Source organism: Lampris incognitus, chromosome 2 (genome assembly GCF_029633865.1).
Source record: "Lampris incognitus isolate fLamInc1 chromosome 2, fLamInc1.hap2, whole genome shotgun sequence".
NCBI classification, from domain to species: domain Eukaryota; kingdom Metazoa; phylum Chordata; class Actinopteri; order Lampriformes; family Lampridae; genus Lampris; species Lampris incognitus.
Genome location: NC_079212.1, coordinates 112135301 through 112207389, shown reverse-complemented (window position 1 = coordinate 112207389; position 72089 = coordinate 112135301). Strand labels below are relative to the sequence as shown.

Below are 72089 nucleotides of genomic sequence, written 5' to 3'. Positions count from 1 at the left end.
AGGGGGGGGTGGAGCAGAGATGAGGGGAGACACTAGGGCAATAAGGAGATAAATACAAGAGAAAGACAGGGAGCAAGATGAGGACATGTTGGTAAAAGTGAGATAGAGAGGAGAGACAGGAAGATAGGCAGACTGGTGGGAAGTCATAGATGAGGAGGGGTGTGAACAACTTAACACAGAGGCTCAATCTGTGGCTAGTCACCCCCATGTGCCACTGAGTCGGGCAGAACTGGCCAGCTCCTGAGTGTTCCGGCTTCCGCATTAGTCATCACACATTGATGATGATTAGTAATGTGTCGTCATCCTGTATGTGATAGCCTGACTCATTTTATTCCCTGATAGCCGCATGAGTCCATATTTACCCAGACCTTTTCTCGTCACCTCACTGTAAAATACAATCGCATAACATCATGCACAGGGGGTGTGGTGTTGGGTAAGCCCATGTGCAGCATATACAAAATGTCAAAGTCAATAGTATCAGACTGATGAAAGTTGTAGAGAACGGTGCTTCAACGGGAAGATACATAAATTCATGCTTATCTGAAAATATTACACATTATCACTGACTGGAAATCATATTTTACCAACCTGCAATCACCTGGTAGATCAGGGGTCAGGAACCTTTTTGACTGGGAGAGCCATAAAAGCCAAATTTTTCTAAATATATTTCATTGAGAGCCATATAGTATTTTTAACGTATAATAAATTAAATATGTCTTACTTTTAATGCGACTTCTGGTGCTGCATGGTTTTGCTGATGGCCTTGTAGTCTGGTTCATACGTGGTGAGGTTGAGCTTCATGCAGGTGTTGAGGCTTCCATCAGTTAAACGTGAGCGTAGGTTGGTCTTAATGTTCCTCATATGCGAGAATGACTGCTCACATGCATATGTAGAGCCAAACATGGTCAGTACGGCAATACTCACACGCTGCATTGTGTGGTATGTCACAGGAAGCTCGTTCCAAGTTTTAAGAATAAGCTGGTCTTCAGGTTGAAGATTTTTCATTTCTGTCCACTTGTGTTCCCTTGCCAGCTCTGCTCGCTGTTGTGCAAGACTTTCCAACTCTCCATTAAGTGACTTGAACTTACTCATCCACATGTCTGATGCCTTCAGGTCAGCAACTTCCAGCTCAAAGTCTCCGATAGAGACCCCGGGGATGCATGTCAGGTCGATTTTGTCCACTGCACACTCATGTGGATGAGTGATGAACTTGAAAAGACCAGTGCGCGCACGAAATTCTCCAAAACGTGCTTTGAATGACTGCAGGAGATTGGATGTAAAGCCAGCTAGCTGCTGGAGATCCAGATGTTGAGTGGAGTCACTTGCTAAGCATGCATCTCTAAATTGTTGCAGTCTTTCAAAGTGCAGAAGACGACCTGTTTCAATGTCCCTGAGAAAGACTTCCAGCTTGCTTTCAAATGCAAACACTGCTTGTTGAAGGGATGTGATTGTATTTCCAATACCTTGCATTTTCAAATTGAGCTGGTTCAGAAGGCCAGTTATGTCCACGAGATAGTTAAACTGCAGGAGCCAGTCAGTGTTGTCTAGCTCAGGATGCTTGACGCCTTTAATTTCAAGAAAAGTCCGGATTTCACTCAGGCAAGCTGCAAAACGGCTGAGCACCTTCCCCCTTGACAACCAACGCACGTTGCTGTGTAAAAGCAGACCGGGATAATGATTCCCAACTTCTTCTAACAGAGCTTTAAACTGGCGATCATTTAAAGCTCGGGCAACAATAAAGTTGACCACTCGAATGACCAGCGACATCACCTCGCCAAGCTCCTGGCCACACGTCTGAGCGCAAAGCGCCTCCTGGTGCAGGATGCAATGAAAACTTAGGATGGCTCTCTTTTCATGTTCACGGAGAAGCGCTACAAATCCTTTGTTCTTCCCCAACATACAGGGTGCACCGTCAGTACAGACAGAAATAAGTTTATCCATCGGTAGTTTTTTTTTCTTTAGCAAACTCCATGAAAGATGTGAATAAATCCTCTCCTCTTGTTGTCCCTTTCATTGGCAAAACAGCCAAGCTTTCCTCACGCAGTGTGTCACCTGCAGCATACCAGGCAATTATACTGCACTGAGATAGATGGCTAACGTCTGTTGACTCATCTAACGCGAGAGAAAAGTATGTCCCGGCATTTATGTCTTAATTTGTGTTTCCTCGACTTGATTTGCCATCATGATGCTACGATCGTGCACAGTTCTTGCTGACAGGGGCATGTCTTTTATTCGTTTGATTATCTCGTCTTTATTTGGGAAGTCATCAAACAGTTAATTGGCCACATCAAGCATGAATGTTTTGGCATACTCGCCATCTGTGAATGGCTTTCCATTCCTTGCTATTGCCAAAGCACCCGCAAAGCTAGCGGAATTCCCGTCACCTTGCTTGGTCCACACACGTAGTTGCTGCTGACTCATCTGCACTCTCCGCTGTAGCTCCTTGCATGCCCTTTTCCTGCTGTCCCCCACTGGAGATTTCCATGCAAATGAAGCATGGTGCGTATCGAAGTGCCGCTTTATAATTGACCGTTTCATCGAAGCAATTTTATCATTGCATATTAGACATACCGCAGATCCTGCTCTCTCCACAAATGCAAATTCCTCTGTCCACGCAGCCTGGAATGCACGGTAATCATCGTCTTTTTTTCTTTTCGCCATCTTTTCCATTACAAGGGTTGAAGCGGATAAACTAGTTGGCTATCTGATCAAATTGATTTCTTCACTTTACAATGACCCGGACATGCTTGCGAGCCATTGGTTCCCAACCCGACCCACGGGTGACCCGTGACCCGTGAAATTTATCTTCAAAACTAATTTCTGTTTACTTTAAAATGACACAGTATTATTAAGAAATATCACAAGTATTTTAAAATCAGTTCCAAACTGATTTTTTTTTTAAAAAATTTTCAACTCAAAATTGTCTGGGAGCCATATGCCGTCACCGGAAGAGCCATATATGGCTCGCGAGCCATAGGTTCCCGACCGCTGTGGTAGATTAACAGTACTCCATAGTTGTAGAGGACAAGGTGTCTGTCCTCTATTAAATCGTTGGCCTTAAACAACTGGGGAGAGAGGTATACACCCAAAATTACATTACGACTTGACACAACCATTCAGTAATTGTTGTTTCCTCCCACATCCCTCCCTCCCTTCTGGTTTCCACCCACATCCAAATACATGTAGTATTACATTAGCCATCGGATACTCCTGCCATTGCCCTGGACCAAAGCATGGCCTCAGAACTTGCTGGCTCCCCATTTCCCCCAAGCAGTTAGGAAGGGTCAAAACGCAGAGGACAAATTGAAAATTAAGTATAACTTGAAAATAAAGCATAGCTTTTTTGTTATTCTTAGTCTGTGCTCTTTTGCTCTTGTGGCTCCCAAGACCTGGAATCGCCTTTTCTCTATCACCAGAGCTGAAAACACCATTCGAAATTACAGTGTCCTAGAAAACCCATCCTTGGTTTCTCATTGATTCTCAGTGATTTTATCATTTTCATTCCCTGCAGGTTACTATCTTGTCTTTGGTGTTCTTTGTGAATGTTTCTGTGTTAATGCTATTCTCTGTGAAGCACCCTGGAAACTCTGGCTTTGAAAGGCGCTATAGAAAAATACTTATTTATTTTGTTGAAGGTGATTGTGTTTGGTGGTATACTCATTGGTGTTGGTTAAAACATGATAGGATTCCAGCCTCACCTTTGAAATTACTGAAAGAACAGTACATGGTCCCTTCAACAACCAGGAAATGAAAGAGCCTCTGTTTTTAATAATTCTCCCTTATAATCAGAAAGCAAATAAATCCTTTATTTAGAGTCATTTTGTGAATCGCTGTAAATAAATACTTGTACAGGTATGCATAGGATAGTTTGGGGGTGTATAGTTTTGCATAGTGTTGAGAACAGGTGTTGAACGGGTGGATTTTGGGACACCAAAAAAAGATAAACACTCTTGAACCTTATTCTATCATGGACCTAATTCAGTCGTAATATTTTTGGTTGCACGTGCCTTATTGATAACCTCAATGCTGTACTCAGCCATCTTTTTTTCTCTTGCTATCAAAGCTAGGTTTCTACACAGGTGAAATCCTAATATCCATCCATCTATTATCCAAGCCACTTATCCGAAATCAGGTCACGGGAAGCTGGAGCCCATCCCAGCAGTCATTGGGCGGTAGGTGGGAAGACACCCAGGATAGGTCGCCAGTCTATTGCAGGGCCGACACACACACACACACCTAGGGACAATGGCCGAATCACCTGACCTACATGTCTTTGGACTGTGGGAGGAAACCGGAGCACCCGCAGGAAACCCACGCAGATACGGGGAGAATATACAAACTCCACACAGAAGACGACCTGGGATGACCTCCAAGGCTGAACAACCCCATGTTTCAAACCCAGAACCTTCTTGCTGTGAGGCAACCATGCTAACCACTGCGCCACCATGCCGCCCGAAATCCTAACATGTGTGCCTCAAATACCACAAGGGATAGTTAACTCTTCTGCTCTTCTGGTGAATGCTTTCAGTGGTTATCGTGACTCTGCTAACTCTGATCAGAGACCATCATTCCTACATTTGCATGCACACTAAAGACCAGCACGATGGGTATCAAGGTTTAGAGTAAGCATCAGAACCACCAGCAGCCTGAGAAACTGCGTAGTAAAGTGTCTGATTTAAAAAATAAAAAAAGAGAGAGAGGGCCTCAAAAGAGGAGAGAAGGCATGAATGCCCACTCTTTGGCTTAATTTCCCTGCTTCCCTCATTTGGCTACACCCCAGTACCACAGAGATGCTCCAGTGGCTCTTGGAAAGCATACCGGTGCTGCTCTAATAGTGTTTGACATTCTGTTTTTTTATTTTGCACGGTTTCAGAGGGACCAGCAGGAGCAACGTCTTTCTAATTGGACATAACGAACAGTACGGAGGAATGATTTTCAAAGACTAGTCTCCGAGCAGTTGAGTCCCGCGTTTGAGCATATAATGTGCATGACCTCTTCCTTTGGATGAAGGACATCAACCACGTGTTAACTTCCTGATAACACGTTACCACTGCTGCCATCTGTGTACTTTTTGTCATGTTACATGGCTATTTTGGTATGCTGATGAGTGTGTCATCATTATAAATGTCCTTTACTGTATCCTGTTTTTTTATACCCCCCTGTTCCCCACTTTAGGTCAAGTCAAGTCAATTTTATATATTTAGCCCATTATCGCAAATTACAAATTTGCCTCAGGCTTTACAGCAATACAACATCCTGTCCTTAGACCCTCACATCAGATGAGGAACAACTCCCTAAAAAAAAAAAACCTTTAACTGAGAAAAAAATAGGAAGAAACCTCAGGGAGAACAACAGAGGAGGGATCTCTCTCCCAAGATGGACAGATGTGCAATGGATGTTGTGTGTACAGAATAAAACATAATTTACAGAATACAATGCTGAAAGAGGATAATAGGGTTATAATGGAATTATAAGATATATGAAGAATATGAGGAGAAGGAGGCCAAGCAGTGTCCGGATGCCACCAGAACAGCTTAGGACCTGAGCCATGCGACCACTGTCCCCATGGAGACCTGACAGAAGGACAGACTACACATGCACACAGAGGAGACTCACGTCACACCATTCACATACATGGGAGAAGAGACAAGAAAAAAAAAAGAGTTACACATCTGAGTGAATGAAGGATATAACATTGAAACAGGATAACAAAATTATATGGATTCATAAGATATATAAAAAGAAAATGTGATGAGGGGGATGCCAAGCAGCATCCAGGTGTTGACCACCATCACCATGGAGACCTGGGAGGAGGACAGACTGCACGTGCATACAAGGGAGACTCACATCACACCATTCACATACACGGGAAGAGAAAGGAGAAGGAGAAGACCTTACCTTACCTTACCAACCTCAAAAGCAAGTGCACTCCTCCACTTGCTTTTGAGCTTGTTTCAAGTACAGTACAAAAAAACAACCCGGCATGTCATTACTCAACTGGTGCTTGTTACTGCATTGTGCATTGTATTCACGTGACACAGGAGTTCATATTGACTGCCATGTTTATTTGCTGGGTGCTCCATCTTTGCCCCTTGCAGTCAACACCAGTGGCTGCTTGTGATGCCGATTTTCTTGGAAAATTTCTGAAAAGCTTTATGTTTATTCTTGTCCTGTTCTCCCTTACACCCTATAAAACGATAGAGGAATTTCTGTCCCATCTCACTGCTAAAGTTCACGTTTGTGTATTTTGTGGGGGCACTATTATTTGCGCTATACCAAGGCGATGGCTCCAGTATCTCAGCTATTCCATTTTATCTGGGCTGTACCAAGTGGGTGTCTTCATACTCCATGGAAACTTCCACATGGTTGCGTAACGTTGTTAACCGCATTCACAAAGTTGACACTAGTGGGCATCCTTTGGAATACCTTTCATTTACATTACCCTACAAATCAATGCCATCGTGATTTCTGACTCCCCGATCTCCTGTCACAGTAGTGGGTCCACCTATTGAAGTGAAATGCCTTTAACAGCTAAGTATTGAGGCACAATGGCTAGGGGGCCATGGGAAAGTTAACGGGTAAACATTTACATTAAACTCTAATATTTCATACTGCCTGCCTTTGTTTCTGTCTGTGTAATTACTGTGGGATTAAACACATTTAGCTCCCCCTAAATACCCCCTCCCCCCTTCTCACATCTCATGGTCATCTTAATCAGGGAGGACTTAGGGGCCTCTTGGCACCGGGGGCGCAGCATTCAGAGAGCTTGCAGAGAAAGGAAAGGAGTGTGTCAGCGATTTGGTGGAGCCACAGTCTCCTTTGGCCTCTTGCCTGCCAGCCCAGACAACTGTATCTCTGTATCTCAGCGCTTTTAGGCAGAGCCACAGGGCCAACTGAGGCTGGAGCACCTGAAAAAAGCACTTTAGAGTGGGTCTGGGAAGACGTGAATGAGGGTGGGGGCAGGTGGAGGGGGTGGTTGAATAATTTGTATGTGGTTCTGGGATTTGGAGCTGGGACTGTGGCTGTTGCCATACCAGCTGGATAGTTCTGGTTAACTTTTTGGTTGAACTCAGTGACCTCTACTTGGAAAAAAGGAACATCGTGCCAGAGGACGCCGCTGGTGGATGTCTTTTGCTTTGTGGGCTCATTCAAAAGATCTGATTGGCACTTAGCTGGCGAAGGCTAGTTTTTATTCTGTAATAGGAAAAAAAAGATGAAAAGACCATTTGCTTATGAGATGAAGAATGTATAAAATCCTTACATGTGTCATGTTGACCAAATTTCTTGGGTCTAGTGAAATGAGGGTTGATTCTTACATTAAGTCAATATACAACCGCACTCCTTTCTATGGCCAACAGAAGACTAGAAAAAATGGAAGGAGGCAAGACCCTTTGCACATTTTCAGACCAAGTCCTGAGGTTGCTAAGTTGCCCTCTATGAATCCTTGGGGACAATGAGGATTTGTAAGGGTCACTTAAAGCTACAGTCTGCATGTTCTCTCTTCTGATTACTGTGGTGACAGGGTTGGCATAAGAATTACTATTGCACAAGCTACACAGATACAGATGAAGCTGTTTCCAGTTTGCAGTGCACACAAGGGTATTAATATCAACACATAGAGAGACTGAACTCACCTTTGCCACTGAGAAATCTGTGTAATGTCCCTCTCACATTGAATAGAAAGTTAATGTAATTATGCTCGGTGTGTATTATTTGCATTGGTTGATTCATTGCTTTCCTTGCAGTGAAGGGCTTGAGCTTTAATAATCTTAAATCATCCAATTAAATATGTTATGCCCAATTAATATCCAACTTTTCTATTTTACACATCAGCTTTGGATGAAACTCACCAGAAAAAAAGGGGGTAAACACATTACAAAACCAAATTCCAATCTAAATCTGGTTCCCTATTGAAGCAGGTTTTTCTTGCTGATTGAACCCACACGAGAGGTTTTCTGAGGGACTGCTATATGGGACAAAAAAGGACAGAAAGTGAAAATGGTACAATTTATCAACTTGTGGCCCAGAGAAGAATTTGAATCTTTACCATTTTCTTTGGTAAGTCATTGTGCTTTATTTGTTAATTTCCCAACCTATATGGGACCACAAAAAAAGAAAGAAGACGTGAATGTGATACAATTGATCAACTCACGACCCAGTTGAAAATTGAAGTTTTTATCATTTGCTAGTGTGCTTTATCTGTTAATTGCAAAACCTTTTCAGCCATTGTGGGATTGTATTGTGAAACATTTAGAGACTAGAGTTGGACTAACATTGAGAGAGGCAAGATTGAGATGGCTTGGGCATGTGTGGAGGAGAGATGCTGGGTATATTGGGAGAAGGATGCTGAATATGGAGCTGCCAGGGAAGAGGAAAAGAGGAAGGCCAAAGAGGAGGTTTATGGATGTGGTGAGGAAAGACATGCAGGTGGCTGGTGTGACAGAGGAAGATGCAGAAGACAGGAAGAAATGGATGGCGACCCCTAATGGGAGTAGCTGAAAGTAGTAGTAGTAGAAGTAGTAGTAGTAGTAGTAGTTGGACTAATATTGGTGTTATATGCCATGTCAGCCATCCTAAAGGCAACCAAACACACAGTTGGGCTATACTACACTGTTGTATGTTCGTTTGCTCCATGAATGTTGGAATTTTGTCCATTTGTCCTGTGGTGATGCATGCCTATTAATTTCCTTGCTCCTCATGTGTCAATCGTGTTGCATTGGATCACAAAAAAAAACAAAACTTGTTCAGCGTAACTTATTTTCCTTTCATCAAAGTTCAATCTGACATTACCATGAAGGTATTTATGGGACTGGTCATTGAATTTGATATTTCATTTGTAAATTTGGAAGTAGTGGTGTTGGCATAAAATTTCAACTCATTTTAGTGTTCTTTTACTCTGATATATTAATTATTTATGAATATATTATAATTATTAGTACTTAATAAGTGTTATGCATTTAGTATTCAAAACTTTTTATATTTTCTATCTATCTATCTATCTATCTATCTATCTATCTATCTATCTATCTATCTATCTATCTATCTATCTATCTATCTATCTATCTATCTATCTATCTATCTATCTATCTATCTATCTATCTATCTATCTGTCTGTTTGTCTGTCTGTCTATATCTATCTATCGATCTATCGATCTGTCTGTTTGTCTGTCTAAAAATTTGACAATATAAGATATGAGAATCAGTATATGAATACAGTCAATATCACTGAGTACAATCTTATAATAAATCCATGAAAATTACAACAAAAACTTCACAATGCTACTCAATTATTTTCCTTAATTTTATCACATAACTGACAAAAATCATTTGAAACCTGTAAATGAAAAATGGCTCGATACTATAAATACCAAAAATGCAAACCTCTGTAATAGTAAATCATGATATACCTGACACTCCCAACAGCTGTGGTGCATCAATTATTGACACAATTCCCCAAAAGCATCAAAAGAAAAAAACTTGACACTTGTTTGGGAATCTATTAAAGACACCCGAATTTAAAATGTTCCTGGAGGTCAGTTGTTGTGGAAAAAGCACGGTGGGAAATCGACAAACATAAACATGGCAAACACTTGAGCATTGTTTGGATATTTGTTTACTCTAAAGTCTGCAAAGCTCATATTTCACAAAGACAAAGAAGGCCTTTGTCCCCATGCAGGGTTGCAGAAGTTGTTTGAGTAGCGTTGTGTAGGCTCTGTCTATGTACACTACCTGATAGTAGTCAGTGGATCACATCAGGTAGAACGGAAGAAGGAAGTAACACTGAAAATACAGTTGAGGTGTGATGAAATATTTCAGTCATTTATTTTCAATGCGAGAAAACCAACAATTCTGCATAGAAAATTACAACACCACGTCGGTCAAGTTAAGTTGATCCACATAACTTTATGTAAAGCAGTAATGCATAACAGGAACTAGGGGCTCCCAAACAGGGTGTATAGTTTAGGCATAAACATTGGTGACTGTACGTATCCCATCTGTCAAGCATGGCAAACAATTGAAAAGTCACATGACCATTTATTGGGTAATTGACAGAAAAGGCTTGGCATTTGTTTTTGAATAAAGGAGAGGGCAGCAACCTTTCCAGGGAACAGGATCAGAGCTCTTACATCATAAGCCATTGCTTTGGCACAAATAGTCTAAATCAAATGGTTTCCCAGAGGTGATCTGTGACCGCTCTACCTGGTCCCTGTTAAATAGCAAGACCATTATCTCAATTACAGATGCAAAATTATTTCTCTATGAGTAACAGCAGACATTGTGGTTGTGTTGGGGAACTACATTGACCTTCAATGTGTGAGGTAAGACTATGACTCCTCTCGGGTGCCAGCTAATCATTAAGTCTTGAAAAAGAGGAGTATTAGCAAACCAAGACACTCGACTATGAAGAGTTTTATTTCAATCTCGCTGATGATATGACTCTTTTTTGTTTCTGTCCACATGTTTAACTTACTTGAATGGGAGCTTGGAACTTTTTCTTCAAAACAATCCAAATTCTACTTACAGTTATGTAACATACTTTTTTTTTCTGTTGAGCTATTGTATTTAGTACAAATATCCAAATAAAACGTCAAAGCAGACTTCACAAAAGCTTAAAGGCTGATCATCTATGCACTCATGTCCAACTGTAACAACGTAATCACTTCCGAACGTCTGTCCATTGTCGAAGGACTAATCAATTTAAAACAATGGCATCACATTTTACTCTGCATTAGCATCAAGATGGCTGAGAAAGGATTCTTGGAAAAGTGCCACAGTTATAAGCAGTTGAGAGGGGATTCAGATTAGCACACCATGGCATTAGAGGTCACAACAGAACCACGATGGTAAGGCCCCACAAGGGCCTTGGTGATGAATAGCTAGGTATAAACATCAGCTAATTAAAGCAAAGAGGGGTTTTTGGAAGATGTTTACTTACTATTTGCATGCTAAATGCTATGAAAGCATGTAAACATTGTCACCTGAGGAAAGGTGAGGAGTCACGAGACAAAGGGCAAGCAACATTTGCAAGCACTGATTAAATCAACCTGTCAGATTAAGTTTGAAAACCCTCAACTCATACAACAAGTCATTCTTGTGTCCTGGCACATCTCACTATATACATCTCTGTAAGGGGAAAAGGGGAAACAAACAGAAGTGAAAGTAAATTAATGATAAATCAAGTATGGATAAAAATTCTGCCTTTCGCCAACCTAAGCAGACAAGAAGGGATGGATCATTTTTGTTATTTGTAGAAAGAGTTTTAAATGTTATCCCCAATTGAGAAGTAACTTCATCTTGTTCAAACACCTGCTACAGTTTCCTTGCTTCATGCACCCATACACCCATGTATTGATGGGTCACCAAAGACTTAACAAAACATTTATTTAAGCATTTATCTCTCCTTTCATAACCAAATGGGCGGCACAGTAGTGCAGTGGTTAGTGCTATCGCCTCACAGCAAGAAGGTCCTGGGTTTGAACCCCAGGGTTGTCCAACCTTGGGGGTCATCCCAGATCGTCCTCTGTGTGGTGTTTGCATGTTCTCCCTGTGTCTGCGTGAGTTTCCTCTGGGTGCTCCGGTTTCCCTGACCATCAAAAAGACATGCATGTTAAGGTTAATACTCCTGTTTGTGCCCCTGACCGAGGCATGCCAAGACAAACTGGAGTTGGTCTCTGCACAGCAGCTGCCCACTGCTCCTAGCTACACAGCTAGTATGGGTTAAATGCTGAGCGTAATTTCCCCACAGGGATCAATAAAGTATCTCATCTCATCTCATCACATCATCAGCCACTTCTCCGGGGTCGGCTCGTGGTGGCAGCAAGCTAAGTAGGGCACTCCAGACATCCCTCCCCCCAGCAACGCCCTCCAGCTCCTCCAGGGGGATCCCAAGATGTTCTCAGGCCAGATTGAACATGTAGTCCCTCCAACGAGTTCATGGTCTACCCCAGGGTCTCATCCCAGTTGGACTTTGCCAGACACCCTACGGAGGAAATTAATTTCAGCCACTTGTATCCGCGATCTCACCCCTTCGGTCACTATCCAAAGCTCATGACAATAAGGGAGGGTTGGAACAAAGATTGACTGGTAAATTGAGAGCTTTGCCTTCCGGCCCAGCTCCCTTTTCACCACAATGGTCCGATACAATGTCCGCATTACTGCTGATGCTGCACCAATCCGCCGGTCAATCTCCCACTCCATCCTACCCTCACTCGTGAATAGGGTTGCCAACCGTTCCTTAAAATAAGGAATTGTTCCTTATTATATATTATATATATATATATATGTGTGTGTGTGTGTGTGTGTGTGTGTGTGTGTATAGTGTAAGGAACATTTTATTTGTCATGCCTGCGCCGCCCCGTCCATCCAACCCCCATCCCTTTCCCCTGTTCCTTATTTCCTTTTCAAGGAGTTGGCAACCCTACGAGTCGTGAACAAGACTCCAAAATACTTGGACTCCTTCACTTGAGGCAACAACTCATCCCCAACCTGGAGGGAGCAATCCACCATATTCTGGTAGAGAACCATGGCCTCAGACTTGGAGGTGCTGACTCTCATCCCATTGCATCCTACCCCAATTCTCATCCCCGCAGGTGGTGGGTCCATGGGGTGAATAAAGTATATCAAAATAAAAAAATAAAAAATCAAATGCTAGAATTCCTGTCCAATGTAATTTTATCATCCTGGTTATTGTTCAACTTGGTTATTGTTCAACGATTGTTCAACAAAAAAATTAAAAAAAATAAAAAAATAAAATGCTAGAATTCCTGTCCAATGTAATTTTATCACCTTGGTTACTGTTCAACTTAGATGGCTGCTAATGATACGTGTCTTTTTAGTGACCTGCACACTAACTAAAAACCATTTGCCCTCGATTGTTCTTAAATCTACGCCCAGTTAGTTGGTGGGAGCTTTGTATGGCGGCTGCCTTACTGCTAGTTCCTAACTGGCAAACATGGACAAACTGGTCTGTGGACTGTTCTGAGCTGTGTTGCTCCAAATAAGGTTAAAATATTCAACACAAGAGATCGTGCGGGAGCGATAAACTAAAACAGAAAGAAAATACACTCAAGGTATTCTATCATCTTTTGAAAGACCTAATGACAAAATATCAGATGATAGAAAAGCTCTCTATATTCAAGAACTGAAATAATCCTCAATCCAGGGGTTCTGTTTGAAAATAATAGCTAATATCACCAATAGCTCCCCCAGATTTGTTACTAGCGGTCCTGCAGTGCACTGTAAGGAAAACACAGCCTTTTATAGTAGAGATGTCAGACCTCCCATCATTCCCTCTGACCTACTTGTAAACAGAGGAAATCGGAGTTTGCAGATGTTTTGAACCTGTTTTTCTCTCATTTTCAGCAGTAACTGAAAAGTGTCTTGTCTCACATATGGAGTCTAACAATTGCCCTCTTGATGTAATCCCACAAAATTATAGAGTAAGGACTGACAAAATTAACCATGGTATTCTATCTTTTACCAATAGCTCTTTGGCAACTGCCTTCTTTCTTTATGCTTTAAAGCGTCACCTGGTAACTTTTTTTTTTGATTCAACTCATTAAATTCATTTTGCCCACATCATGCAACAACCATGGGAGAACGACACTATTGCCTAGAAGTCTGGTTTTCACTATGCTTTTTTTCCCCTCCCCCTTTTCACTCCAATTGTATCCGGCCAATTACCCCACTCTTACAAGCCGTCCTGATCTGTGCTCCACCCCCTCTGCTGATCCGGGGAGGGCTACAGACTACCACAGGTCTCCTCTGATACATGTGGAGTCGCTAGTCGCTTCTTTTCACCTGACAGTGAGGAGTTTCGCCAGGGGGATGTAGCGTGTGGGAGGATCATGCTATTCCCCCCAGTTCCCCCTCCCCCCCGAACAGGCGTCCCGACCGACCAGAGGAGGTGCTAGTGCAGTGACCAGGACAGATACCCACATCCAGCTTCCCACCCGCAGACACGGCGAATTATGTCTGTAGGGACGCCTGACCAAGCTGGAGGTAACACTGGGATTTGAACCGCCCATCCCTGTGTTGGTAGGCAACGGAATAGACCGCCACACCACCTGGACGCTATGGATTTTATCAGCCACCTGGTACAACACTTACAGAGGTGGGCAATCTTATCCAGGAAGGGCTGGTGTGGGTGAAGGTTTTTGTTTCAACCAAGCAATTACACACCTGTGTTTCCTTATTAAGTTCCTCAGCAAAGACTGTACTGGTTGATTAATAGGATCAGATGTGTAACAGCTTGGTTGGAACAAAAACCTGCACCCACACCAACCCTTTCTGGGTAAGATTGCCCACCCCTGGATAGAGATTGCTTTATGGCACACATAGGTGTAGTAATGTTTTTAGGCAGAGTACTTTGTATATGAACAGTGTGTCTTGCTGCCATTCTATGAGGAAGTAAGAAAAAAAACCTTGGTTGTCTTTGAGGCAATTGACGTAAAAGGCATTACCAACATTCAAAAAGTGACCTGGTACCACTTTAAGCGTGTAGTGGTTCAACCCTTCTGTAAGGAAAGTTTCTAGGTCACATACCTCCCACCAACACCAGCAAGTCTCCCTCTAAGCTTCTGTTTATATACAAGATTTTTTTTTGCCTGAACACAACTAACTTCCTTTTCTTTTATTAATAAAAAAATAATAAAATACTTTCACCAATAAATATATAAATGCTGTTGCTTATTACAAACACTGCACTCATATGCCTCATTTGGGGAGGGTGCAGGCCAGCTGGGGTGGGGGCAGTTACCCCCTCCTGCGTCTTGATGGAAAAATATTTTGCTGCAGAAATGGCTCAAGTAGGCCTAACTTGCAGTATTTCCCAACAGTAATCATCCATGGATTTAAACAGATGTTAGGTTGGGGTTTGGGAAATGACTTTTAAGAACACTTTTTTTTTATTATTATTAAATGTCTGGTTAAAATTACATTCCTAGACACAAACACAAATACAGTGGGCCATTATTTGTTCATGGGATCCTCTGCGAGCTTACTTACCAGTAATAGCAGTGGGAAAAAGGTCAGTGTTGCAAGTAAACAAATGATAAAAATTAAGCGCACACATTAGCTCCTTTCACAGTGTCTACAAAACAGAGATTACAATCGGAGAGTTGTCTTTAATTGCTCTGTACTCTTCTGTCTCATATATATATATATATACACTACCGTTCAAAAGTTTGGGATCACCCAAACAATTTCGTGTTTTCCATGAAAAGTCACACTTATTCACCACCATATGTTGTGAAATGAATAGAAAATAGAGTCAAGACATTGACAAGGTTAGAAATAATGATTTGTATTTGAAATAAGATTTTTTTTACATCAAACTTTGCTTTCGTCAAAGAATCCTCCATTTGCAGCAATTACAGCATTGCAGACCTTTGGCATTCTAGCTGTTAATTTGTTGAGGTGATCTGGAGAAATTGCACCCCACGCTTCCAGAAGCAGCTCCCACAAGTTGGATTGGTTGGATGGGCACTTCTTTGAGCAGATTGAGTTTCTGGAGCATCACATTTGTGGGGTCAATTAAACGCTCAAAATGGCCAGAAAAAGAGAACTTTCATCTGAAACTCGACAGTCTATTCTTGTTCTTAGAAATGAAGGCTATTCCATGCGAGAAATTGCTAAGAAATTGAAGATTTCCTACACCGGTGTGTACTACTCCCTTCAGAGGACAGCACAAACAGGCTCTAACAGGTACTATTTAATGAAGATGCCAGTTGGGGACCTGTGAGGCGTCTGTTTCTCAAACTAGAGACTCTAATGTACTTATCTTCTTGCTCAGTTGTGCAACGCGGCCTCCCACTTCTTTTTCTACTCTGGTTAGAGCCTGTTTGTGCTGTCCTCTGAAGGGAGTAGTACACACCGGTGTAGGAAATCTTCAATTTCTTAGCAATTTCTCGCATGGAATAGCCTTCATTTCTAAGAACAAGAATAGACTGTCGAGTTTCAGATGAAAGTTCTCTTTTTCTGGCCATTTTGAGCGTTTAATTGACCCCACAAATGTGATGCTCCAGAAACTCAATCTGCTCAAAGAAGTGCCCATCCAACCAATCCAACTTGTGGGAGCTGCTTCTGGAAGCGTGGGGTGCAATTTCTCCAGATTACCTCAACAAATTAACAGCTAGAATGCCAAAGGTCTGCAATGCTGTAATTGCTGCAAATGGAGGATTCTTTGACAAAAGCAAAGTTTGATGTAAAAAAAATCTTATTTCAAATACAAATCATTATTTCTAACCTTGTCAATGTCTTGACTCTATTTTCTATTCATTTCACAACATATGGTGGTGAATAAGTGTGACTTTTCATGGAAAACACAAAATTGTTTGGGTGATCCCAAACTTTTGAACGGTAGTGTATATACGTATATGTGTGTGTGTGTGTGTGTGTGTGTGTGTGTGTGTGTGTGTGTGTGTGTGTGTGTGTGTGTGTGTGTGTGTGTGTGTGTGTGTGTGTGTGTGTGTATGTGTGTGTGTGTATTTCTCAGAGGTTGCCACAGCGGGTTTTGTCAACTATATATATATATATATATAGTTGACGAATAGGCTGTTTGCTGACTGACTTTACAATACTAAATGACCTACTGATAATAAGGAGTTAGCATCAAGGATATTGTTTTGAACTGAAACAGCTCATTTACTAGAAAACCTCTCACATAAAAATTGACACAATAAGAAACCTCTTTTTTTCAGCACCCGATACATGAGGAGGTGTCCAAGGCTCAAATTTAGGACCCATGCTGTTTTTTATTTACATGCTTTCCACTTGACTTCCACTTATCTTGAACTGCAGTTCAAACCCAACACACCTCTGATTTGTTCAGTGATGAAGTATGCGTCCTGTGAAGAATGCTTGATGCCGACTTAAGGTTTGACGTACAGATCAAGAAAATGACAGTTCTTATTTCAACTACAATTCTTATTTTGGTAAAGTGGGAAAAGTCTTTCATGCTTTTCTGCTCTCTTATTTAGGCTTACTATAACTATCTGCATGCTGGTATCAGTCAAAAGTCTGCAACAAGTCTTTCAGTTGGTACGGTGGCCTTGTGGTTATCACTGTTGCCTCACAGCAAGAAGGCCCTGGGTTCAGGCCGTCCCACGTCCTTTCTGTGTGGAGTTTGCATGTTCCCCCATGTCTGTGGGTTTCCCACGGGTGCTCCGGTTTCCTCCCACCATCAAAAAGACATGCATGTTAGGGTTAATAGTCCTCCTGTCTGTGCCCCTGAGCAAGGCAACGGAAAGAAGAACTGCAGTATGTTCCTGGGCACTGCAGCTGCCCACTGCTCCTATACAATTGGATGGGCTGAATGCAGAGAACAAAGTTCATTTTATCCAAACAACTGTGCAATGACAAAAATAAAGGGGCTATAAATAAAGTGGCTTTGCAAACAGATTTAACCACATCACTCCAATAGTGGCATATATTCACTGGTACCCTGTTGGGTATAGATTTGATTGTAAGATTTTACTTTTTTGTTCTCAGTACAAATATCTGTTTATCGCACCATTAACCAGTGTGCAGCCTCAGATCCCCAGGGCAGGGCCTTTGTGAGTTCTCCCCGATATGAGGATCCAGAATAAAGGTGACTGGGATTCTGCCAGCAGGGCCTCTAGGATATTGAATGACATTTCTGAAGAGGTAGGAAGGTAGAATAGAATAGAATCTTCTTTCAAATTACTTGTTTTATATACCTAAGTTTATGTCAATTCATTCAGTTAATTCTTCTTCTTTTTTCCAAATGTTCTGTGTATTTTATTGCTCAGTACTTTGTGCTTAATGCATTTATATTTTGCACTTACCTAACATAGTCATTGCTTAGTTTGGTTGCATTTTGAAGTCATGAAAATGATAGCGTTGAGTTGAGACAAATATGCCTAGACTATTCTGTAAAAGCGTGAAAAGTATTATCTCAAACTGGAGGATGTCTCCATGTGGATTTTCAAATACCTGTGAAAAATTTCTTGCAACAATTTTTGTTTTGTAGCTTGCAAAATGAGAGGTCAAGATTCATTTTTTTGTTAACCAGACAATATCCTTATGATAGCCTTTCCTCCCTATGAGCAGCACAGCACATCACCCACAACCATTTTCATTCAGTAAAGGTGGCAATGGAATGAATTGTCTGGAGGTTTCTCCAACAGATAGTCATAAACACCTATCTATAATCTTGTTGACTATAGATATAGCCTACAGTATTCTGAAAGAAGTACGTGATACTAGTCAGTATAGCCGATAGCTTAATCTCTTCAGCAATGACAGATTTGGATCCTTGTACTGGAATGAATGAGCCCGGTCTCATGGTCAACACAGTTTAAGAGAGGTTATCTGTCCTCTCTGGTAAGCACGGCTCAAAAGCGATTAGCCGAACAGTTGTTGGAGTTTTAGACACGTTGCCATTGCCATAGTTGCAACAGCCCTCGTTTCAAAGCTCAGGAAGAGTCTGGATGCGGTCCCATGTATTATATGTATATATGTATGTATGTTGTTTAAAAGGGGACACCTTCATAACAGTCTCCGACCACCTGTTGCTCCTTGCTGAATGGATGAGATAATGGAGTCATATTGTGCCACATAAAATGACACTGCATTTCTGGGTTATATGGGTGGCCCATATTTGACATTGGATTAAGTGACAAGGTCTGACACAGCTACAGCCTGTGACCAGCCAATGACCTACCCAAAATATGTAGTGAGGGACTGTCAGCAAAGCAATGACATGAGACAAACTCACATAAGTAGAAATACGCTCCAACTGATAATCATTGGAAGTTTTGCATGCTCGTTTTTCCCAGAGGGTAAGATTCTCTCATTTTCCATGTTTAAAGAACCTCCTCATCAGCAACAAATTGTTACCCGGTAGGATCCCTCTAAGAGCACAGACATCTCTTGCTGTTTTGTAGTGTGCAAGCCTTGGCATCGAACCAATGGGCCAATTACCATCCAAGTATCTGAAAAGACAAATGACAGGTCAGCCTATGGCCTTGGCCTACCGGACAATTTAGCAGCGAGCTGAGGGAAACCATTTGACAAGGTCAGCCAGGTCCGTAACTCTCCCCCCGGTGACAAACAGCAAGGTCTAAAAGAAGGTCAGTGGTTCTTGACAAGGCCCCTGTGTCTACTACAAGCTAAAGCTAAGGTTATTTGTCTCTTCACAGGGTGACTGGAAGCCACACATCTCTGTGTGGCAAAAAGGTTAAAGTGAATCATGGTTCAATCAAGTCTTGTGACATACATTAGGCTCAAACAGCCAAACCCATGTACAGACGAACAAAAAGAGTACCAGATATGTATTTTTTTTCCATTGGAAGATGGTTTTGAATCTGATTAAGGCTAAGTATTTGGTGATCTTCATTATTTGAAACGCTCTTGCTTGGAAGACCACTTTTTTGTTGTGGTAAAAAATGCCCAGCCCATTTTGCATAGATCAAGAGGCCGGCGTATGAGGTCAGACATCATATGCAGACACCTAGGACAGTGAAAGGAACAACAGGCACCGGTGACGTACGTATGGTTGATGAAAGAGGGGCTTTGATGCATTTGTGTTTTACTTCGAGGCCCAAGCCCAGGCTCTTGGGAGTGGCCAAAATTGCATCTGTGTACTGCATTTGCGGAAAGGCTCCAGCAAAGATGCAAAGTGTGCTCAACAGGTGGATTCCGTAAGAAGTTTCCTGTTGTCGCATTTCCGTTCATACATTGACTCCCTTATCCTTGTTTGATGTCAGCGCGGGCTCCTCACACGAACTCAGTTATGGAAATGAGCACTACTGAAGGAGAAGTGGATGATAAAACATTAAAAAGTAATGAACTGCAAAAAAAAAAAATTCTTATAGTAATCGTTTTTATCTGCTTTTGTGAGGCAATCTCTGATTTGAAATCAAAGGCAACGAGAGACTCTGCACATCAGGAGTGGCGTTGACTTGCTTATTGAGCAATGAGCCCAATACAATACTTCGAAAGTTGGTCGCAGGTCAAAAACAACATTTATCACAAACTCGTAGCATGCCGACTGTTTCTATGGGGCTTCACATAGACCGTCTGTCTATATTGTTCCATTTTCCAGTTTATATTTCCTCAGTGATGCAACCTGGGTACATGAGCCAGTAGAAAGTGTATTGAAAAGGCAACGCTCCAGGGTTGTCGACACAAATGTCTGGCCTTTGTGTGTGACAGCTTTTAAAGAGTGAAACCTGTTGTAGCCCTGACATAGGATTATGTCCTTTCCTTCAGTAACAAAGCATAATTTAATTTAAAGTGTACAATTTGTTTGTATGAAAAGTCAGTGATCTAGGATTTAAGATTAATCTACTACTGTTCTCTCTGTAAATCACTCTAGATAACGGTAAACTAAATACCTAAAATGTAAAAGAAAGAAAAAAAGTGCCACGTTGTGTGTCACTGTTGAAGTGAAAGGAGACTGAATACTGGTTGTAATCTGGTTGGTATCACTGGAGTTCATGAGCAAGAGAACAGCGTCTTCTCTCTCTCTCTCTCTCGCTCTCTCTCTCCCTCTCCTCTCCCTCTCCTCTCCCTCTCTCTCTCTCCATCTCTTCCTCTATCCCTCTCCCCCTCTCCCCCTCTCCCTCTCTTCCTTTCTATCTCCCCCTCTCCCCCCCCCTCTCTCTCTCTCTCACACACACACACACACACACACACACACACACACACACACACACACACACACACACACACACACACACACACACATTTTCTCCCTTCATCTCCAATGGCTTTCTTAGCTATTACCTCACATCATGCTTTTCTCATATCAAATAGTGCATTCAACAAATACATTCTTGTAGTATTTATCTGCTGTGGGCAGTTCAGCTCGTCTACATGTGGGCTAAAAGACGGTCCACAACTTCCTGCATCACTAACGACACTGATACCCTGGTACCGGTCTCCAGAACCTACTAGAGCAATTGCTTTGTCAATTATTTATGCACCTTGTTGTCTTGTTGAGCATTTTCACAGTTTATTCTGTATCGTGCTACCTACAAAGGGCGATATGAAAAACAATAATATTAATTTGAATCACACAAAGAAACCCAACATAATGCCATGATGATAAAACAGAAACTACATACTCAAAAATGAAATATATATGAAAAGAAAAGGAAAACAGATGAACACGAGGTAAAAATAACACAATATAAAAAAATGAATAAGCAAAATGACATAAAAGCAGGTCTATAGAAAAAAAAATTCAACAATTGTGCCAATTCTGCTAACCTAAACTCCTTGGGCAGGTTGTCCCAGAGCAGTGGCAAAAAAAAAAAGTCCTGCATTTTTTCCTTTTGGATCAACAAGATGGACCTTTCCTGAAGTGCTGAGGCTGTTCACAGGGCTAAGAGTGGACAAGAAAGTCTGAAATGTAGCATGCAAATGATCTAATCTTTTAAATCCAATCAGTAAAACCTCAAGACTCATTTCTATTCATCACAGTTAGAGATGCTAGAATGGGAGTGATGTGATTATGTCTATGTGAACCAGTTACAGGCCTTGCTGTAGCATTTTGTCTTTAAGGCCTGCTGTTGTGCTCATTGTATTTATTGTATTGGCCCTTCAAAGGAAAACATTCTCTTCTCCTTTATCCCTCCCCCACAGAAAGGAGAAAGCCCATCGTCAATATTGGAACAGTGCCCATTGTGCTAACTAGATAATCAATGGCTTGCTCAAGGATATTTCTGCTACAGGGGTGCTTGTTGTTGCACACCATCCTGCTATTTCTTCATTCGTTGTTTACTTCTAATCTCTGGTGATGAGGGGTTGATAAAGAGTTCTCATTTGGATTAGGAGAGAAGTGGCATTCATTGGTCTCAATGAGTTCAGTGCCTTCTCAGGGAATAACAGTACCCAAACAAAGGCTGGTGACGGACACTCTTAGGGGCTGGATAATAGGGGTGCTACGTTCACTGGTGCACGTACTTAGCACATGACTCACAGGGCCCTGTTTCCAACACGGGCAGTGGAGCTGGATTTCGGTACAACTGCAAATTAGCCCAGCCTATGAATGCAGGTTTTGTTAGGTGTCTCGGGGGTAAAGACATCTAACATCATAGTGCAGTTACTTCACAAAATTACCATTTTGGTGCAAAACACCAACTTTGGTTTACAGGTCAGACCCATACCTTTCATATTTTCAAACTTATAACAAGAAAATATGCAATGATTAAAGACACTAATGGTGCCATGCTTAAACATTTTACCGAGGTGCCTGTACAGTAACAACATGTTCCCTGGCTGTACAGTACAGCAACAGGACTCTATCTCCTGTTTCTCCCCTGTTTTATTCCATCCCCCAACCCGGTCTCTTGCACTGCAAAAACAGGAAATACGAATACTAATAGTGAAAAAAAAAGGTGTTGTGATTGATCCGCCCTTTAAAATGCTTTTGTCTGTGTACCTCAAAACATTTCGACTACCTAAGATTCTTTCAAGACAAACATTTCTTCAAACAACTCAGGACTATTTTCTGCAGAAACTCAATGATGTCATAACATCAGTGGTGCTCAGTCTACAGGGAGGGGACCACACAGGGCTCAGACCATTTACAATGGAATGTAAAAAAAATAAAAAATACAATTAATAAATTTCCCATTTTAAGGATTGAATGCATTTCTCTTTGGGGATAACGAATATTGCTGCCAGCTAGCATCCTTTAAGTAAAAATAAGCCGAAGAGAGGAACTAAAAACTATGATTTGATGTTAGAAGTTTACTACTCTGAATGGATCTGTTTGCAGCAGGGGGCCATGAGAAGGCTTCTCTCAGTGTTCCTTTTAAAAGGGTCTCAAGTCTAAATCTAAATCTCTAGAAGTGCTGATTTTACCCGTAAAGACATAGTAGAGTAAACATCAGATGACTGAACAAAAACTTGGACATCTTGTGACTGGCATCCTTAGTCTTCTTCTTCTTCTTCTTCTTCTTCTTCTTCTTCTTCTTCTTCTTCTTCTTCTTCTTTCAGCTTGTTTCCTGTTTCTCAGAGGTTGCCACAGTGGGTTTTATAGTTTCTATCGGTACACTGTGAGGGCACAGCACCAATGGCGGTCATTGTTAACCCAGACCTCGACTGATCCAGTATGGTCTTGTCAATCAGCATAATGATTCGTCAAAATCTTATGTCGGATGCCCTTCCTGACACAACCACTAACCCTGTGGATGGGGGCACAGGTAAAGCGCTGGATGCCATCCCAGTATTCATGGACGTGCAGCCATGCCTGTCGCCAAGACTGGCATCCTTAGTGTTTGATTAAAAAAAAAAAAACTTTTAGAACATTCACCCAAGTCCTTTGTTTGAGCCAAATGTTATTGTTTTCATTAGGTAGAAAAACACAGTTCAATAATCTGCAGGGCTTTCCCAGAGGCTCCTGCACTGCGCTATTGTATAGAGGCATGCTTTCTTCCTATCTGTAGTATTTATTATTTTCTTTCCATTGGTATATGCTCCTTCCGGATGTCTCCCCGCCACCTGTTACAAAAGGCAGGTGCATCATGTATATTGTAATGAAGTCTCCCTCTCCCTCCCCTCATCCTGTGTCTAGGATATGGATTTCCTGGCGAGGAAGAGGATAAAAGATGAGACGCACTTGTTTCATTACCCCTTTTTTCTGGATTTGACTGATTTTGATGTATGCCCTTGCACTTTTAGGCATAAGCATAGATGGCAACAAAAAAGTAACAAAGACTCTTTTTTTGCTTGGATGACAAAGTTGGTGTTAGATGAGAGCATGTCGAGCAGTGCCTTGAAATATTGCTTGCACGTTGTGGTATAGGCCTCTTGCAGTTTTATAACTGAAACTTTTAACTCAACACTGCTTCCTACCCCCTCTCGATTTCAACAATTTTGCCGAAGGCAAAGAGAGTTTGTATGGCACGCATTGCACTTTTTTCTCAGAATTCGCAAGTTGTTGTTTTAAGGTTTCAAAGGGAATAGATGAAATAAGGAGGGAGCACATTTTTACAATTTGTGCCCCTTTCATGCGCTGTGCAAACACATGCATTTCCTTTTTAGTGCTTTTGATTATTTTACCTTTTTTTTCTTTTTTACATGGACCCACACCGGACATCTCCCCACTATCCCAAACAAAAGGTGGTGCACCATTTCATTATTTTAATATTTGTTTTTACATGCCTGTAATAACAAACCTCCTGGATCACAGTTAAGGGGTTGGATGGAGGGCAGTCATGTCACATCACCAACTTTGTGGGACACTATTTGAGCACAGATAGTTTAAATAACTGCTTTACCAACTGCAGGGCCTATAATTGAAGGTCTAATCGACAATCAAATATAAATGAGTCAAGAGTATGTGTAGGTCTCACATCAAAATATAAAGATGGAATTAAACATGCCACATTACAGACAAAACGTTAAAAACAAGAATTAAAACAGTCCAAACTGACATGAGACACAGCTTCATGTATATATATAATCCAGTGAGTCAAGTAAATTCTTAATGAGACAGTACAAGTCTGTTTCATGCCATAACCATACAGCTGTCAGCTGATGATTGCTTATGGCATGAAACAGGCTTATATATGTATGTGTGTGTGTGTGTGTGTGTGTGTGTGTGTGTAGAGCCGAAGGAACGGAGAAGACCGTAGGTTCACACTTTAGCCGTGTAGGCAACTTTCTTTAATAAACGGTAAATCAGAGAGACAGCAAAACCACAGCTCGACTGAGCGGAGGCGGCAAGAATCACCAGAAAACTGGCTGAACAACCATAACTTAACCCTGCGTTAACCTGCCAGGGCAACCCTGACTTAACCCTTAGTTCCTGGGGTGAATTCTATCCCCAATACGTGTCCACCACATATGTATATATATTTTCATCCGCAGTGCACTACGGATGGAAATTTACTGAATCAATTATCAGTAAATTAACCAAATGTGGTACAAAGCATTTATTTTATCTGAAGGTAGTTGCACGTTGTTGTCGGTAGGACCTGATAAAATAAACGTTTGAAAAACAAAACAGACAGCGTGTTTCAAAAACATCCACAAGAACCTGTTCACGTCGAAAATCTTTTGCCCTCTGGACTGTGTCACTGACGAGTCAACGGGTTTCCAGGCACGACTGACTGAAAGTTAAGATCTTCTAGATAAATAGAGACTTATCTAATTTAATTACAAGTAATAACGCCCCTCGTGAGCTGCGTGTACGCCCGCTCGTAGCAGCTGGAGGAAACAAGGCAGAGCCGCTGTGACTGGTCCAGAGCACAGACGGGCCTCCGACGCAAATCGCCGCGCAGGTGACGTCAGCAGGGAGGCGTTTATTATCCTACCAGAGGGACTGGTAATATCGGACTGGGGGACACCATAAATGAGAAACTGATTGTCTTCCGTCATCTATCCACTTCCAGAGAAGTTGAAAAAGAAAGACAAGACGAACAAACGGCGTTTGAGCCTCGTGAAAAGTGTACGAGAAGGAATTACGCTGCCGACCCCAGCTAGGACCAGGGGAAGAAAGAGAAGACCGCTCGAACCTAGTCACTTCCAGCGTGGAGCTACAAGATGAGATACTTCTGAGCCACCAAACAAAAACAAAAAAGAAAAAGGAAAAAGTAAGTTAAGGAGCCGAGGAAGTTCTTCAGAAGGAACGAAAACCGAGACTACATTGTCATATCTCAGCACGCTGCCATGGAATCAGGAAAGGTAGGTTTATATGTGTAAAAACTTTTTTTATACATGTTTGAGCATGGAGACTAGTTTATCATAAAGCCGCCTTTTATGCCACCAAACCAGTTCGACGACGCGTAGTGCATCTTAGTACCGTCGCTGGTTGTCAAATCGTGCCGGTGTTCTTTCTGTACGTGCTGCCTATAGAGATGTGCTACTTAGCAGTCCTGTGCATTGTTAGGGGAGTTTTGGGTTAGACTGCTATCGACTCGCAATACGGTGGCATTTTGTTCGACAAGGCGGCATAAATCGTCAAATAACCGGCACGGAGAGTTCATCGGGTTCGTCGGAGTGTTTCAGTGAAAGTTTACACGTGTAGGTTCGTCGGCTCAACCAGCAGTCATGCTTCGGCTCCTTGGGGGGCGGTGGCAAATTTTGCGCTGCCAAAAAGAAGTTTTATATATATATGTATATGTATATTTATATATATATATAAAACCATATCCACGCTATCCGGATGCTACACGTGCGTACTGTTTTATTTTGTTGACATTTTTTTTATAATTTCCTTACATCAACGAGAATACATGCCGACGCCACGGATTACATGTCCTATCGAGGGTGCAAAACGTTGCTTGACAGAGCTGCGCTCACACGAGGCCCAAAGCCAACATTTGAGCTGCCCTGTTCGCATGACTTTGCCTAACTCCAGTCTCTTATGTGACAGATTTTTTTAAATGAGCATAATTTTATATGACATCACTTATCTGCAGTTAGTTGTGTGTGTGTGTGTGTGTGTGTGTGTGTGTGTGTGTGTGTGTGTGTGTGTGTGTGTGTGTGTGCCAACATAGCTCTGACATATTTCTGTTAAATATGAGCAAGTCACTTCCTACCTCAGTGACATGTCATATCTTAAACCAAACCATGGCTCTCCCTTTCTAGCCATTTATGTTGCTAGATATTAATGAAGTATATCTAAAGAGATCTAAAGCCTGCCCATGAGGCCACACGTTGTATTTCATCATATTAACTTGTTATAGCTATGGTATTTGTTGTTCAGAAAGTCAACATCATTTATCTGGTGTTTTGACATATGAGATATGGAGAGTATGAACCAAAAGCTGTACACTTCACTGTACGATGTCACTGAGGCAACACTCGTTCAACCCATGGAAAGTGATCGCACAGCCCAGTTTGGCATAATGGTCAGAAGCATGTTTCCTTTGTTCTCTCAATCCATCCTCTTTAGGTGAGATTTATTTTCCCCCCCTGGAAGTATTGCAGTGCTGTCGTGTTTTGTTTGCCAAGAGGATCCATTGTGGACGTGACTCGCATGGTTTTGTCAGTTCTTGGTCATCATTGTGAGTTCGGCACAGCAGATGTACAAACAGTGAGACTTCAACGAGGGAATACCCAGTGGCTTGAAACCTGGGGTGGGGTCACAGCCTTGACCCTTTCTTTCCCTAGCTGTTCCCTCCCTGGCTCATGTCATGCTTGTTTTGTTGTTACCAGCAGATTTGGGCTGCAAGCATTTCTAGAGCCAATGTAATACATATCTCACAGTTGGAATTTGCATACCTGGGTTATATTGAGTGTGCCTGACTAGTCAGGAAAGATGTCCGTAATGGGTTCTTACCTGTTTACGTTTTAAAGGAGGACAAAAAGCTCACACAAAGGAGCTCACAGACTGGCTAGTGTGAGAGTGTTATGAGGCTTAAAATACAAGAGATAAATATGTGGTTATTACAGCCATCTTGTAGCATCTATTGCAAAGGACCTTAGATTTACAGGTTTTCTTAAATGAAGGGCTACTTCATGCCCATATTGTTTTGTCAACAATGTTGTTACAAATATTTGCAAGGTAAATCATTATATCGGATAGGCGTTGTCCTCTCGATCTCATAATAGACTCAGTCTCATCTATACACTATGCGCCTGATCAGGACCCAGACTTGTCCTTTCTTTTCTTTCTTTCCTTCTCGGCAACAACATAAAGTTTCTTTCCTTTTCGCATGCTATGGGTGCTTATTCCTCTATTTTAGTCATATTCTAATTTATGAGTGGCCATTTTTCTCTCAATTCATTAAACCACATCTTGATCAAAATACTGATGCAAAACACATCTTAGTGCTCATTATTAGACCTAAAGAGCTTTATTCTGAACAATAGGCTTTGTCTGGGAGCAAGAACTGAACTCGGTCCTCTTATTTCCTGGATAAGGACTAAAAATGGTAATTGGGGGTCAAGGATACTGCTGACCTGAGCTGCGGTGAATGAAATGGCCACCAACAGTTTGATTCTTGACAGATCTGACATGTCAGGCAATTTGATTGTGGCATTGAGCCAGCAGCAGGCTCCTGGCTGCCTTGTACAGGCTTAAATCCTCCCCATCCTCTGCCTTCTTCAAGACAGTCCACTGGCTATTTTATTTCTCTGCATGACTACCCACCTTCAGTGTGTCTTCCACTGTAATTGTCAGCCATGTTCTAATGAAGCCTAATGAGACTTTCCTGTAAAAATTGGGATTACAAGATCTTGGGGTGCATTAATCTAAATAGGCACTTACCAAGAGTCAACCCCTAATTTAATTTCTTGGAAAAACCAAATAGGTTTGTGCACAGCGTACTGCCACCTTGCACTAAAAGTGATTCATGTGGAGCCACAGGTGAAAAATTAAGATCCAGCCTAAAATGCAGGGTCAAACGCTGTTGATGTTTTAATTGGGATTTCATTTTTAATTTGTGGTTGCTAAGTTTAATGACTCGAAGACAATGTGAAACATTAGCCTGTGTTTGTGTCTGACCTGTTGGTTCACCTGCTGTAATGAAACATCCATTCTGTTTGGTTGACGTCTTTTTGTAATCTGAACCATTCATTTATACATCAGTATGTTATGTAAGTAATGTTTGTGCAACACTGTGGTTAAACTGTATTTAGAGATACTTTTTTATATGTTCTGCTGGCCTGCCTAGGCGCTAGATGGGGGCTATAGGTTATATGGCAATATGCAATGTATGCTACAAAGTTTAGAAATTGAGTTTTTTCCAAGTCATTTTTTTATGCTTTTCTGTGATTTGACAGTTTACAGAGGCTAAGAATCATAAGTTCTCATTGATTTTTTCTTTTTCTTTTTTGCTCACATCTGTAGCGTTTAGCTGTAGAAAGACAGGATGGGGTGTGGGGAGAGGGGGTGTATTGAGTTCCCCACAGCTACGTAACTGGAGGCTTCTGGTTAGAGAGTTGACGTCTGCAGGGACGTGACACTCACTGCATAGGCCATCGCTCAGTTGGGCTCGAGACTGTGAGGAACTGAAATAGACTACAGAGACAAGAGCAAACGTTTTTTTTTTCTTCTCTCTTCTGAGCAATATTCCACCCCACTTATTTAGAAATTTGACTCAGAGATAATCTATGGTAGTCTTGTTCTGATGACACACAGGCCCCCACCCCCAGTGTTATACTTACTCAAAGGCAAAGGTCCATCAAAAACTGTTGGTAATTTGATGAAAACTGCTTTATTAGCCAAGGACATTTGCACATTCAAAGAATCTGATTTGGTGGGAAATTGCTTCTGAAGTTGGGGGCATCTACACATATGCAGAAGAAATGAATATCTAAGAATCTAAATAAGATCTAAGATGGAAATGCAGTTGAGGAATTTCGGGGCTTGTCACGTTAATGTAATTTTTGTTGCAGTGTTGTTGGTTGTGGGTAAGAAATGTACATACATAAAAACAATTGAAAGATCATAGTGTCACTTAACACCTTTTTGAAAAACAGATTTATAATTTGTTAAGGCTTTTCATTTTTCATGCTGTTTTATAGAGCAAAGATGGACTCATTTAATTATTTCATTCAAAAGTCAAGCATGCCGTGGGCGTCATTTTTACTGCTTTAGTTTACAACTGGAATTTCTAAAGAGATGCTTTCAGTCACCATGGGCTATAAAAAGTTGTGAAGAAAAAGGAAGCGGAATGTACGGAGTTTTAATCTTATAGGGAAGTCACAGAAAGTTGAATCAGTTCATCTGGACATGTTAATTGAGAGAAATGTTTCATCACTCATCTAATTGACCTCCTCAGTCTCAGCTGACTGTAGGTATCCCACCCTTTTAAACAAATACAGTTGCATAATGACTTGATGCATTTTTGAGCATGCATAAAGACACTTACAGGGAAGTTGTGATATTAAACCATTCCTCCTTATACCAGCCTGTGGTGGTCAGTCTGAGGTCAATGGTGAGCAGTTGACCAACCTACAGAGGCAGTGGGTCAATATGTGCTAACATAAAAACAACTGTATTGTCTATAAACTAGTTGTCATATCTGGCATGTGTTGTCTTTTTAAGGAAATGGCTTCTCCAGCACAGCAGCATTCCTTTCTGAGTCTCAGGTCACGACTCTGCCCTTCTTCCCTCGTCATTTTAAGAATGGATTCACGGTGGCCAACCCTCACCTGAGATTAAGCAATAGACCTTTTGCTATTCACTGGGTTGGGCTCAGTGGTTTTGCACATTGTTTTATGTAGGTGACATTTACCTACCAAAGAATCATAGGCAATAACTTGTTTACATTACAGGCTAGATGAAGAGGATTCAGGATCACTTTATATGTTTGCTCAAACTCATAAACTGAGTAGGATGAACTTGACGCTGAGATGCTTCATCGCTGTTGGGGGGTTGGATTAGCCCCATCTGAGATGTAAACAGTGAAACAGAAACCTTTAATTATCATTTATCAGAGTAAAGCCTAAATTGTAAAAAACCTCACCTTTAAATTCAGGCAAGTTATCATTTATTGATATTGCTCCAATATAAGACAAGACCAAGTCTTTTGAGAGATAGAATAAGTCATATTGGGTGGGTTGTGCCAATAAACATTTGCACAGACCGTCGTTTTATAGAACAATGGCATAAGCAAAGCTATTGATATGATTTCCTCTCTACCAGTCATGGTACCTGGTGTCAGTGTTTGCAGTGTAGTCTTGTCACGGTGACTAAGCTGAAATTCTTCTTGCACCACTGTTACTTTTTTCATGGATTTTATGACTCGGGATTAAAATAACATTTAACAATTGAAAATTAAGTGCCATATGGAATTTAATGTCATTTAATTTGCCTGTCAAGTTGCATTTTTTATTGATTTTTAACACACCAGTTACAAATGTAATGTTGCAAAAGCCTTAATAACCATTGAAGTCATGTGAAAAGCCACTATTTTTCCTGTATGACGTAGAGTCATCTGGCTTTATTTAGTTCCAAAAAAAAAAAATGCACCAGGCTGCTGCACCATAGAGCATTGATTCAGTCTTGGTTTAAAAGAGTAGGACCTCATGGCCAGATGAGGAAATTACAACCACTAACCAGATGCTGGTAAAATGACTGGAAAATCTATCTATTCCAAATGCCTTACAACAGATAGCCAGTCCTCAGGAGTAGGTCTTCTTTTTAATTTCAAAACTAGTTTTTCTCATGAAATGGAGGAAATAATGTCCAAGGTTGGATTCCCTCTGTCATTGTTTCCATTTCCTTGTTGGCATAGACAAAGATATAAGCTCTGGAGTTGCCTCTTGTGTCAAAAGACATGACTTGAGCAGATGCCGCCATGGCTGTTGCTGTGTTTATGACTTCTATGGCTTCAGTCAATTTGGTTCCCCATTGGCTATTGGTCTTTCCCGAGTGACAGTTCACAGACAGTGTCCTTGGCGTCCCTTGGGGTTCCCCCCAACAATGAAAGGTATCAGATCATGAACATTGAACACATTTAACATTTTAAATTTGAAATTAGTGTGGCCACGATGGGCTCGCGAACAGATCGGGGGAAGGAAAATACACTGTTAGTGGCCGTTCCTATGTTGCATCTTTTACATACACAAATTCATTATTTTCAATGGAAAGCGCCGCCGTTGCGGCACACATTTGTTGCGACGCACCTTTTTTATTTAGGGCGCGTCTGCAGCACACCGAGAACTGAACTTTTTCAAATGCAGCAAGCGCACCGCAGGTCATATGATAAGAATTAACCAGACTTGCGTAAACCCGTTCTGTCCAAGGACAAATGTAGCAGTAAAAAGCTACTATGAGGGATTTATGGTGCTGAAAATACATTTTGACTTTTTCTTATTAAGTTTGTTTTATTAGTGAGGCTTACTGCTAAATTACCACAACTTTTCTGCATGAAATGGCCAAATCAACAGACTGCCGCAGACCGCTTGTAATTTGGACCATTTTGCGTCGTAATAATTTATGTTATCACAGCACGCAGCTTTTGGTGGCTTTGTAACATCAGGCGCAACAGTAGGGCAACCTCCCAAACACCTTGGATAAAAGAATGAAAGCGGCATAGCTGGCGTTTTCCACATGATTTTAGAGGCAACATGTGAACGACCCTTTAACATACCCCTCACGGGAGAACCTGGCAAGATTATCATTAGAGGGGCGTCTGGGTAGCGGACTGGTCTATTCCGTTGCCTACCAACACAGGGATCTCTGGTTCGAATCCCCGTGTTACCTCCACCCTGGTCGGGTGTCTCTACAGACAGTTGGCTGTGTCTGCGGGAGGGAAGCTGGATGTGGGTCTGTGTCCTGGTCGCTGCACTAGTGCCTGTTCAGGGTGGAGGGGGAACTGGGGGGAATAGTGTGATCCTCCCACGCACTACTTCCCCCCTGGTGAAACTCCTCACTGTCAGGTAAAAAGAAGCAGCTAGCGACTCCACATGTATCAGAGGAAGCATGTGGTAGTCTGCAGCCCTCCCCGGATCGGCTGAGGGGGTGGAGCAGCAACTGGGACGGCTTGGAAGAGTGGGGTAATTGGCTGGGTACAATTGGGGAGGAAAAGGGGGGGGAAACCCCCCCCCCTAAAAAAAAGATAATCTTTAGAACCATCACAAAATCGGGATTAGTTTGGACAGGGAGAATTGTGCTCAATATTGGCTGAATTATCTTGTAGTGTGGGCTGGCCTTTAGTCTTTAATGTCATTTTTTTTCAGTTCACAATCCAAGAATATCCACCTCCTGTACTGACATAATTGAGAGTTAATGATACAATGTCTTGATGTGTGCATTCTGTTCATAGGCTGGATGGTCTCCCCAAATGTGGGTTAAAGGTAAATATGTCACAAAGGAACCAATGTGTGTAAGGGGCACGTCCACATTGCCTCCTTAAGTTTGACAACTAGTGGCTGGTTTGAAACTTCTGTATTTAGGGCTGTGTTTGAAAATTATTTCAGCCTTAAAGGACTCCCATCACACAGGAAGTACTTATGTTCTTAAATGTTTCCCCTAAGAGTAGGAGTGTATTTCACTGGAACCTTGAGCTGTTATCGTGTCTATCTGACAACAGTGAGGAAAGTGTGAATCCTGAGAATGACGTCAGTTACCGGCAGGTCCACCCAAAATAAAACTTGGCTCCTTTAAAAGCCTTGCTCACAGTTTTAAAATGTGTGTGTTTGTTTGTTTGTGTGTGTGTGTGTGCGTGTGTGTGTGTGTGTGTGTGTGTGTGTGTGTGTGTGTGTGTGTGTGTGTGTGTGGGCGCGCGTGCATGTTTCAATACTATGTGTGGGTTGGTGCGCATGTATGTTTACATCCTGTGATTTAACAACACAGTCACAGACTCTCTGACCCTTAAATGACTCACAACAAGAGTTCTCCCTGGTTGCATTGTAGGTTTTTGCCGATGAGCCTCCGAGACGAACACGGCCCACTTTTAGGTCTTACTGAGCATCCCACTGATTATGCTGGAGTAACTGTTCTCCATACACACAAGTATTTTTTTCTTCTTTTAGCCTGCCTCCCTCTCAGCAATGAGAGGTGGAGTTGGCAGTCACATAAATGTTATTACTTTACCTCGGCTGCCTCTCTCACCACAAAACCTCCTATTTACATGTAGCCTGAAGCATTTTAGTAATATTACAGAGGAGCTTGCGCCTTTTAAATCATTTTTTGAAGTTGGATGCTGCAACAAACATGATAGAGTTTGGTTGTTTCTCTTTCCTTTTGATAGCTCAAACGGAAACTTTAGACTCGAGCTCACAGCTTTGCATTGAGCGATCTTCTCAAGGGAGTCTGTTTACTAAAATACATGGGCAGGAAAAACTATTTATGCCTGGCTTCCTTTTTAAAAAAGGAAGGAGAAAAAAAAGCGAGACGGACAGACTGTAGAGTAGCCTCTTGGCCCCTCCCGAGAGTTTCCATGTCTTCAAACTAGGTTGCTATCTGATGTCTTTTTGGCTCAGTAGGCTAAAGCACATATCAGGTACCTGTGAAGATTCGTGTCCTCTCTGTTGGGGGCAGTGTGTTTGGAGTTTGGGTGTGGAGAAGGCTGGTAATTGTAGGTCATCTGCATGGCAGCCATGGCTCCTTCTCAAACAATCTTGAACATCCCTTATTTCCCCCTCACGCAGTGCAAGATGCTTTGGGTTGTCAGCTATATGGCTGAAATGTGAATGAAGTTAGGGGTGGCTGATGAATTTCATTATTTTTTTAAAATATTTAACTTGCCCATACTTGTGGATTTTCTGTGAGATACAGTAACATTTAAACCAGTAAGTTAACGCTCTTTTAGTTGCTGTAGTTTTTGGGAAGTGACCTGACATTCATCAATCTTTGTTTATGGCTAACAACAGTATCGCTGCAAACACTCAGGAGCACCAAAATGTTTGTGTGCAAACATCATCAAGAAATGACCCATGCAGCCAACTCCCAGCCAAAGTGAAGGAGTCCTTGCTGGACATTAATTGCTTAAAAAAGAACTGTGCATCTATTGTTGTTGTTGTTGTTATTGGTGGTGGTGTCATTATATTTTAGGACAAACTTTAACCCTAAATCATTTAATTCTGTTGCTTGTGTGCGTAGAGACAAGGAAATGGAGACAAGAGAAACGACAGTCAGTCAGAATCGGCTCCGGTTTGTTAACTTGGTGGTATGAGAAAAAATCTCCACCAAGCCCTAGGCTCTACTGAGATTAGGCATCAATGATTTCTGGGATAACAAGAACATGGACAATGATGTGGTCTAGGCCTAGGCTTAAACCGACTCCCTCCTGGGAGAGCTGACTGTTAGGCATTGGATGTGTGGTCCAAATGCATGACGGGTTTCTGCCCCTCCGGTTTAAGAGGCAGAAACTTGAAAACATGAGAATGGCTTTCTCTCCACTTCCTTTCTTTTTGCCAAGGGACCGCTGCTCTGGGTGTTGTGTAGTAGTATGTTCATCATGGACGGTTGATTTTCATCATGTTGCACAATGCAGCCCATAAGGCAGGAGCCCCAGTAGTCACTGGGGTCTAGTTATGCAGTCATCAACAAGGCATTCATTATACTGAGATGTAGTTAAAGCAAGCACAGAACACTGTTTCCCTACTAAAACAGTTGTTGTCCAACAGGAAAAACTATAAAAGTTGACAGTGTTGTCTTCTGCTCACAGCTGTTACTGATTCATCACAATATTGAATATCGATTGCCTAACTCATCCCTTTCCTATCTCCTTCTCTCTTTCTCTCCTTTTAGCAAGTGACATTGCAGCTGATGCTGGCAGTGGGAGCAGCAGTGATCGGCTCTGTCCAGTTTGGCTACAACACGGGGGTCATCAATGCCCCTCAAAAGGTGAGTAAACTCAAAATCAAAAGTTTTTATTTGGATTTAGCTGACCATCTTTACTCATATGACAAAATTAACTTGGTGGATTGCTAATATAGGTGACATGGATCAGCGTATAGCAAAAGCTGAATAATACCTCTGGGTTGGAGTGGGCAGGTAACTAGAAATGTAAAAATGGAGAGAGCACGCAGTTTGAGATTAAAGTAGGGAAGAACATCTTCAATTAGTTTTACAGATCACTTTCTTGAATTTCCTTTCTTTGTTTTTATGTTCTCCCATTTAGGGGCATGCATACTACTTATAAACCAAATAGTCTGAAGTCGACGTGGGGGGGGGGGGGTGGACAAACCTGGATGTACCCAGTCACATATTTATGTGTGATCTGAGACATGGTATACAAAACTTTTAATGTCTGCACTCCAGCAAAAAAGGACATTCCCTTCCCAGTTGCTGATCCCACTGCTGGTTGAGACGCCCACTACCTTGCAGGAAAGTAGTAAGGGACAGATAGGGGAACATTGGCTATTAATAGCTGCGCTTAAGAGGCAGCATTGGCATCAGAGACCGACCCTTAAAATGTCAGTAAAGACAAGATACAGCTGATCTATTTTCTCTTGAGTATGAATAAATGTACTTTACTGCTACATCTACTACACAGTAGTGAGCAAAACAAAACATTAATCAATTAGACCAGAACACCTGTCTTGATACCCTGCAAACATAAGTTAAGTTGTAAATGCACAAAATTATAATATATAGCACACATGAAGACCATAGATCTTACGTGTGTGGATAGTATGTCTAAAAAAGTGAACAATGTGGTTGCTTTTACAAGTTGAGGCAATTTAGGCGTGGTTCACGGAAAACCATTTGTTGTGCACTGATTGTAGATTATGAACGCTGGCAGTAATTCATTACTCACATGTGCCATAGGCTTACTGTTATTACATAACATTTAAATCCAGTTTTGAATTCCATCGAACCTTCCCACTCTCATGCCACGTGAATTGCCTCCACCATGAAAACAGCAAGTTTTTATCCCCCCGAATGAAGTCTTACTAAAAGTTGGAAGTGCCTTGTCTGAAACTGGGTGAGGGGTCTCATCTTAGGGTTGCTGGGGGGTGAATATGTTGGAAGTTTTTTAACATTCACACACTGGGCTAGTGTAAACCTGCCCAATTTAGACCCCTCATAACAGATGAGTTAGGAGGGGTCTCTCTCTGTCTCTCTGTGTGTCTCTTTCTCTCTCTCTCTCTCTCTCTCTCTCTGGCTGTCTCTCTCAAGCAGACAGTCACATGGCCAGTGTTCAGAGTGACAGCTGTTTCTTGTTCTTGTTGCACAGGGAAACCACTCATGTTGGTGTTGTGCAACACAGGCCCTCATTCTCAGTTAATAACCTGTAATCGACTTCCATAGTACTAATGCAATCTGTATATAGTAACAATGCTTCTGATTATCACCAGGTCCTTTCTCTACCCCTCTCGGAAGTGGTGTGCGATAACGGCTGGAGTGATCCTGTTGCTGCCTGTGACGCAGGCCATGCACTGTGTCACACACCGGCTGATTAGATATTGTCTTTCAAGGGCCTTGCTCTGACCTTACCCTGCTTTGGCAATGTCACGGTGGAACAAAATTCATGTTAATCTTAATAACAAGTCATTTAAACTCGGATTAGTGCTGGGTGATTATGCAAAATAATATCACTATAATCATATTGTCTTACACAATACTGACTATATATCACGATATATGCTTAAATATGCAAAGATAGCCAACTAAAATCTAACCAAGGTGTATTACATTAAACTGTTAATGTAAGGTACAATATCAAGTCAAAATTAGTTTTCAAATAAAACAACCGCAAATATTTCGGACCTAATTTTTTGAGACGTTTTAGGTAGTAGAATTTCATTGTCATTTGATTTAGACAACATTTTGTATCACAATATGACAATATCCAAATTTCACCCCGATACAGTACCATTAGGGGGAGGGTAAATTATGTTGAGTTATTGCCTAATTGGAACTGTCTTTAATTCGACTTTTTTTTTTTTTTTTTTTTTTGTGAATGCTATGCTCTTTTTCAACAGAATGACCAGACTTTATTTGAATATGTTGTCACTTGATAAAGGAAAGTCCAACCAAAACTGGGTTGAAACCTGTTGGCTGACACTTTTCTCATCTGTTGAAATAGTTGAAGGCTCAGTGTAAAGGTTTTTACTACTTGTTAAAGTGTTTTTTTTATAGTGTACACAAAGTATTGAGAACCTTGACCACTGAGCCAAAGAGTGACTCAGTCCACACATGCAGCAGCACCTCAATAAAGCCAGGGCAGGGCTAAAGGAATGAATGGACAGTTTGTTTGATTGTGTCAACGAAGCCAACTTGTGGTTTGGACTTGGTCTACTGAGGGTAAGGCTAGGGGATAAAAATCAAAATGATTATGTAACCGGTCAAGAGCTGCCATGCTTCATCACCTTAATCTATTACTCTGCAAGTTTAGTGTATTAACGATAGGTTAACATGGCTGTCATCAATAGCTTCATGTCCATGGTCGCTTCAGGTTGGTATAATGGAGTGAGCCAGCGTTTATCCAATACCCACATTAAAACCAGGACTTGCGTGACTTTCACTTCAAGATTTTGCACCTTCACTCATACTTCAGGCTTGTAGTTCCTAAGGAATGTTGTTTTTCTTTGGGGGGGGTAACTAAAGGATGTTTGAGTTTTGATTTGTTGCAGAATTGTTGCAAGCTTTTTTTTAATGTAAAACACCAACATCTATCCATCCATCCATTATCTAAATCGCCTATCCTGCTGTCAGGGTCGCGGGGATGCTGGAGCCTATCCCAGCAGTCAGACACCCTGGACAGACCGCCAGGCCATCAGTCACATAATAAATCGCATACCCCATTTGATTAAATTTTGTCTGATGGAAAACCACCAAAAAAGTAATTTGTTGCTTGCTTAGTGTTGAATTGTTTAATGGCCCATACTATATGTGAGGAGATGAAAGTGCTGGGACCTCACATGAAGAACCACTGCTTTTTAGAGGTATGATGGGAATTGAAAATGAACATCGTCTGTGTAGTCATGAGCAAGACATGGCCAACAACATGATGGTGGCCATGCTCTTTCTGCATATGTACATTTTGATGCGAGAGGTAGAAAGGTCAAGGATATCACTGGGTCTTGTGACTGAGTGTAAGTAGATACCAGATACAGCCTTAGTTTTGGGTCGACAGACAAGCGTCATGCCTCATGTATCTCATAGTCATGGGAAAGCCCTTGAAAATTGATACCCTTTCCATTGATGAGTGTGTAACAAAGGCCATGTATATGCCATCCACTTGTACATTATCGCACATGCCACCCCCTCCACTGCAGGAGTTGCAATGGGCTCTATATTAGGTTAATTACAAAGTGCTGTGTGAATGGGTTTGTGAGATAGAGGGGTTGTATCATCACTGAGGAACATGACAGGAGTTGTGCAATATTTGGGAAAGTGTGTGTGGGGGGCAACATACTTCTAGAGTCAAATGGCTTGGAGGGTGGATGTTAAGGGGGTGGAAACCAAATCTGAAATGTGTAAGAGGTTTCAGTTTGCCACGAGGGAGACTCGGAGAGAGCAGGGAATAAGGAGTTGAAATTCCTCACCACATACTTGGACAGAAAACATGCACACACAAACACACACACTGCCATTGCTACTTAACCCCTGTCACTAGCTCATCTCGGTGTCTGTTTATCAACACTGTCTTCCCCTCTACACCCCTTAGTCCAACCAGTCTTCCACTATGAGAAGTGGGAGGGAGAAAAGTCATTATTAAACTGGCGTCATGACTTCCTGCTGGCCTCTGCTGTTGATACATTAATACACTACTGCCACCCACTGGCCAACCAGTTAAGATTCAGCTGGCCTTATGTGCTTGAGGAAGCGACCATGAGGCACCTTTTATGTCATGTAGGAAAAGGATAATAATATAAATTTAATGTATTCTCAGGTTATTGAGTCATTCATCAATGACACTTGGTATGAGCGCTACAAGGAGCCCATCACCAAGAACATGCACACCACCCTTTGGTCTGTTTCTGTGTCCGTCTTCTCTATTGGCGGTATCTTTGGCTCCTTCTCTGTCGGACTCTTCGTCAACCACTTTGGAAGGTAATTAGCAGACACAAACATCTATTGTGTGGCTGAAATGCAAATAAAAATAAATAAGTAATCATTAATTTATCATTGGAATATAACACAAACATTTGGACTAGGTAGTGTCTGATATTTTTGTTTGAAAGTACAAACTGACTATAATGTTTATATTTCATTAGGGAATTATTACATTTGTGCACATCTCCAGTTTTTAGTTTTTCTCATCAGACTATGCTTATGGAATATCCTTGATTATAATGCTGAGAGAGAACCAAGAAAATAAATCTGTCATTGTAAAAACCCAAAATTTTGATGCCTTTAAGCTGTATTCAGTACCTTTTCAATGCCTTGCATGATATATAAATATTGAAAAACAGTCCAATGCTGACAGGTATGTTTCTTAATATTCTAGCATGCTTATATTGCAAGGAAACCTATTTGTGACCTGTCTAGAGTTCTCTCACATCTGTGATTTTCTTCTCTGTTACCTGCAGAAGGAACTCAATGCTGATGGCAAATGTTCTGGCCTTCATTTCTGCTGGTTTCATGGGCTTCTCCAAGTTGGCCAGCTCCTGGGAGATGCTGATTATTGGCCGATTCATAGTTGGACTCTATTCCGGCCTCTCCACAGGGTTTGTGCCCATGTATGTGGGTGAGATTTCCCCCACTGCCCTGCGAGGAGCCTTGGGAACTCTCCATCAACTGGGCATTGTCATTGGCATCCTCATGGCACAGGTGAAGTTTCATTTAGCCTTTGATTTGTTGTTTGATATCAGATAGATGTGTTTCAGCAATTAAAATGGCTATGAATCTACTGCTAAAAAAATGAAAGACAACTTGAACTGTAAAAAGGCTGATTTTGTCTCTTGAACTTAATAATGAGAGGGAGGGTAAAGTCTTACACATTGCCATGCAAGGGTAACAGGAGTCCTTTGAGTTCTTCTCTACACCCCAATACATTGTGTTGGCTTGTTGGTCCACAATATATCTCAGGGCCACCTATGCATTTTGTGCACTTACCTTGCATAATATTTCATGTACATTTACTTTCAGTAATGTTAGGTGTTTTAGCTGCACTGGCTCACATTCGCTGTGTGTTTTGGTTGTTTTCAGGTGTTTGGTATGGAGGCCATCATGGGAACAGCTGACCTATGGCCCATCCTATTGAGCTTCACCTTCATCCCAGCGCTGGTGCAGTGTATCTTGCTACCTCTCTGCCCTGAGAGCCCCCGTTTCCTGCTCATCAACAAGAACGAGGAGAACAAGGCCAAAACTGGTGAGTTCAGCACATGCACAGGAGATGGAAATTAAATGTAAATGATATGACTAAAAGAAGAGCGATCACAGGTATTGTGGCTTTGATCAATTTAGGATGGCTAAATCTGTATAATCTTTTAGATCATCCATTCATTTTTACAATAATCTTTTATGATATTTTTTAGTAGTTGTTTTGACTTCTTTTGCCTTGTTTTTATATTTTCATTGTTGTGACTTCTTTTCCAATCAACTTTTATTAATTTTATTTTTTACTGTTTTAATGTTCGTTGTAGCTCTGTTTTTTATAATAACTTACTATCTATGATGATGATAATTACATAGATAGATGGACAGATGGATATCCCCTCTTGATTGTAGTGTCATTAACCCCTCTGCCCCATCCCAGTCCTGAAGAAGCTTCGTGGGACCACCGATGTGAGCGCTGACATGCAGGAGATGAAGGAGGAGAGCCGGCAGATGATGAGGGAGAAGAAAGTGACCATCCCAGAGCTGTTCCGCTCACCCCTCTACCGTCAGCCCATTATTATCGCCATCATGCTGCAGCTATCCCAGCAGCTATCGGGCATCAACGCGGTGAGCTCCCAGGCCTCACTTGCACATTACTTTTAACTCTGAGCCCTGCTCCTCTTCCAAATACTGGGAACCATCACGGAAGTTGACGTACACATACAGCTAGTACAACAATACAATACAGCTACTTCTAATAATACATGCTGTGTATATTTCAGTTTACGGTATGTTTACACATGTTCTTGATACTGACATACATGCAATACACTAATCTTTGGGCCTTTTCAAAGATCTTTTTCAGTCAGTCAGTTCAGTGTATCACACTACAGACAATTATGTACAGATTTTATACACAAAAATGCAATGCATGCTGCACTTTACGAGCAACAATTCAGTGTGGGGGCGAAGCTTATACACTGTGTGTGTGTGTGTGTGTGTGTGTGTGTGTGTGTGGCAAATACAGACCCCACTAACCAGTATGCTGATGTTATGGGCACAGCTGAGTTGCTTATCCTGGGGAAATAAAAAAGTAAAATATCTGCATATTAAATTTTAAGATCCATCCATCCATCCATAATCCAAACAGCTTATCCTGCTCTCAGGGTCCAGGAAGTTTTATTGCTGCAGCACTTAAGCATTTCAACTAATAAGGTCTTCATCAGGCAATCTTGAACTGTTGCTTCTTTTTTTATTATTATTATTTTCTTTTTTCTTTTAAACAACTAGTTTACAGTTCATGACAGATTTGACAGATGAAAATGTTAATGACAATACAATACAATACAGGACTGTACAATGCATTGAAAATAAAACATCTACTATCCCCACGGTAGACAATCAGGTCCTCAGTAAGTTGAAAAAGGACTCCAAAATTTAGAAACTGAAAAGGTTCCTCTCTTAAATAAAAGCTGAGGCATGTACTCTAATACACTACTTATCCACAGTGCGATGTTAGGGGGTTCCTCTGACACCCACCTTAATAAAATGCATCTGCTAGCACGGAAGAGGAGGATTTTCAGAAGTTTTAATGAATTTGGGGGATTATACAAAGAATGCATGATGAAGGAGAAAAGTTCACAATTTAACCAATTGTGTCATTGATTTTTTTTTTTTAAGTTGAACTGTTGCTTGACTGCATCATGTTTGCATTTCAGGTTTTCTACTATTCTACCCGCATCTTTGAGAGAGCCAGAGTGACGCAACCTGTCTACGCCACAATTGGAGCTGGTGTTGTAAACACCGCTTTTACTGTGGTTTCGGTGAGCACACTTAAACCAGGCTTTTCATTTTTAAGTTGTCCTTACAGATAAATGCTGAACTGTTAAATTGGAAGCCCAACATATATGATATTTGCCAAGGAATTAATGGCTTATGGGACTAATGAGACCACAAAAATGTACGGTTAATTGTCAGTTATCTCTGGTTTATTTACCAATTAGGTTTATTTTGTGTATGAAACACTTTTTATGTTTATTTTGGATATTAAACTAATCCCACTGTGTGTCTGATTTCTTAGCTGTTTGTAGTAGAGCGTGCTGGCCGCAGGTCCCTGCATCTTTTGGGACTGCTGGGAATGGCTGGCTCTGCCATTCTGTTGACCATTGCCATGGCTCTTTATGTAGGTTTTTACACTCACAAAGTCACCACTTCTTTCAACCAATTATTTCAAAGTTTAAAGCCATTCTATTTCATCAACATATCAGTCAATGAATGATAATTATGTTAAAAATGATAAGGGGTTTTGCTAGTTATCCACAAGATGGATTTCAGGGAGTCAACATTTTCTCTGTCTCTTTATCTTTTAGGAGCAGCACACCTGGATGTCGTACGTTAGTATCGTGGCTGTCTTTGCATTTGTGGCATTCTTTGAAATTGGACCGGGGCCCATCCCTTGGTTCATTGTGGCAGAGCTCTTCTCACAGGGACCCAGGCCCTCTGCCTTCGCTGTGGCTGGCTTCTCCAACTGGACTGCCAACTTTATAGTGGGCATGTGCTTCCCGTATGTAGAGGTGAGTGGATAAATCACCTATTGATGCGCCTGGGTCAACAGGTTTTTGAAAGTAACTCCTAGACCTTTGACCTCCTTGACTTGGAAAATGGGCAGGGGTCTTGCCATCCAGGAAAATATATCATGTACCACAAAGTTCAGGCAAAGTTCAACACATTACTTGCATGTCCTATTTGAGTCTGCCTAAGGTGTACTATTCTTGATGAATGTAATTCAGCATCTGAAAGACAGGTGGTCCTCATGGATTTAATCATAGTTTGTACAGAAACAGCCTTGTTCGGCCTGTTGATAACATATAACAACTATTTTACAAACATTACCACTGACATTCTCTCTCCTCTTTTCTCTCTGTACAGGAGTTGTGTAACGCCTATGTTTTTGTCATCTTCACCATATTTCTGCTCATTTTCTTCGTCTTCACCTACTTCAAAGTGCCGGAGACCAAGGGCCGGACATTTGACCAGATATCCGCCGGTTTCCGCCAGTCAGCTGCCACTGGGGGTGAGAAGCATTCACCAGAAGAGCTCAACAGCCTAGGAGCAGATTCTCAGACTGGCTTCTAGTCCCCTGCACCTTCTGAAAAGCTCGACACACCCTGACGAGAACTCTTGTACCCCATAAACTCTCTCTCAGACCAAGAGGGGACCCAGAGGGGCTTACTGACTAGACATAGAGGTGTACACTGGTATAATAATTTTCACACTGTCAGCATATTTGAAGACTGTATTACCAAGGTTTATACCTCCGGCCGCCCCTCTCATATTACGCAAGTCATGAAAACTTGAAGGGCACTAGGACCTGTGGCAGATGTGAGAAGGGGGGGAGTAGGGTATAAGTTAGCATGCGCTCTCATATTCAGAAGGAATAAGGGTGGCTGGTGTTGATCAGCAAACCTTTTTAATCTTTTTTTTTATAGAATATGCTACATGCAATTTTATTCACTATGTTCCTTTTCTCCAGTGCCTGTTGCTTTGCTGTCAATTTATCATTTGCTTTGTAATTTAGGATGAATGTCACAGTGCAAAATTCTTTTTGTGTGTGTCTTTTCTCCAGTAGGGAGAGCAGTTTCCTCAAAAATGACCCTGTGCTGTAAGAGGTTTTGTTTTGTTTTTGTGTTTTTTGAGGGGGGGGGTTAAATAAAAGCTGGGGTTTTTTTTTTTTTTTTTACTTTTTTTTTTTCCTTCGTGATGCTCCTGGAAAACAATCAAGACCCTTACAAAACTTCACATCATGGGGAAAAAAAAGGATTTTATTGCATTTTTTTAATCTAAAAAATATTTATTCTTATAAATGAAATCACAGAGTAGATTTTGATGTGTTTTTAGCCTTAAGAAAGAGAACTTAGTGTGTCCAGAGAACATATGAAGAAAATTTAATCACGTTTTTTTGTAAAATATGCTACTTGTAATTTTACTGCCTATTTTCCTTTTCTCCGTTGCCTGTTGCTTTGCTGTCAATTTATCATTTGCTTTGTAATTGAGGATGAATGTTACAATGCAAAGTTTTTTTTTGTGTGTGTATCTTTCCTCCCGTAGAGAAAGCAGTTTCCTCAAAAATGATCATGTGCTATAAGATGAAAAGTTGTATTGCTGTGAGAATTTTTTTTTTTCAGGGGGTATGGATTTTTATTTTTTTGTTTTTCCTTGGTGATGCTCCTAGTACAATCAAGACCCTTACAAAACTTCATATCATGGAAAAAAATTGTATCGCATTTTTTTAATCTAAAAGAGGATATTTATTCTTATACATGAAATCACAGATTAGATTTTAATGAGTTTTTAGCCTTAAGAAAGAACATGTACAAAAAATTTCATTCACATGTCTATATTCCTTTTCTTTTAGCGATAAAGTTGATTTAATTTTATATGGCAATGAATTCACGAGTGTGTGAGCTCAATATCTGCTCAGATCAGTCTCGGAGCACAGAACATGGCAGGGAAGTTGATTAATCACTTATCCTGCTACTGTCAGCCAAAATAACTGTGCATTCAGTCAGAGTCACTGCTGGCTTAGGTCAACACCAAACCAAATCCAAACCACAAAACCAATCTTTTTTTTTTTTAAGAGTTGTCTGTCCTCAATGATAAGACTCCTACATGCTCCTTATCTTATTGGTACCAGTTTTTGGGTTGGATTTTACTCAAGTCAAGACTGAAAGCCACCTTTAACAGTGTATCTTCACCCAAGTGATTTTTTTTTTCTTTTTGAGTTGAAATGTAGACGTTAAGTGGCCATAGTCTGGCTGAATTGGCTTGAAGCTGTCTGGCTGACAGAAGTGCGAGCTGCACTCTGTTCTCTTGTGTTGCTTTGGAACAGAAAGCGTCTGTTAAAAACAAAGCAAAAAAAACAAACGAAAAATGGGGGGGACCAAATGTGGCTTTCAGCTTTTTGACAACTCTTCATTATCTCGAAAGTGCTTCTCACCAGCATCAGCCTACCAATGTCCCTAACCCTACAACGGTGTATATGATGTGCCTTTGAAAATGGACACTTGCGGGTGTGTAAGTGTCACTTTGTGCCCTCACCCAATTATGCTTTATGGACTGGCTCACTTTTGGGTGTTTATTGTATTTCTTAGCAAGGGTAACCTGTATTTGTTTTTCGTTTTTTTTTCATTTTTTTCTGGTAATACTTTCAATTGGGTGGGAAAAAAAGTTAGTCTGTAACTGCTGTGCCTTTTTGAGAACCTTTCTTTTAAAAACATGATTTTCACAAAGGTTTTTTTTTTCATTTCTCAGCAGCACTTTATCATCCATAATGATAGTTGTTTTATCACTGAAAAAAATTAGCATGTTTCTGTGCCTTATTCCTACAGGAATAATAATTATTGAAGAGAGACGGGGGTACTGTTGATGGAGGACTTACTCAAGCAGCTTGTTGGTATCCGTTAACATGCTGTGTGGTCAGCATATCTCGACAGGTTTTCTGAAACCTGTTCAGACAGAGACCAGTCTTTTAGTGAGAATGACTGTATTCCTGGTCTAGCACAACACAGTACAAAAAAAATCATTGTAATCATTCCATGATGAGTTGTTGCTGTTTGTATATAGTATGTATAGGAAAAAAATCGTGGATCTCTTTGCCCGTCAAAGAGAAGCGCTGTATCATCCACTCTTCTGTGATGCATTGACATAGGCTGCCTTATGCCTTCAGTAGCAGTATCACTGTGACAGATAACCCAAGATTGCTCAGACAGCAAACATTAATACATTGGCAGTGAAAACTGAAATCAATTGCAATAATAGGGAAATACAAATGTTTTTAAATTGCAGTTTGGGCATTTAAGTTTTGACGCATGCAGTTTATTAGCAACATCCAGAAGCATGCAGTGTTTTAAAATGTGCTCTTTTTTGCAGGGTAGATTGGTGGCCTATACAGTCAAGTCAGATTTATTTGTATAGCCCTTAATCACAGTTTATTCCCAGAGGGCTTGAAAAAGGCTGTATGGTGTAAATATGACATAGAGGCCCATCTATCCCCATCCCCAAAACTGTATAGAAATATTTTGCTTGTAGAAACTTTGATAGATGAATTTATTATTAGTGCCAACCTATCCTCACCTGCTTTGTTTCCTTTTCCTCTGATCTGATGCCTTAAGATGCATTTAGAGCCAGTTAAGGTCATTTTAATTCAGACTAAACATAAACCATGGAAGAGTTGTTACTGTAGATGCATTCGTTTAGTGTTTTACTTCTGTTTAGTGCACAGTACGTATTAAAATGAAGTTTGTGATATTTAAAAGATCCTGTGTGTACCATGTTGGGAGAATCTGAACCTCCATCAGAGGGATGTGAAATTGTGCTGGATGTTGTGACGGTTCTCTGTCTTGTGTCAGATATGTGCAGTTGAGTGTTTGAATAAAAGAGGCCGTGCATACAGGAGTGCTTCGTACATCTCTGAATTTTTCAGCTGGTCGGTGGCAAACAGAGAAAGACGTCCGCCTTACTCATTCTTTGGCATGGGTATTTATTTAGACCACCACCTTACATTTGGTACTTTGAATTCTATGGGGACTTGAGGCAAGTGCAGCTTTTCCCAGAGATAAAATATAAAAATAACACCTGTGTTGGTTTTTATTTATGTACTTTTTAAGCCGTTACCAAGGAAACAAAAGGCTGCATGCCTGCGCCTGCATTTGCCCACGCGCATGAATTCACTGCCTGAATGGCCAGATGTGATCCCCTGGCTTCAAAAAAGGCTTTGAAGACAAAGAAACACCACCCCGATCTGAAAAACCAATAGTGTTTCCGTCCTCCCCGCTATGCGCTACCTTCTACAGAGGCTCTGGGTCCACCTCTTGCTCTCACTTTTAATGCCACGCGACAAATCTCGATCTGAAGTGATTGCAGCTTGTTCTTTGATTTGCAAACTGTCCAGTCTGAAGTCATCATGCCCCATTTGCAGACGAAAGGCACGGCAGACTCTGCTTTCATCCCACGAAGTCCGCGGAGATAACGCAAGTCGATGAGTTCATTATCTTACCCACTATGTGAATCAAAGGCCTCGGAGCTCGAGTCTGTCTCACCCCACTCCTGCTTTATTCATAAAAGCTGGTTGGATACCTGTGTTGCCCTTTTACATCTATCTGTTCGACTCTCTAATGTCACCCTCTACCGCCAGAGCGGTGGCTTTAAGCCAGCAAGCAATGTGGTGAAATATTCCTCCTAACTACCTCTGACCTTTTAGATCTGAGAGTTTTTTTTTGTAGCAGGAACCCGAATGTCTAAGACACGTTTTGATCCATTCCTGTGAATTTCAAACACGTCTCAAGGTCGCTCAGTGCGGCATACCGACTAATGAAATTCAGACATTTGAATATGTTTGATCACACTGTGGCACACAAGCGTTTGTAGCAGACAAAATAATAAGACAGCCGTAACCTCCAGGGTAGACCAAAGCTAAGCAGCCCTTTGCTGCTGTGAGACCCTGGGCTCTGAATCAATCTCCATCTCTCTCTCTCTCTCTCTCTCTCTCTCTCTCTCTCTCTCTCTCTCTCTCTCTCTCTCTCTCTCTCTCTCTCTCTCTCACTCACAGACTCGCTCTCTCTCACACACACACACACACACTGTACATCATAAAGCTGCCCTTAGAGCCGCAAAGAGTTAACAGATTCAGAGGCACGTTTGCCATTGACACAAACGTGACAATGGGCCTCGTACATCAATCATTTGTAGTACAAATTTGTTCTTAAACACCCACGGAATTTTTTAGCCCTGATGTTTGTCTCAGAGACCAGTGTAGAACCTGTGTAACCCCTGAATTTAGGCACCAATTGGCTAACTGATGTCTTTGTAAGCCTGGGTGATTGCTCGTTGCAAGAGGTAGACAATAGATGTCGGGGGAAGGAATTGCAGATATTCAGAAGATGTTGCGACTATGTGCACATCCATAAAAATTTTTTTTAGGTGCAAGACAAAAAGTGCGAATATAGAACAAAGGAGCGAGGTCTGCACACTGAAATGCTCCCAAAACTAATTTATTTGGCGGCAATGCTTTGATCAATCAGATCTCCCTCAGCGTTTCAGTGTGCAGACCTCACTCCTTTGTTAAGGAATTACACATAACCATCAGGCTTTGCTATGACTGTAAGACAATCTTGAGAAGTTAAAAAAAAAATTCCATGGGTGTGTAAGAACAAATTTGTACGCACAAATGATAGGTACCTATCTTGTCATCACTGATTACGGAGGCAGAAATAGTGGTGGTGGTGGTGGGGGGGGTACTGTATGGTACACAAGGTCAACTGACCTCTAGTAAAAGTATGTCCTAGAGATTGCTGCTATGTCCTAGAGATTGCTGCATATTGTTTTACATTCCTTAGGCCCATAACTGAGAACCTCTATGGTTAGTTGCGATTGTTCCCTTAATCCCGGTTTATCTGCAGTGAAACAAACCTATACTATCAGATTGCATGTGTAAATCGATGCGTGTGATTCATTCACACTCCCGGCCAGAATCAATGTTGCGATCAATTCAGTTGTTATTGTGATTATTTTTCCAAGGATGCAAGATGGGATGTAACTAACACACAAGTTGGTAACTGCATCATTACTCTATAGTACAAGACCACACCACCCTGGATAAGATGAATAAGATTTTACAAACAAAAAGCATGGGATGCCGGATGAAGTATATTCCAGTATTGATGTGACGAGATGCAGACAAGTAGATGGTGATCATCTTTCTTGAAAACAGCAATGTGATCATCTTTCTTGAAAACAACAATGTAATGTTTAAATTCCTTTATGAACTTACCTAACTTTCTTGGAAAAAGGTATCTAACTCAAATTGTTTCAAAAATGCTGCTCTAGCTGGCTATTCAAAGAAGAATTGCACTCTTTGGATAGTTTGCAAATTATATTAAATTTCACATACTATCTAATTCAGTTTTCTCATCTTAATACTTGGTACACAACCTACAGTATTTACAAAGGAGTCCATGATTCCTTGTGTTTCCTGGGTTCAGATTGTCATGCGACAATTACTATTGTATGCATCATTTCTTTTTGATTACTCATGGTCAGAATTGATTTTTTCTTCAGCTGCTACATCTGCTGGGATTATTTGTAGAGCTGTTATCGTGCTCAGCCAGAACAATAGAAAGAGGCGATCCCTTGGGATGAAGTGCCACATATTGGGCAATCCTTGCTTGAGACAACACCCGGAAAAACATTCTGAAATTATTGAAAACAAACAACATGAAATCCACATTGCTGAGTTGCCCATGACAGGCTCCCACCTGAGGGTCTGGGGCTGCCTTGAGGGGGGGTCATCATGTGGCCTCCCTGGTAGTACATGGCTCTGAGTTTTAAGGCCTGTTCCTGTGTCGGTTCTCTCCACTAAAAAGATGTAATGGAGTGAAGCCATGGGGAGGGAATTTGGGTTTGAACAGCCCCCGAAATATTTTGGACAGTTCCAAATTAGAAATTCTTGAGCATGGGCGTACGCGTAGTGTGGCGGTCTATTCTGTTGCCTATCAAACACGGGGATCGCTGGTGCGAATCCCTGTGTTACCTCCGGCTTGGTCGGGCGTCCCTACAGACACAATTGGCCATGTCCGTGGGTGGGAAGCTGGATGTGGGTATGTGTCCTGGTCACTGCACTAGCGCCTCCTCTGGTCAGTTTGGGTGCCTGTGGCAGGGAGGGGAAACTGGGGGGAATAGCATGATCATCCCACGCACTACGTCCCCCTGGCGAAACTCTTCACTGTCAGGTGAAAAGAAGCGGCTGGCGATTCCACATGTATCGGGGGAGACATGTGGTAGTCTGCAGCCCTCGCTGGATTGGCAGAGGGGGTGGAACAGCGACTGGGACAGCTCGGAGAGTTGGGGGGGGGGGTTGTGGGGTGGTGATTGGCGGAAGTAAAAGACCATAGTGGAACAGGTTCTTTTTGACATTACTAATGGCAACCATCGATTCAGCTGGCAGAGTGATGTTTCTAATCCAGCTGGACATACTTTACTGAAGGAATTACAAATCGGAGCAGCAGCAATGTGACATTTCTGAACGACCCCAGACCACTTTACAGTCATCCAATATAGGAAAAAAGACGTTGAGCATTTTTCAGTCACTCCAAGTATGGTTTAGGCGTTATGCCCAACTGACTTGTTCACCTTTGCGATCTAATAGGAGTGACTGGTAAGAAATGGAAGGAAACTACAACGAAAAAGCCTTTTTGACCACAGTTGGTCTTCATCAGGCTTGAAAGTGCAAGAAGGATCTCATGCCAATACATAAGGTGACCAATGAGATATCAGCACATTGTATGTCAGGGACCAAGTAAAAAAGGCAAAACGACAAAAGTGTAAAAAGAAAAAAAAATGCTTTAATAAAGTTGAAAAATTGATAGCAAGTGACAAAAGTACATAAATCCTAATATGGTGTAAGAAAATTGAAACAGTAGTTAGAAAAATTAGGGCCCAACTAAAAGGAGGTCAACTAAGCAATAAATACAATAAAGCTTCAACCTAACACAACATAACCAAATGGACCTAAACTTCCAAATGACACACAAGGAGGTTACATACACACGTGGACAAGCAGACACCCTTCTTCCATCTCCATGTTGGCTTCTCCCACTTCCTGGGGGAAGGCCATCTCTCCAAGGCTTCAGGCCTTTTGCCAGAGGAGCTCAGTGTAAAGTTCTCAAAATCAAACTCTAAAACAGCAATGCAATGGTTAAATTCCTTTATGAACTTACTGTAGAGGAGCTCAAGCAGGAGTCGTGACAACTTTCTCTTTCGGCTACACAACGTGCACCATTTATTCCTTCAGCATTACAACAACAACAAAAACCCGCACAGCGGAAGTATACCACTGTAAACCCGAACCGAGAAAACAGCAGCTGTAAACCAACGTTCCTACTAGCTCAATAAGGGGAATTATGTATCCCCATAACCACTACACACGTCCTCCCAGAATTCGCCTTAATACGAAAAGTCAGTGTGGCGAGGGGGGCGGATCTCTCTGCCCCAACGGCTCTGCTGAACAGGGGCTGGGGGCTGGTTAACCGCAGGTAAAGCAGCAGAGTCCTCACAGCTGGACCGGGGAAAGGGAGGGGCTGGGGAAGCAGGGGGTGGCTCGCTGGGGGAGGGGGGTAGGGCCGGGGGGTGCCCCCGCCGTGGGGGCAGGGCAAGACCAACAGGGCGGTTTAAGTCCAGGTGAGCAGGCTTGAGGCGGTCCACAGAAACCCGCTCCAGCCTGCTGCCAACCTCTACCACAAAGTGCTTATCTCCAGTGTCCCGTACCCGAAATGGGCCGTTGTAGGGTGGCTGCAGGGGACCGCGGTGCGCGTCGTGACGGATGAAAACATATTCCGCCGACCGCAGCTCCGTGGGGACGTAGGACTGAGAGCTGCCATGCTGAGAAGTGGGGACCGGTGCAAAAGCCTTGGCTTCCTCCTGCAGCGCAGTCCATTGGCAGCTGGCGGACCAGGGAGCTGTGGCGGTGGGAAGGAAACCCCCCGGGACCCGAAGTGGCTGTCCGTAGACCAGTTCGGCGGATGAGGACTGGAGGTCCTCCTTGGGGGCTGTCCTGAGCCCAAGCATGACCCAAGGCAGTTTGTCGACCCAGCGGTCGTCCTTGAGGGTAGCCCGCAATGCAGCCTTCATCGAGCGATGGAACCTCTCGACCAATCCATTAGCTTGAGGGTGATACGCTGTGGTGCGATGGAGCCTCACCCCTAAACCCGTGGCGATGTCCTCCCAGAGCGCTGACGTGAATTGCGGCCCTCTGTCCGAGGAGAGGTCAGATGGGGTGCCAAAGCGGGCGACCCAGGTTCCGATGAATGCTCGGGCAACCTCAGGCGCTGTCGTGGACGAAAGCAGGACGGCCTCTGGCCATCGCGTGGTCCTGTCGACCATGGTGAGCAGGTATGTGAAACCATGGGAGGGGGGTAGGGGGCCTACCAGGTCCACATTCACATGGTCGAACCTCCTCTCAGGTACCGTGAAAGGTATCAGGGGCGCTTTGACGTGACGGAGCACTTAGGAGCGTTGGCACTCCACACAGGTGTCAGCCCAGTCCCTCACATCCTTTTTGAGTCCATGCCAGACAAATTTTGCCGCCACCAACCTCTGTGAAGGCTTTCTGCCAGGGTGAGACAGCCCATGGACTGCGGCGAAGACCCGCCACCTCCAAGCAGTCGGAATGACGGGTCGGGGCTGACCCGTAGAGACGTCGCACAGGAGCATGGCGCCGGCATCGTCGAAAGCCACATCCTCCAACTGCAGCCCTGTGACGGCGGTCCTGCATGCCTGCACACCTGGGCCGGCAGCCTAATCAGCCGCCATCTGGCTGTAGTCGAGTCCCAAATGGGCGGCACCAGCGATGGCCCGGGAGAGACAGTCGGCGACCGGGTTGGACTTCCCAGCGACATGCCTCACGTCGGTGGTAAACTCTGAGATGTAGGCCAACTGTCGCTGCTGGCGGGCTGATCACGGCTCTGCCACCTTGGCCATCGCGAACACCAGTGGTTTGTGATCGACGAAAGCCGTGAACTGATGGCCCTCTAGTAGTTAACGAAAGTGCCTAACAGCGAGGAAAAGGCCAAGCAGCTCATGATCAAAGGTGCTCTATTTGCGTTCTCTCAGATTCAACTGCCGGCTGAAGAAGGCAAGCGGCTGCCACGCGCCGCTCACCCACTGCTCGTAAACCGCGCCGACAGCGTAGTCCGAAGCATCTGTCATGATGGCGATGGGCGCTCCAGACACAGGGTGTGCCAGCATCGCCGTGTCAGCCAGGGCGGCCTTCACATCCTTAAAAGCCTTGTTCTTCTCTGCAGACCAGTCCACGGCGTGTTTGGGGGCTGTGCCCTTCAGAGCCTCATATAGGGGGCGGAGGAGATAGGCAGCCCGGGGGATGAACCGGTGGTAGAAGGACACCATGCCAATGAACTCCCGGAGGGACTGGGCCGTGTGTGGGCGTGGAAAGTCTGCGACGGCCTCCACCTTAGATGGAAGGTACACAGGTACACAAAGAGGAAAGTCAGGTCCCACAACACTGAGTCCATGAGGCGTTGGAAGGACTGCGCAGTGTTCTTGAGCCCAAATGGCATGCGCAGGAACTCGAACAGTCCGAACGGAGTTGTCACAGCCGTTTTGGGGACATCAGCGGGATGGACGAGCACCTGGTGGTATCCACGGACGAGGTCCACCTTGGAAAAGATCACTTTCCCTGCCAGGTGGGCGGAGAAATCTTGGATGTGAGGGACCGGGTAGTGGTCCGGTGTTGTTGCGTCATTGAGCTGATGGTAGTCACCACATGGACACCACCCACCGCCAGGCTTAGGCACTATGTGGAGGGGTGAAGCCCACGGGCTGCTGGAGCGACGGATGATGCCGAGGCGCTCCATGTGCTTAAACTCCGCCTTGGCGACAGAGAGCTTGGTCGGGTCGAGGCGCTGAGCTCGGGCGTGCACCGGCGGGCCAGTGGTGACGATGTGGTGCTCAACCCCATGTTTGGTCGTAGATGACGAGAATGTGGGCTGAGTGAGGTCAGGGAACTCAGAGAGAATATGGAGAAACACGTCCTCGTTGGAGAGCATGCTGGACAGCCTGACGGAGCCTGTATCGCTGAGTGCACACGCGTGTGAAGCGAAGGTGAAGGCGTCAATCAGGCGTCGATTCCTGACGTCCACCAGCAGCCCATGAGCACAAAGGAAATCTGCACCGAGGAGGGGAAATGCCACGTCGGCGGTGACAAAATCCCAGCTGAACCGCTGTCCGTTAAAACACATGGCGATGTGCCTCGTGCCGTACGTACGGATAGAGCTGCCGTTAGCAGCTTCCATGGGAGGGCCGTGAGCGCTCGACAGGGCGTCCACACTCGATGCAGGTACGACACTCCTCTGCGCCCCAGTGGCGCATAGGAAACGCCGCCCCGAGATGGAGTCTTGCAGGAAAAGTAGCCTGTTGTCCTCCACGCCGACGCCCATGGCCACTAGTGAGCGCCGGCCTTGGCGTTTCCCGACGAGCTGAAATTGCACGGGGAGCTGCACTTTTTCGCCTTGGCCCAGAACTTTGCATGGTAAAAGCACAGGCTGGGCTCCTGCGGCCGACCGGAGGTTGCCGCGGCGACCACCGTGGAATCACCAGGTGGTGGCGTGTGGGGGTGGGCAGGGGTGAGCGCGGACGCGCAGTGCTGCTGTTGGCTGGCCAGGAAGAACTTGTCCGCTTCTTCAGCTAGCTTGCGGCAATCGGTAATGCTGGTGTTAGCCAAAGCGGCCCGCACCTGAGCAGTCAGTTGTCGCAGAAACAGTTGGACAAAGAGGAATTCAGGTGTGTGCGCCGGTCCCAGCAGATTCAGCATTTTGTCCATGAGCTCGGATGGCTTGCTGTCACCCAAGCCTTGCAGAGACGGTGGGCCTTCTCGGCGTCGGAAAGTTCAAAAATCTTCAAGAGGTGATCTTTGAGCCCCTTGTATTTGTCTGCCGCCGGAGGATTTGTAAGGAGACTCACCGCTCTAGTTGCAGTCGAACACCCGAGCGCCGATACCACGTAGTAGTATTTAGTAGCAACATCCGTTGTTTTGCGGATAGCAAACTGCTTCCGCCTGGGCGAACCATGTCGTTGCCGATGACTCCCAGAACTCTGGCAATTTGAGAGAAACCACGTTGATTTCGTCAACCATGTTCGTTTGAAAGATTGTCTCTGATAACTACCAAGAGACAAACGTCGGGGTCACCAGTGTAGAGGAGCTCAAGCAGGAGTCGTGACAACTTTCTCTTTCGGCTACACAACGTGCACCATTTATTCCTTTCACCATTACAACAACAAAAACCCGCGCAGCGGAAGTGCACCACTGTAAACCCGAACCGAGAAAACAGCAGCTGTAAACTAACGTTCCTACTAGCACAATAAGGGGAATTATGTATCCCCATAACCACTACATTACTTTACTTAGCAATCACAACAATCTAAGCAATCCCGCATTTTCCAGGATTTCTTCTTTCTGTCAACCCACAACCGCTCACAACAAAATGAACTAAGTGTTCCCCTCAATGAATAAAATAAAAACATGAAATTACAACATGAGCCATCACATGCATTATATACCATAAACATTACACTCAGGGGTCATCAACCTGTCTGTATACGGACAAACGTGTCCGTGGCAAGACTTGTCTGTGTCCGTGGCAAAAAAAAAAAAAAAGAGAAAAAAAGTTTATTTTTTTCCATGATAATATAAATTGACAATACAGTGGCTCTTTCTCTGGATTTGTTTGCAGACCCTGGCGAAGTGGTTCTTTCTGCCACACTTTCGATGTAGCTGTAGCAGGAGTAATGTCTTAAAAAACCTTTCCAGAGGAAATAGTTAGTATAATAAGTGTTGTTGTGTAATCATATTGTAAAAAAAATATTTGTAAATATAACTTTTGGTTTCATAATATTTTGGGTAATAATGACACCTAGTGTTCAGATAAGCGAGCTACGCTGAATGGGCAAGATACTGGTCAGGTGCTCAGTTGACTAATTTAAGAGGACATGCGTACATTGCCGGAACCATCGGAAGTTACACACCGAGTAGTGTCTGTAAAAAAGAAGAGTGCGACATTGAAAAGAGAGCAATGACTCCTAAATTTCTGGTCAGAAGGCGCACACGGTATGTGATTGTTTGTTAACCATTCTACCTTTGTGTAATTCATTTGTTTCACAAGTTAACGTGAATGCAAGTTTCAAGAGGGCACTGATGCTAGTTTTAGTTGGTAAAGCTACATGGCTAACTAAATGATCATGGACACGAAAAGGGATTTTGCTAAGAAATGGCTATTGGCCAACAGAGACTAATTTTGCACGGATAATATGACAAAATGTAATATTTATTTCATTTCAGTTTTTCACGGTGTTTGAAGTTGTGAAAGAAGACACTAAAACACTTGTCAGACATCAGTGGGAATGTAGTTTTGTCTGTACCAGAAGAAAAACGTTTGGAGTCGTTACACCGTGTATCCCGCCGGAGCTTCAATTTCGATGACACAAAACCAATACATTCCTTCTGGTTTTCCATTCCTGGTCCCTCAAGAAAGTCCCACTGTTAACCACAGCACACTAGCTAACCTCGCCAGGTCGGCTAGCATCAGACCCGAAAAAATTATCTCACCATCGGGTTATTTAACATCCGCTCGATAACCAACAAGGGGCTCTGTAAAATGTCCGTAGACGCCTTGTCTTACTGACATAAGAATAATTCAAGAACGAGCCGACTTCGTAGGTTCTTAACTGTGTAGCTTTTACTAGCGTTCATCCGACATACAACCTTCATCACATGCGCGTCTCACTTCCTGTATACGTCACACGCACTGCACGTACACCCGTGAGTAGGTCAAGTTAAACACGTGATCTTTCATTCATTACATCTCCCCCTCTAAGATGATTTTCTAACCTGTATATCACCCCCCTTTTCACAAAAAAAATAAAAAATCCCCCACAGTACACAAGTCCATACGCCTCACAAATCCAGCCGGATTGCAGGCTTGCTCACCCTGCCAGAGCGAGTAACATGTGGTGTGGAAGTTGGCCTTTCTGCTGCTCGGGACTCATCCATGTTTCCACTCTCCCCTGGAGTGACATGGTCAGGATCCCTGCTGACAAAGGTGAGTGTTTTAGGTGTGGCCAACAGGTGGCGCCTGTTCCTTCTGTAATGTTCACCTTGAGCTGTCTCCACTATGTAGGATCTGGGAGTGGAGCTCTGACTGTGAACAACTGCTGGCATTGTCCATGTTTTCTGTCCATCAAGTTTGGTGAGTACTGCGTCACCCGAGTTCAGTGGGCGCAGTGTCCGCACGCCGTTCCTGCGGTTGTAGTAGAAAGCCTGCCTCGATTTGGCTGCGGCGTCAGCGGTTTTGATCAGTTCCTCTTTAGGCCAGGCCGGTTTCAGGTTATGCTGCAATGTGGGTAAGGTGGTTCTGAGTCTCCTACCCATGAGCAATTCCGCTGGACTGGCTCCAGTGGAAGAAGAGGGTGTAGCTCTGTATGTCAACAGGGCGAGGAGAGGGTCTTCCTGCCTTAATATGCTTTTGGCTATCTGAACAGCCCTCTCTGCCTGTCCATTACTCTGGGGGTAGTGTGGGCTTGAAGTCACATGGATGAAATCATAATCCTCACTGAACCTCCTCATCTCTTCTGAAACTAGCTGTGGCCCATTATCACTAACTACAATTTCAGGGATACCAAAACGTGCAAATGTAGCCTTCAGCCTAGCTACAACCTGACTGCTAGTAGTTGTTGGTAGATTTAGGATCTCCAAAAACCTGGAATAATAGTCAGACACTATCAAGTAGTTTTGCTTTTTGTACTCACACAGGTCTATGCCAACTTTCTGCCATGGTCTGGATGGGAGCTCACTTGACATTAAAGGCTCTTTTCTCTGTGTGTTCTTGTGTTCTCTGCAGAATTGACATTGCTGTATCTTTGTTGTAATGTGCTCTGTCATTTTGGGCCACCACACTGACTGGCTAGCTCTCTCTCTGCACTTAACTATCCCCTGGTGCCCGTCGTGTATTCTGTCTAAGATCACCTCCCTCATCTCTGTGGGAATGACGATACGACTGCCTCTGATGACTAAACCATCTACCGCAGATAACTCCCCTCTCACCTGATAAAAGTCTCTGACTGTCTCCGGCACTTTATCGACATACTCAGGCCAGCCGTGTCTGATGAAGCCCAACACTGTCTGGAGCTGCAGATCCCCATCCGTGCTCTGTTTTATCTCCTGCATCCTTTGAGGTGTGGCAGGCACCTGGCACACGATGGCATCAATGTGCGCTGCAACATCATCATGAGAAGCACCATCTCCGTAGCGCTGCTCTGGGCCTCTGGAGAGTGCATCAGCCACAGCTAAAGTTTTGCCTGGTGCGTATTCAGCCACTGCATTGAAACGCATCAGCCTCATTAACAGTCTCTGGCACCTAATGGGCACATTATCCAAGTCTTTGCTGTTCATGAGAGGCACTAGTGGTTTATGATCGGTGACAAGTCTGAAATTGTCAAGCCCAAACAGGTACTTCTCGAACCTTTCACATGCCCAGACGCTGGCTAAGCACTCTTTCTCGATCTGTGCGTACCTTGTCTCTGCGTCACTCAGCCGTCGGGAGCAGTAGGCCACGGGCTTCCAGTGTTCCCCGTGCTGCTGGAGCAGAACGCCTCCCAGCCCGTAGCTGCTGGCATCTGCTGACACCACCGTAGCCTTAGTGACGTCATAAAAGGTGAGTACCGGGGCGGTGGCGAGTGCTGCTTTAAGGTCTTGGAATGCTGTGTTCTGTGCAGGTCCCCACAGCCACTCTGTCGTTGCTTTAAGCAGTCCATAAAGCGGCTGACCTACAGTGGACAGCTCTGGGACGTATTTTGCCAAATAGTTCACCATCCCGAGGAACCTCTTGAGTTCCGTCACGTTCTGGGGCTGAGGAAAGTTCTCTATTCCGGCCACTTTGTCCGGGTCAGGTCTGATGCCTGCCTCGTTGATGATATGACCAAGGAAGCGGACTTGTTTCTGTTTGAACTTGCATTTCGCTTGGTTCAGTTTGAGACCTGCTGTTTCAATGACCCCCAGCGCCTCTGCTAGGCGCCGGTCATGGATTTCCTCAGTCTCTCCATGTATAAGGATGTCATCCATGTACACCTCTGTGCCCTCTAGCCCGGTCAGAGTTTCCGCCATCTTTCTCTGGAAAATCTCTGGAGCACTTGTTATACCAAATGGAAGGCGGCAGAAAGCATACCTCCCAAATGGGGTGATGAAAGTGGTGAGCCCCCTGCTGTCTTCATGCAAGGGGATCTGGTAAAACCCACTTGCTGCATCCAACGTTGTGAAGAACTTTGACCCTGCGAGCCTTGGCATTATTTCCTCCATAGTGGGCAGCACGTATTTCTCACGTTTCACCGCTCGATTCAGCCTCCTGAGGTCAGCGCAGCAGCGAACCTCTTTCTTGTTCGGTTTCAGCACCGGCACCATAGCGGCGCACCATTCTGTGGGCTGAGTCACTTTTTCAATAATGCCCTCATTTTCCATGCGCTGCAGTTCTTTCTTAACCAGTGGTACAAGTGGCAGCGGTATCCGTCTGGCTGTATGCACCGCGTATGGCTGGGCACCCTCCACCAGAGCTATTTTCACTGGGTCTGTTTTCAGCAGTCCACTTGAACCGAAAACTCCACTGACCTCATTCATCCGCTTCACTAGACCCATCTCCACTGCCTCTGGACGACTCAGCAGACAGCTGCCTCTCCCCTTGATCACATACACTGGAAAGGAGTATTGTTTCTCCTTGTATTTGGTTGTGGCTTGAAACTGTCCTATGCAGCTGATGTTTCCACCTGGGCTTATGAAGCATGTGTCAGGAGGTCCCAGTTTTATGTTTGGCTTCAGCTTTTTAAATGTCCCTTGGTTGATAACAGTAGCGTCAGCCCCCGTGTCAATTTTAAAGGTTATTGGTACATCACTTATTGTTAAACTAACAGTCCAATCTTCCTGACTGCTCTCTTTGCCAACTTCTCCCAGAAAGTACAGCTGTTTAACCTCTTCAGTGACTTCTCTCACCGCTTTAGAGTGACATACACGCTCCCAATGTCCCTTTTTATGACACTTGTTGCACTTACTGTTCGTTGCAGGGCACTTCCGCTCATCGGTGTGCTGCGTCTTGCCGCACCTCCCTCATTCATCTACTTTGTTGGTTGCAGGTCTGCCGCCACCATGACGCTGTCCGCCCTTTTTGTTTTGGCGTTCGTCCCGCCATCGGACAACATTGACGTTAGCCAGCAGGGCCTCTGGTTGGTTAGCTTGGAGGCTGAGCTGCTTTGTTATTGCCTCCGCCTGGCGCACTTGTTCAATGACTTTCACCAGAGTAAGGTCCGCTGTGAGCTGGAACTGACGGGAGAGCACCTTGTCTTTTATGCCCACTACCAGACGATCTCTGATATGTTCATCCCTCTGGTCCCCAAACTCGCAGTGTTCAGACAACTCATACAATGTCCGGATGTACATCTCCGCTGTCTCTCCTGGCTGCTGGCTACGTTGATAGAAGCACGCCCTCTCATGTATGATGTTACGGCGGGGAATAAAGTAGTCGTCGAACCTTTTCAGTACGATATCATAGTCCACTTTATCACCCTCCGCCGCGAAGTCAAACGAGCTGAATATCTTTTCAGCCTCGCTGCCCATTGCATAAATCAGCGAACTCACTTGAATCTCCCCGTCGTCTTTATCCAGCTTTGTCGCGAGCCTGAAGCGCGAAAACCGTTGTCTCCACTCCGGCCATTCAACGGGGCAGTCAAACTTGAATTCACTCGGCGGATTAAACTTCGGCATGACCACTCGTGTTCAGATACACAGACTATTCTGACACCATGTAATGTCCGTAGACGCCTTGTCTTACTGACATAAGAATAATTCAAGAACGAGCCGACTTCGTAGGTTCTTAACTGTGTAGCTTTTACTAGCGTTCATCCGACATACAACCTTCATCACATGCGCGTCTCACTTCCTGTATACGTCACACGCACTGCACGTACACCCGTGAGTAGGTCAAGTTAAACACGTGACCTTTCATTCATTACAGGCTCCTACTTCATGATCTACTGAATGATCGTAAGTTTGATTTTTAATTTTTTTTATGCTTGACTGAGACGTGGCAACAACCCAATGACTTTTCACAATCAAATCAAACTATCCCTCCTGGGTTTGTGCAAATCCGTGACACTGGCGGGGCGGGGCGGGGGGGTGGCGGTGGCGGTGGCGTCGCCTTACTTTACAGTGAAAAGTGGAAAATGTCTTCCATAACTGTGACTGTGCATGTTTCATTCGAGTCCATTGCCCTACAAATCAATGGGCCAAGTCCTACTATACTACCCACTGTTTATCGACCACCGAAGCCCAACAACGATTTCTTAAACGAACTTTCTGTTTTTCTAATCTTCTTATGTTCCTTGTTCCCCAATGTAATATTGCTGGGTGATTTTAACATACACATGGACGATGTCAACCATACTCTCACATGCCTTGATAGTTTTGGATTACAGCAATATATTGATTTTCCTACGCACTCCAATGGACGCATACTTGATCTGATTTGCTGCTCTGGTGTAACTCCTCTTAATTGCAATGCATCTAATTTGCCCATTTCCGATGACAAGTTAGTGTCGTGCAATGTTAACAGTATCCAAAACAAGTTTGTCACGCTCCATCTCATTCCGTAACATTAAGAATATTGTAGTGAATTCGGGGGGCAACCACAGGAACCACCGTAGCCGGGACGTGAACCCGTATCTATCGCTAACCGCTCGAATAAAGGGTCCGACCTGTTAGCCAAGGACTAATGTGTGTACGTGTTACACTACCCCCCTCCTTCGGGAAGTGCGTCCATGCGCATCCCACTTCTGACACCAATGTAGCGAATTCGGGTGGCACGTTTAGATCATATCTCTCTTGCCCTTGGCCAAGCGCAAGGGGTCGGACCCTTTAGTCGACTGGTTAACGTAGTTGCCTGCGGTGTGGGAGCCCCAGGTTCGCGTCCTGGCTATGGCGATTCGTGGGGACGCGAATCTCTAATGAGGGGGGTAGTGTAACGTGCATGGATAAGTAGACACGTTAGCCCTTGGCTAACGGGTTGGACCCTTTAGTTGCATGGTTAGCGATGTCTCCCGCGGTGCGGGAGGTACGGGTTCGCGTCCCGGCTGTGGCGGTTCCTGTGGTTGCCCCCCGAATTTGCTATAATATTGATTTATCTGCTCTTTCTATTGGACTTGATAACCTTTCCAGCAAAGACAATTTATCCACCCCAGACGAACTGGTCTCTCATTACAATGACAGACTTTATAGTCTTTTACACGATCTTGCTCCTTTAAAAACCCGTCTGTTTCCGTTACCCATTCTGACCCTTGGTTATACCTGCACTATGCCAGCTTAAAGCTAAAGGCCGTTGCCTGTAATGCCTTTACATGAAAACTGGCCTTGTTGTTCATAAAGACATGTATGATGACCACATACTTCATTATAAGGAGCTCTGTCCAAAGCAGAGTGCCTGTCGAGGCGGCAGCCCAATCGGTGCCTATCGAGGCGGCAACCCAAGAACCCGCTGGTGGACACCGGTGGTGAGTGAAGCCATCAGGCTGAAGAAGGAGGCCTTTCAGACTTGGTTGGCCCAGGGGTCTCCTGAAGCAGCAGACAGGTACTGGGAGGCCAGAAGGGCTGCCGCTTCGGCGGTCGCAAAAGCAAAAACTCGGGTGTGGGAGGAATTCGGCGAGACTATGGGGGAGGACTTTCGGTTGGCCTCAAGGAAGTTCTGGCAAACCGACCGGCGACTCAAGAAGGGGAAGCAGGGCTTGACTCAAGCTGTGTTAGGCCAGGGAGGGGAACTGTTGACCCAGACTGGGGATGTTGTCAAGCGTTGGAAGGAACACTTTGAGGAGCTCTTGAACCTGATTAACTCATCCTCAGTGGAGGAGATAGAGTCTGAAGACTCAGGAGAAGCGCCACCCATATCCCTGGCACATGTCTCTGAGGTAGTTAAAAAGCTCCTCGGTGGCAAGGCGCCGGGTGTGGATGAGATTCGCCCTGAGATGCCAAAGGCTCTGGACATTGTTGGGCTGTCTTGGTTGACACACCTCTTCAGTGTCACGTGGAGGTCAGACACAGTACCTGTGGAGTGGCAGACTGGGGTGGTGGTTCCCATATTCAAAATGGGGGACCGGAGGGTGTGCTCCAATTATCAGCGCATCACATTGCTCAGCCTCCCTGGGAAAATCTACTCTAGGGTGCTCGAAAGGAGGCTCCAACCGATTGTCGAACCTCAGTTCCAGGAGGAACAATGCGGTTTCCTTCCTGGCCGTGGAACAATGGACCAACTCTTTACCCTTGCGGAAGTGCTGAGGGGGGCATGGTAGTTTAACCAGCCAGTCTACATGTGTTTTGTGGACTTGGAGAAGGCTTATGACTGTGTACCCTGGGGCACTCTGTGGGGGGTACTGCGGGAGTATGGGGTACCGGGGCAGTTGCTACAAGCCGTCCCGTCCTTGTATAACCAAAGTGAGAGCTGTGTCCGCATTCTTGGCACAAAGTCAAACACATTTTCGGTGGGTGTTGGACTCCACCAGGGCTGTCACTTGTCTCCGATTCTGTTTGTGATATTCATGGACAGGATCTCAAGGCGCAGCCAAGGTGAGGAGTGTGTCTGTTTTGGGAACCTCAGAATTGCATCTCTGCTCTTCACAGATGATGGGGTTTTGTTGACTTCATCAGAACGTGACCTCTGGTGCGCACTGGAGCGGTTTTTCAGCTGAGTGTGAAATGGCTGGGATGAGAGTTAGCACCTCCAAATCTGAGGCCATGGTTCTCTGCTAGAAAATGGTGGATTGCTCCCTCCGGGTTGGGGATGAGTTGTTGCCTCAAGTGAAGGAGTTCTAGTATCTCGGGGTCTTGTTCACGAGTGAGGGTGGGATGGAGCAGGAGATTGACAGGCGGATTCGTGCAGCATCAGCAGTAATGTGGACGTTGTACTGGACCATTGTGGCGAAGAAGGAGCTGAGCCGGAAGGCAAAGCTCTCAATTTACCAGTCAATCTTCCTTCCAATCCTCACCTATGGTCATGAGCTTTTGGTAGTGACCGAAAGGGTGAGATCGCAGATACAAGCGGCTGAAATGAGTTTCCTCCGTAGGGTGTCTGGGCTCAGCCTTAGTGATAGGGTGAGGAGCTAGGACATCTGGAGGGGGCTTGGAATAGAGCTGCTGCTCCTTCGCATCGAAAGGAGCCAGTTGAGATGGTTAGGGCATCTGATTAGGATGCCTCTTGGGTACATTCCTTTGGAGGTTTACGAGGCATGGCCAATTGGGAGGAGACCCCGGGGTAGACCCAGAACTTGCTGGAGGGACTACATGTCCAATCTGTCCTGGGAACGACTTGGGATCCCCCAGGAGGAGCTGGGGGGTGGTGCTGGGGAGAGGGATGACTGGAGTGGCCCACCTAGTTTGCTGCCATCACGACCCGACCCCGGAAAAGTGGCTGAAGATGAGATGAGATGTCCACAGCAAAACCGTCTTATTATGCAAATTTAATTAGATCAGGTGAAGGGAACACTAGAGCCCTGTTTTCCGTGGTAAACAACACTTTACCACCACCGGACACGCTTTCACTTCACCTGTATTCAATTGCTCAATATAACACCTTCATGACCTTTTTAATGCCAAAATTGACAATTCATCAGCGATTGACCTTGTTGAACAATATTACATACAGTTCCGCTTATTCACTCTTCTAGACATTGCAATTTCAGCCTCAATTCACTTCCTCACATGAAACGGTACTCTTCTGTGTGGTTGTGTAACTGGAGGAACATCATTCAATTTGCCCACCGTATGAAAAAGGTCAGCATACTCAGTGAGGAGATCATTTGCTGTATTCACTTCTCTCTGGTTTGAGGTTGTTGTGGAAATGTGTGAAGTGCGTTAGCAATTTTGATTAGTCCCAGTTGACTGGCAGTATCATAGCCAAGTAAACGGCCAATACTTCATTGTAGCACATGAAATGTCGCATTTGTGAACTGTGACTTGGATTCCACCAATGAGGTGAATTTTCCAGACAGGCAGTGGGTTGCATGAACATTAAGGGAAAATGGGGACTATGCATTTGGTGAGTGAGGGCTTATATCTCAATCTTTGAAAAGTGGTTTCATCAATAATATTCACAGTTGCCCTTGTATCAAGTGTCACTTTTTATAGTGCAGTCACTAACCTCGATCTTTGCATGTGGAAGTTTTGCCTTTGGTAGGAAAACTGTAAAGATACTCCTTAGAAGACTGTCTTCATTACTTGTTGCTTGAGATGTGATGCCACTGGTGTGTACATAATGCACTTCATGTCGACCTCTGATGCCGCCTTGTGGCCATTTAGAACGACAGCATTTTGCAAAATGTCCTTGTTTTCCACAAGCGTTGCATATTTTCCTCCGTGCCAGGTACGGTATTCCTTCACAATGGGGAAAGATACCAGAGCAGTTGTAACATATTTTCTTTACAGCTCCCCTACCCATATCTACAGCCAGAACAACCTGGGGTTTCCTTGAGCTGCATTTTGTTGTGTTTGCTCCATTCTCGATGGTTGAATCTCAGGAAGTGCCATGATTCGGTTCTGCCGAGTGAAAGGAGCTCAGTCAACGTCATCTCTGGTTTCTGTAGCGCTTGGCGCCACAGTTTATTACATGTGCATGTTTGAATGATCATAGTTTTGATCCCTTTCAACATCAGTAAAGTCACAGGTTGCTACTAATTGCCACAGTCATGTGTGAGAGGAGTCAATCTTGTTGTTTAGCTTGTCTGAATTTGTAAGTCTCATAGGCTATATTAATTTTAAGGGAGAAGTACTCACTCAGTTTGTCTTTTGCGCATTTATAGTCCTTTACTTTCTCGGTGTTGGTGAGCGTATCAAAGATGTCCTATACACCTCCCCCTGCAGAAGCATTGCACATTTTCTTGTATCATCCTTTATATCTAGAGCAATTACGAAGTTTTCAAAACGCCGTAACCACTTCTTCAAATGAACAGGTGACTTCTGATCGTCATTGACATCAAAAGCAGGGAATGATGGCAATACAGCAGCCATGTCTTTTTGGGGGCAAAAATTGAATCCTCATTGCCAGTGTAAAGTTCTCAAAATCAAAATCCAAAACAGCAATGTAATGTTTAAATTCCTTTATGAACTTACTTAACTAAACAACCACAACTATCTAAGCACATTTTCCGGGGTTTCTTCTTCTTTCTTTCAACCCACAACTGCTTGCAACAAAATGAACCAAATGCGCCCCTCAATAAATAAAATAAAAACATGAAATTACAACACGAGCCATCACGTGCATTATATACCATAAACATTACACTCGGGTCATCAACCTGTCTGTACATGGACAAACGTGTCCGTGGCAACACTTGTCTGTGTCCATGGCAAAAAAAAAAAAATATTGAGAAAAAAAAAGTTTATTTTTTTCCATGATAATATAAATTGTCAACATTTAGACAAGAAAATGATTGCAAGATTGCAAGCTAATGTTTTCTGAGACTCTTCTTCTTCTTCTTTCGGCTTGTCCCGTTTCCCAGGGGTCGCCACAGCGGATTTGATAATTTCCATTTGTACCCTGTGAGGGCAGAGCACCAATGGCAGTCGCCGTCAACCCGGGCCTCGACCGATCCGGCATGGTCTTGAGAATCCGCACAATAACTTTGCAACATTTTACGTCGGATGCCCTTCCTGACACAACCACTAACCCTATGGGTGGGGGGAAATGATTGCAATCTAAAGTTTTCCAAGACTGATAAATTAATTTGGCCACAGTATAACAGCAACCTAGGTTACATCTCATTAACAGTCAGGATGACATGTGCATTAATATTGTAATGACCACAAATAAGTAGACTCGCTAGACATTGGCTAACGGGTCGGACCCTTTAGTCGACTGGTTAACGTAGTCGCCCACGGTGCGGGGGACCCAGGTTTGCATCCTGGCTGCGGCGGTTCCCGAGCTGCCCCCAAATTCGCTCAATATGTAAAACTCATGCAATTGCACGCATTCTTCCACTGTGAGTCAGGTCGCTAACTAGATGGCTAGCTAGCCTAACTTTACAGCCCCCAAAAATGACCAAACGTTCTTCGTGGGAGAAATACTTTTTTGTTTTTTTGAGAGATGATGGGTTGATGGAGTGTATGAGGTGTGGTCAGATAATGAAACAGCTAAAGTCAATGGCAGCGAGGAACCACAGTGAGAAATGGTGCAATAAATGAACAACAATGGATGGTATGTCTCCTGTTGAAAAAGAGTGGTTTGCCAGCAAGGCAAAAGAGGGCAGGACGGGGCAAGCTAAGCTGATGACTAGCTTCGTCAGTCGAGAGAAAGTTTAACTGAAAAATTACCTCACTTTAGCTTTCGGACTTGCCAAAGCAAAACTGCCATTTACAGCGGGTGACACTTTCAAAGTAATTGCAAAAAAAAAAGTTAACCCGAAATCGTCTGCGTTCAGCAGGCTCCACAGCAGTGCTAGCTCTGTAGCCAGAAACACAAAAAAACAGGGAAGAAGTTAGCTAGTTAGCCAGCCTAACTAGTGAGGGGGGAGCCCCTTTTATGCATGTAATGTGCGATGAAAGCACCGACTGTACTGATAAGACCCAGTTATTTGTTTTCCAGATTTGTGGATATCAAGGCCAAAGATGTTTTTGAGCCTACTCGAAATCACAGAGAAATGTAGTGCTGACAACATTTGTAAGGCCATCTATTGTGGTTTATACTGATGAGGAGACTGGTGGGTAGTCCTTTTTATGAACTTTATTCAGGAACAAAGAACAACAACCGTGCATGCGTATCCTAACCGACTTCAGTTCTGATTACGTACATCTGCCTGAGAGCACGCCTACTGGCCTCTTGGCGTATTACCTATAGCAGTGGTTCTCAACCTTTTTGGGGTCCCGGACCCCCTGTGTATTTTTGATCTACCCTGAGGACCCCTCCACCTGATCTTGGGGGAGGGGGGTTGCAATTTGATAGAAACAGTAGAAACTGCATTTTAAATTGCATTATAGCATTTATTCACTCTTTGGGGCAATAATAAGAGCTTTCAGTTGCAACTTAGATATAGTTAACAAAACAGAATTCTTATGCAGTAACTTTCAGATATATGTAACAAAACAGAATATGTATTCAGTAACTTTCAGATATATGTAACAACAGAATTTTTATGCAGTAACTTTTAACAATGCAAACGGGAGCGAGATCTCTTATTAAAATACAATAAATTACACTTGTGAAACAGATGTAATTAGAGAAAAAAGTCCTGTTACCCTTTATAGTTTAGGTAGATAAAGGCCTCAGTCACATTTGAGTAAAATAATCCTATTTCTATAAATGTCATAGGATCTTTTTTTAAAGATATTTTATTTTCACGGACCCCTTGCAATTACACCACGGACCACTAGGGGTCCGCGGACCCCCGGTTGAGAAACACTGACCTATAGTATAGGCTCACCACCGTATTACTCCATGTATATGTTCAAACTCATATACTACATCCCCCTTTTTCCACAGAGCAAAAAACAAAACAATCACATCATAGACTTGTTTGTTCCACTATCTATCAGTTTGAACTTACTGCATTAAGAAACAAATGCCTTTGTTCATCTTTTCTTAAACTTCAAATTGGAGATATAATGCTGTCCACAAGACCACTATGAACTGTTTAAAGGTCTGGCTTTGAATGTTTACTATATCTATTCTTGACATCGGTACAGTGTTACATTCTTCATACATCCGTTGTTCATGCTATACATTCATTGCATTTTTTGTTCTTCTTAAGAACTCTGTACACTCTTTGTACCCAATCTTTGTACACTGTCACTGGGGTCAGAGGTTTCTAGCACAAGACCCTCCATAGGAGCATAACTTTTACTGTTAGCCCATTTGAAAATCACTGAATTTGGTAGGCTGCTTTACCAGCCTGCCACTTCTGGTGTATTGGACCTGTGTGTCTGAACAGTTCACTGGTTGTTCCACATTTCTTGTTGCGTCATGTACATGTGGTTCTGCAGTCTTGCTTGGTGGTGGCTGCTCAGTGACACTGACATTACCGTCCTCTATTTCAGTATGTGTGTCATTCCGAATTGTTCTCAAGTGCCTCCTATTCCTCCTGTGCCTTTGTCCTGCAGCCGTCACAACATTATATGACCTCGGCTCCTGTCTCTTTTGTTCTACCAGGGCAGGTTTACAGCCTTGTGGAGTCTCTATACTGACAGCCATTCCTGGTTTGAGCACAGAGAGAGGTCTTGCATGATGGTTGTAGTACTCTCCTTGTCTTTGTTGCAGTTTAAGTAGCCTCTGCTTGACTCTTGTTGGATGCCTTGGTTTGAGCACAGCACTGGCAATATGCTTCTTAGGACCCAACCCATCGGCATTTCTGCAGGAGAGATCAAGTCCAGTCACAGGAGTGTTCCTTAAAGTCAACAGAGCCAGGTGGGGGTCTGTCTTAGTCTGCTCCACCTTCTTTAGCATGAGTTTAATGGTCTTTATTGTGCATTCTGTCATCCCGTTAGACTGTAGATAGCCTGGGCTTGAGAATGTTCATGTTATGCCCCAGTCACTTGTGAACTGACTCATCTCAGCACTAGCGAATGGCATGTGGTCACTCACCACTTCCTTCGGAACACCATGTCTGGAAAACACAGCCTTCAACTTTGCTATTACTGTGCTTGCTGTTTTGTCACACATTTGTTGGACCTCAGGATATTTTGAGAAATAATCTACTGTGAGGAGGAAAGATTTGCCTTGTTGCTCAAAAATGTCCACACCTACTTTGTACCATGGTAGCTCTGGCTGCTCATGGCATTTTAGTGACTCCTTCTGATTCTTTGGTAGGTGTTGTTGACAAGTGGGGCAGCTCCCAACCATTTGCTCTGTATCAGCCGATATGCCTGGCCAATATAGATACTTGCGTGCCTGTTCTTTGGTCCGTTGTACTCCTTGGTGGGCTATGTGCAGTCTCTGTAGCATGTCTGATCTCAACTTTTTAGGGATAATGAATCTGTCTCCTGTCACCAGGACCCCCCCCCCATTTACTGTGATTGTGTCTCTGATTGGCCAATAGACTTTAAGCTCAGCATCTGTCTGTTTTTTGTGTGCTTTGGCCACCCTCTCTGGTGAATGTCTAGTAGCTTTTGCGAGGTCCGGTCCTCCTCAGTTGCCATCTTATGCCTCTCGTGCGTCTCTCTTCCCAGAGCCTCAGTTGCTTCCATGGCATAGAATACCTTTTCATCTGTAGTCATGGACTCCTCTTGTGTTTCCACAGCACCAAACGCTCTGATAAAGTGTCTGCTATTAGCATTTCCTTTTCAGGTGTGTACTTGATGTGGAGATCGTAACGCTGAAGCTGTAGCAGCATTCGTTGTAGTCTGGCAGGTGCCTGTCCTAATGGCTTTGTGAATATAGCCTCCAGAGGCTTGTGGTCTGACTGCACCACCACATGTGCACCAAACATGTACTGGTGGAATTTTTGTGTCTCAAACACAGCCGCAAGCAATTCTTTTTCAATCTGCGCATAGTTGCTCTCAGCCTGTGTTAGGGCTCTGGATGCATATGCCACTGGCTGTCCTTGCTGCAGCAGGCACGCACCTAGCCCATCTTTTGATGCATCAGCTTGGAGGACTATTTGCTGTTTTGGGTCGAAGAATTTCAGCACTGGAGCCTCAGTTAGTGGTGTCTTGAGTTTGTTCAGGGAAGCATCATGTTCATGTGACCACAGCCACTGCATATCTTTCCTCAGTAGCTACCGTAAAGGTGCTGTCACTGCTGCTTCACTAGGAATGTATTGGGACAGGTAATTAGTCATACCTAGTAGCCTTTGTAGACCCTTTCTGGTGCTGGAATGTTTACAATAGCATTCACCTTGTCACTGTCTGGCTGTACTCCCTCAGGGTTTATCACGTGTCCCATGTACTTTACCTCCGTCACTTTGTACTGCACTTTGTCTGCATTGAACTTAACATTCATCTCTTTGGCTCTCTGTATTACCTTGTGCAGTATATTGGCATGTTCCTTCTCATCAGCTGCAGCGATGATCATATCATCAGCTATCACCTGTACACCGTCCATGTCACCAAATTTTTCACAGTTCTTCTGTTGGAAGACTTCGCTGGCTGATTTTATACTGAATGGGAGACGCTTGAACCTGTAATGCCCCCATGGCGTGTTGAAGGTGCATAACAGTGACGATGCTCTGTCCAGCTTAATTTGCCAGTATCCGTCTTTTTCATCGAATATTATCATCATTATTATCATCATCGAATATATACAGTCTGCTTTGGACATCTGTAGGTGTCGGTTTGGAGTAGTGCTGTTGTCTGATGGCTTTGTTCAGCTCTCGAGGATCAAGGCAAAGTCTGAGTGAGCCATTTTTCTTTTCATTTATTACCAAGCTGTTCACCCACTGTGTCGGTTCTGTTACTGGAGTGATGACATCAGCTTTTTCCAGCTGACTCAGTGTCTTTTTCAGTTTGTCCATGATGGCAAATGGGATTTTTCTGCAGCCATGGATCACGGGGGTGACTTCTGGGTCAATGTCAATATGATGCTCACCAGGGAACTCCCCAAGCCCCTGGAACACCTCTGGATACTGCCTCACCAGCTTTTCTTTGGTTGCAGGTGAGCTCTCCTTGATTTCGTCAACACGTCTGACCAAGTTCAACTCCTCACATGCTGCTCTTCCAAGTGTCAGCACCCGTGTCTAGTTTAAAGATGATGGGCACTCCTCTAATCGACAAAGTAGCTCGCCACGGCACATCATTAGCTTTACTCAGTGCATTTACCTGGGTGCACTCCAGACTTCCCACAAATAGTGAATCCACTGTCTGCACTGCTTGCACTCCTTTCATTCTGCACATCTTGGCAAAGTGACTGCCCTTCCCACAAGCTCTGCA

At 43.5% G+C, this 72089-nt stretch overlaps 1 protein-coding gene across 2 annotated transcripts; it reads left to right on the top strand.

The window, feature by feature from the left end:
* The first annotated feature begins 25276 nt into the window (after positions 1-25276).
* On the top strand, positions 25277-47044 carry slc2a1b (solute carrier family 2 member 1b). 2 transcript variants are annotated; one of them, XM_056274979.1, is made up of 10 exons: positions 25277-25662; positions 35129-35224; positions 39222-39382; positions 39862-40102; positions 40481-40643; positions 41031-41218; positions 42310-42414; positions 42672-42773; positions 42961-43164; positions 43520-47044. In XM_056274979.1, the coding sequence occupies exons 1-10, from the start codon at positions 25648-25650 to the stop codon at positions 43724-43726; spliced, it is 1482 nt and encodes a 493-aa protein (XP_056130954.1). In that variant the 5' UTR covers positions 25277-25647; the 3' UTR covers positions 43727-47044. The 2 variants fall into 2 exon arrangements, with proteins under 2 accessions (XP_056130954.1, XP_056130956.1); XM_056274981.1 differs by lacking the exon at positions 42672-42773.
* The last annotated feature ends 25045 nt before the right edge of the window (positions 47045-72089 follow it).

What these genes read in the sequence shown, in the direction of transcription:
- slc2a1b (XM_056274979.1), top strand. An exon ending in TTGGCATCCTCATGGCACAG is followed by an intron (nt 40,103 to 40,480) that starts GTGAAGTTTCAT and finishes GGTTGTTTTCAG; the next exon opens with GTGTTTGGTATGGAGGCCAT. An exon ending in CCGCTTTTACTGTGGTTTCG is followed by an intron (nt 42,415 to 42,671) that starts GTGAGCACACTT and finishes CTGATTTCTTAG; the next exon opens with CTGTTTGTAGTAGAGCGTGC.